The 68959-nt window shown below is 51.3% G+C and overlaps 3 protein-coding genes across 8 annotated transcripts; all 3 read left to right on the plus strand.

Annotated features, from left to right (window-relative positions):
* Positions 1-3478: 3478 nt before the first annotated feature.
* On the plus strand, positions 3479-11208 carry PEX26 (peroxisomal biogenesis factor 26). Of its 6 annotated transcripts, none has more exons than XR_005068212.1 (7): positions 3479-4016; positions 4977-5117; positions 5530-5822; positions 6507-6650; positions 7641-7739; positions 8405-8602; positions 8826-8917. XR_005068212.1 is itself a non-coding variant. In XM_037058077.1 (6 exons), the coding sequence occupies exons 1-6, from the start codon at positions 3817-3819 to the stop codon at positions 8927-8929; spliced, it is 981 nt and encodes a 326-aa protein (XP_036913972.1). In that variant the 5' UTR covers positions 3479-3816; the 3' UTR covers positions 8930-11208. The 6 variants fall into 6 exon arrangements, 3 of the variants coding, with proteins under 3 accessions (XP_036913972.1, XP_036913973.1, XP_036913974.1); XR_005068211.1 differs by having other exon boundaries at positions 8405-8623; positions 8826-8916; XR_005068213.1 differs by lacking the exon at positions 7641-7739 and having other exon boundaries at positions 8405-8623; positions 8826-8916.
* Positions 11209-13610: 2402 nt separating this feature from the next.
* Positions 13611-25872, plus strand: TUBA8 (tubulin alpha 8). The gene is made up of 5 exons (XM_037058080.1): positions 13611-13781; positions 19500-19722; positions 21014-21162; positions 22583-23263; positions 25556-25872. The coding sequence occupies exons 1-5, from the start codon at positions 13779-13781 to the stop codon at positions 25847-25849; spliced, it is 1350 nt and encodes a 449-aa protein (XP_036913975.1). The 5' UTR covers positions 13611-13778; the 3' UTR covers positions 25850-25872.
* Positions 25873-39887: 14015 nt separating this feature from the next.
* On the plus strand, positions 39888-51206 carry USP18 (ubiquitin specific peptidase 18). Its single transcript, XM_037058081.1, has 10 exons — positions 39888-40139; positions 41125-41221; positions 45218-45363; positions 46341-46420; positions 46707-46853; positions 47479-47574; positions 47886-48056; positions 48526-48657; positions 49162-49211; positions 50617-51206. Exons 1-10 carry the CDS (start codon positions 40082-40084, stop codon positions 50660-50662), a joined length of 1023 nt encoding a protein of 340 aa, XP_036913976.1. The 5' UTR covers positions 39888-40081; the 3' UTR covers positions 50663-51206.
* The last annotated feature ends 17753 nt before the right edge of the window (positions 51207-68959 follow it).

Raw genomic sequence — 68959 nt, forward strand, 5'->3', positions numbered from 1 at the left:
GCTGTGGCTACATACATGCAAAGGAGCAAGCAGGGACAATGGAGTTCTGCTCTGGATGACAAGTTCAGGCTTTTAAAGAGAGCCATAAAAATGCCATCTAACCGATAAAGGTCTGGCGTGAGAGAGGCACACCCCTTGGCCATCTGGGAAACACGTTGTCTCCACCCTGCCAATATTTATCTCTGGCTTGCTTCTGGCCAAAGGTCCACTCTGGACATCCCTCTTGCACTCAGACCTTTACCACCAACGTCCCTGTACTAAGGGGCTCTGATTGGCTGAGATGTGCTGACAGGGGCAGGTAGGGATGCTGTGTATTGTCAAGAAATGTAGCACCAGGTTGGGGAGGTCAGGAGAGGCTGGGCTGGCCACAGATGTGGGTGCTTCCAACCTTTGTAAGGAAGAGTCAAGAGTCAGATTCCAAGTCAGAAAGCAAAATTACATAACTTTTAGGTGGACTGAGATTCTTTTTTCTCCTTACTCATTTCACCATATATTATACCATCTCACTGTAGACTAGCCTGAAATATTCCAGTGATTTAAAGAGTTCACTGGGCTGTTAGATGGTCTCTTCTGATCCTCACAGTCACCCTGTGTCTTCAGGTGAGAAACAGGCTCAGAGGAGTTTGGTGACTTTCCAGGAGTCACCTGGCTTAATCACCAAAGGAAACAGAATTCTAACCGGTGTAGTTCAACCTCCCGTCCGGCGCTCTTTCTGCTGCAAAAACACTGATATGTCATGGGTTCCAAGTAGGCTGAGCAAATCCACGTCCACAGGTGAAGGTGACAGACTGAGGCAACTGAGCACCCTGCCTGATGCAAGGGCAAATACCACGTTGCATGTAAAGGGCTGGCTCAATTTGGGGGCATCACAGTGCTAAGTGGTGACACACAGACTACTATGAAGCCCTGCATTGTCAAAAGCCGGTTGAAACACAGAAATAGAACACAACCATATTTTTTAGCACCCCACCCACCCCTTAAATATCTTGACCTCATTTTGGCTGCTATGGTGCCACTAAATGGCAAATTCACTTGTAGCAGGTCTGCTTCTTCTAAGGTTGTGCTGCCCTCTCCTGGGAAAAATGGGGACAGCAAGACACTTCTTGTTAGGAATGAAGGAAGGGGATGTCTTCTCGGTGCTCGGTGCTCCCAGCCTTTTGAAGGGCTCATTATTATTACTGCTGTCATTATTGTCATTATGATAGCTTCTAGGTGCATGCAGCCTTTTGGAGGTGGAGACCCCTCAACCTGCCGAGGTCTGGCTTCTGGTGTTCCTGCTCCTTTCCAGACTTTTCAGGGAAGACTTGTAAACCCGGTCCTGAGGAGCAGATTTTTTCAGTCCAATAAGTATGCTATTACTAACAGTCTTCATCATCTGTGGTCTGTCAGCAGAACAGATGTCCAAACCCGTAAGAATTTTTGAGTTTATTTGAGCCAAACTGATCACAATTGCTAGGAAATAAAACCTCAACATAATGAGAAAATGCTCCAGAAAAGTAAGTTTTGTGCCTTATTTTATACTGTGCAATCAAAAGATGTGTAAGAGAGTTACATGAAATCCTTTGATGATAGATTAGAGAGGGAGAAGAAACCGAAGTGGGGAGATGACTTGGATTGTAGGAAAAGGTAAAATGATAGACACAAGCTTATTTTACACAGGTGGGCACAGGAGAGTTCACAGTCGACTATTAACACAGTGACAGTAACAGTGAGATTTGTGGTCTCCCCCAGTGCGGTGCCTGTGTCCTGAGGTGTCCGGGAAAAAAAATCATTCTGACATTCCAAAGCTGTGTTATTATCATAGAAGCAAAAAGTCAACAGACAGGCTCAGTTAAGGTAAAGATTCATTTTTATCACGGAAAATTCCAGCCTAGGATGTGACTACCTGCCATGACCTGCTGTTGGTTAAGAAATTTTCATCTCAGACAATCCCATGTGGTCACTGTAGGTCTGAGCTTTGGAGGCTACAACACAGGCTTCTCCTGAGCTGGTTGAGGTTAGTCTGAGGGTGGCCGCCTTTCATTTACATGTCACACCTGAGGCAGACCTGAAAAAATACTTTGGCAACTTCGGTTTCAAACCAATCCTCACTTTCCAGGACTCCCTGTTTACCTCTGGAATTTGCTGGATGAGGAAGAGGGAAGCTTCTCACAAATGACCCTGAAAATACGTGGGTCCCAAGGACAGTGTTCCAAAATAAATGGCGACTCCCCAGTTCTGAGAATGGTGACCACATTTTCTCTCTCCTCTGCTGTTCCCAGCCCTGGGTTTACTGTTAGGAAGCAAGGTGGAAGGTAGAGACCAACCCCACCCCCCACTGTTGTCCTTCTCAGTCTCTCTTCTCTATTCTGGTTATTTATCTTCAGCATTTATTACCATCTGACCTACAGCTGTATTTCACTTGCTCGTCCCCTCTATAGTTTCCTTTCCCTGTGATGTAAGCTCCACCAAAGGCAGACGTTTCTGTCTCTTCTGCTCACTGGAGGACCCGCCATTCCTAGAAGCGAGCCTGGCACCTGACGGGTGTTGGAAAAGGACATGTGCAATCGGCAACGCCCCAAATGCATGCTCTTACTGGTGGTCATGGGGTCCAGGCTTCCCTCTCCTTAGGGTCTGGTGGATTTGACATTTCTGCCTCTGCTTTTCAGGAGGACCTTCTGTAAAGAACTGAAGTCCCAGCAGATGGGCGCATCTAAACCTGGTGACAAAGAGGGGTTGTGTGAGGTGAGCTGGCACCTACCCGGGCCTGGCGTGGCTAATCTGGAGGAGCAAGTGCGAAAAGCAGGGAACTGGGGAGAAATTAGAGCCCTGAGAACTCCTTATAATGTTGGGGGGCGGGGCAAAGCCTAGGTGAAGCCCAGAATACACATAAACGCGACTTGCGTGCCAGTGTGGAGTTATTTAGTAATTGTTATTAAAGCTATCACTCTCGGAGTGCCTGCTCTGGAACTTCATTACGAACTGCAAGGCACACCGCACGTGACGTGCTCCGCGCTGACCCCGCACCCAGAGCCTAATGCAAGTTCCGCCCCGTCCCGCAGCTCGGACGGACGTCACTTCAGTCACCAGCCGAGTAGCGGTACTAAGTTGTTTAGATGAGTTCCAATTCCATCTCCGGGACGCGTGGACGATGGGTGTTCCGAGGGATGAACTAAACAGACGCTCTCGCAGCACGGGGCCTGGGGCGAGAGCCCGTGCCCTTCCCGGTCAGCCCTCATCGCGACCCCCACGGGTGCATGGAAACGAGAGTGCAGCTCCGCCTCCATCCTCCAGTCTGGTTGGCAAGGGTTCTAGCTTCACCTCTCAGCATACTCCCTGACTTGAAGCAGTTTACGTTCCCACCGGACTGCGATAGCCCCAGTTTCTGGGGCGCGCGCATCCTGGGGGTTGTAGTCCCGACCTGCCCACCTGCATCAAGAAGGCTACGCAGCCGAGAGCCGCAGAACTCTAACTCCCAGAGGCCCGCGCGCCGCCGGAAGCGTGCCGCCGGGCCGCGCCAGTAAGGAAGCCGTCGGGTGGTTTCGCCCTCGAGTAAGCAGTTCTGTCCGTAGGTAGGAACCCGGATCCTACTTTCTCCCGGCTAGGCGCGCAGCCCTTTTGCACGCCGGGGTGTGGCTTGGATTCCCGGGGTCGGAGAGCCCGGCTCTGGCCTCGGATGCGGCCCGGACTTTTGTCTAGTCTAGCGCTCAGGCCCGGAAAAGGCGGTGGGCGGGGCCGGCGGGACCCCCTGCTTCAATCAGACGGAGTCGGGCTGCCCTAGATCCCCGCGGAGGGGGCCACCCGATCCTGTGCGGTCAGGCCTCCTGTCGGGCTGCTATGAAGAGGAGCCCGCCGACCCCCGCAGCCCCGCCGGGGGGCGACCAGGGCGCCTTGTCGCCCGCGGCGGCCGCGGCTCTGCTGGAGGAAGCGGCGGACCTCCTGGTGGTGTACCTGGACTTCCCCGCGGCGCTGAGCACCTGCGAGCGGGCGGCGCGGAGCCTGAGCGCCGGCGGCCCGGCGGGCGAGCCTGCGGGCGCGTACGTGCGGGGCTCGCTGGAGGGGCGGGGGGATTCGGGCTGTCATTCTCTGCGCCCCGGGAGCCGTTCTGCAGCGGGGGTCCTTGAGGCCAACTGTTTGCCCCAGTGTGATGGCGCCATGGGAGGATGTCCTTTATCTAAAGTATTCGACTTTCCGTTGGCGGACTCAGTCCTTGTCCCATTCCCCGTCCCCAAGTTGTTCACTTCTGGACGTGGCTGAGGAGTGGGAACGGGGTTCTGATCCTCTTGAAGAAGTGGGTTAAAGAATCAACCTGGAAGGCCTGGCCGGGTAGCTCGGTTGGTTAAAGCGTCCTCCCCATGCACCAAGATTGCGGGTTCGGTCCTGGGTCAGGGCGCATACAGGAATCAGCTACTGAATTCATCAGTGAGTGAAACAGCAAACCTGTGTTTCTCTCTTTCTTAAAAATAAAGATTCAACCTGGAGAAAACCTTGTCCTCCATGGCCCTTTCTAATGTGCTGGCCTCTTCTGAGACTTGAGGGCGTCATTTCCCAGTGGGTTGTAAAGTTGGACTCGATCACAGTCATGCTGACCCCAGAACTGGGGAGCCCTGGTTGTGATTTTAGGCGTTGGGGGGCTTGTTGCAGTGAACGCTGAAGGTTGGGATTCTGGTAGCCCGGAGGTGCAGGCCCCATTCCCACCCTCAGGCTCCAGGCGCATTTCTCCACCGAGCATACTGTTGGCCCCAGCTTCCTCTGCACCCCAACGCCTGGCTGGGCAACAGCCACTTTGCCTCTGGGAGGTTCCAGGAACTTCTAGTTTCTAGGAGAACTAGCAGTTTTCTCTCAGTTGGGCCCACCTGAATAGGATGGGGGAGAAGGAGGAGGACGCAGGTGATGGCTGCTAGGCTGGGAGCTGGGGAAGAGCAGCCCTAGGTGGAGGTGTGAATTCAAATGGAGGGGAGCCACCTCCCAACCTGAACCAGGTTCTCTGCTGACAGCTTCTTAGAGGTGAAATGCTCCCTCTGTGTCGTGGGGATCCAGGCCCTGGCGGAAATGGACCGGTGGCAAGAAGCACTGGCCTGGGTTCTTCAGTATTACCAGGTTCCTGAAAAGCTGCCGCCCAAAGTGCTGGAGCTGTGGTAGGTCCTGCTGTGACTCAGTCCATCTTCCAGAGATGAGGGTGTTCCCATCATCCTGCATCTCTGCCTGTATCTCTCCCCTTCCCCACAATTTCCCTCCAAATCTGAGTCTTTCCATTTCTTCCCCTCCCAAGACCTGAAAACATCACTAAAAAACGAGGAAAGGGGATTTAGGAGTGGGTTAGAGGAAAGGGAGAAGGACAGTGGAACTGGGAGGTGTGATGCAGGATGAGAGGGTGGTGGGTCAGAGCAGAGAGAGCTTCTTGCTACTTCCTAGGAACTCCTAACTGTTGCTCTGCCCACCTTCCACAGGGCAGGGCTGGAGGGTGCAGGCAGGAGCTGGAGAGGAGAGGGGGCTGGTGTTGAGAGCAAACCTGCTGTGCAGCGCTGACTGTTCTTTTGGGGGCTGCAGCCTTCTTTTATACAGCAAGATGCAAGACCCTGGAGCTGTGCTGGGAGTGGCCCGTGCCTGGCTCCGAGACCCAGACAACCAGGGCCTCCCAGAGTGCCCAGCCCTGGCGGAGCTGCACCTGTGGCGTGTGCTGCTGCCTCTGGGCCACGTGTCTGAGGCGGAAGAGCTTGTGGGCTCAGTGGCCTTCAGCGAGCAGCAGCGGCTGGACACCCTGCAGGCCATTCGCGCAGCAGGGCACCAGCAGGGACATCAACCTGCTGGTTCTGAGGAAGACCAGCAGTCGAGCCAGGAAGGTAGGGTGTCGGCCTTCTGCAGCCTCTGTCAGGTGCAGCTGTGGACTCTCGCCTGGAGCTGGCCCACTGTGGCATGAGGTCCACTGTGGCATGCCTGGGAGCCGTTCTTTGTATGTGTGACTCCAAAATCCCAGGCTAGGAAACCCGTGGAGTTACTGAAAAAGCCAGACCCTCTGATGTCAGCAGTGGAAGGAGAATCTCCATATGGGGTCTCAGGGTCTTGACACTTTTCTCCTGAAAGTCACCCTCTCCTTGGGGCCCTGTTGTTGGATCTCTCACCTGTGTCATGCCGGCCTGGGGCCGTTACCCCTCCTCTCCGTGCTGGCACAAACGTGGGCACAGCTGAGACTTGAGACGTGCTAACCTGACACTTGAGATTGTTGCTCTGTGTGGCTCTCTGTATGCAGCTTAGGCCAGAACAGAACGAATGCTCTAGAATAATGAGGCTATTTAGAAAAATACCAGATAGGCCAGGTTTACCTAGCTGAGCAGATGTGGCCTGTTGAAGTCCTTCCTTGACGTGACACTCAGGTGGCCCAGTCCATCCTTTGGAACCACTTAACAAATCTCAGGAGTAAATCAGTTTTGTCACCTTTGGTTTATCTCACAACCAAGTTCAAAGCTCAGATGTAAGGAAGTGGTTCCCGTGATTTACTCTGCAGTGACGCTCTGTCTCCCTGCCAGGCACTTCCCACAAGCTCCTGTCACTGCTGATGCTGCTTCGCCGGCTGTGGGCCTCTGTGGTGGGCCACATTGCATCCCTGCCCTTCAAAAAGAGCCTCCTGGCCACCCTGGTCCTCTGCCTCCTGCTGGTGAGGTTCGACCCAGGTGAGTGCCACAGCCTGCGTCCCTGTCCACCTTTTCAAGCAGGCGTAGACGGGCTGGCTCTGTAAGGAGGGGTTGCTGGGCCTGAGCAGGAGCCAGCTTGCCCCCAGGAGAGACTGGCAGGGTGCCTGGGAGCAGTCCACCTGCTGACCCCGGACATAACTCTGAGTCATGGTCACCTATGCCAGCTTCTCCTTTATCCAGGGTGAACCCAGAATAGAACCTCAGAGTCCAAGAATCTGCCTCATCATAACCTTTTTAAAGCTGTCAATTTAACATGTTGGAAGTTGTAAATGAAATACATGTACTTTTTAGAAAATGTGGAAAATAGGGAAGAGTATAAGGAAGAAAACACATCACCTGTAAGTCTGCTATTATAAGGGCTATACTCAGCCTGTCTCTGTGGGTAGAGCTACATGGACCCGGGTGGATTTTGCACATCGTGAATATTCTTTGAAACACGGCTTTAAATGGCCAAATAATATTCCACCTTGTAGAGGATCCCGCAGTTGATTCCAGCAGCTCCCCACTGCAGAGTGTTGTCACGGTCTCGTGCTGTGTTGCCCGCAGTGGGGAAGGCACACCGGAGCTCGCTGGGTGCTCTGTGGGAGCAGTGTCCCCACCCCTGCCATCTGAAGGGTTGACTCTTCAGGAGCGGGAGCCCTGGACAGGGGGGGTCGGCGCACATGCGTTCACACTTGTTTCTCGGTTCCTCTGTGAGTTGTGATCTGATCTCCACTTTTCTCATGAATGTAGACTTAGGTACAATTATGTAACTTTCAGAGCTGGAGGAAAACTGGAAACCCTCATTCCAGGCCCTTTATTTTCTTTTTCCTTTCTGGTTGAGAAATATGAGGACCCCAGAGAAAAGTGACTAGCCCATAGTCACAGAAACGATTTAAAACTGCCAGTTCTCAGTTTAACCTTCAGGTTTCTGTCCCCCTCCCTCCTTTCCCTTTCTCTAAGTCAGTGAACTTTTCTTGTGTAATATAGCTCAGGGATGTCCCTTTCACCCCTTCGCTGAACGCCGAATAGGAATTCCCTCTAAGGAGCTCTGTTTGCTTCAGCGAGGCATCACTAGTGAGCTGTCAGGTAAGTGAGGGTGGATTTGTATTCGTTCATAGCTACCCTCTGACTTTCTGCTTTGTACCAGGGACTTGGTAAAAATTTAGAAAAACGTTTTTTGGTTTTTATAAACCTGTTAGTCTCAAACACTTGTCCCTAAGTGTGTGTGGCAAAGGGCCATTGGAGCTGTTTGTAGGGCTGCTCAGACATCTTTAGAAGGGCCCTGGCTGGGGGCCCTGCCTCCCCCCATCCCATCCTGACTCTCAGCAGGGTCCTGTGGGAGAGGAGAACCAGCGGGTGGTGGGCGGGCTGCAGTTAGAACCCAGCAGGAAGGATATGCAGAAGGTAACCCCTTGGTAGCTTTCTTTAAAAATAACATTTTCCTTTTAAGAAAGAAAAAAAATCAGCCCTGGCTGGTGTGCCTCAGTGGATTGGGTGCCAGCCTGGGGACCAAAGGTTCGCTGGTTTGATTCCTAGTCAGGGCACAGGCCTGGGTTTCGGGCCAGGTCCCCAGTGGGGGGTGCATGACAGGCAACCACATACTGATGTTTCTCCCTCTCTTTCTCCCTCCCTTTCACTCTCTAAATAAATAAAATCTTTAAAAATAAAAGAAAGAAAGAAGTAATTCAAATAGTCAAAAACCAACTCAGCTTTAACTCCAAAGAGGTAAAATTTACTTTATGTTATTGCAGTATAATTAACATGATACAAATGGGTGACACTGTCACACGGCTCCAAATACGAGATACAGAAATCAATGTAGCAGAAAGTCTCTTCTCAAATCCATCTCATCAAAAACAGCCACACTAGCCGTTTTCATACATCAAAAAGATGAAAACGTAATACGGTTGAATCTTTTTCTCAGCATATTTAAGGCTCTTGTAATCCAGGTGAAAAGAGTATATTCCAGAGTATGTCCTAGAGAAAGGGAAATTCTTCGTCCCTGGGGGTGGGGGGGTGGGGAGGAGCCAATAACATGAAGCATCCAAATCTGCTTTAAAAATCCTGCCGTGCCCGGTGCCTGGGTTGCAGAGCTTCTGTGGCGGGACGTGGGCTGAGTGTGAGGAGGAGGAGGGAGGGTTGCCGGTGGCTGACAGCTCTCTCTCTCTGCAGCCTCCCCGTCCACCCTGCCCTCACTCTGCAGGGTGGCTCAGCTGTTCCACCGAATCCGAGGGGCTCTGCTTTCTCCTCTCCACCAGCCCCCCATCTTCGACTGAGTGGCCTCTGTGGCTCCGCCCTCCACTACCTGCATCAGAGCCGCCCGTCCGGGGCTCCTTTCTTGCTGCTGGCTGGGCCCTGGGTGGGGAGGCAGCTCTTTCTCGCTGTGTGGAGGCTCCCCGTCAGCACCCACTTCGGTTGCTGTCAGACGGTCACACAGAGACGAGTCTGGGCCAGAGTGCACCAGTCCTTGGGATCAGTACCCCCATACCCAGGGGCCCCTCGTGGTTTGGGGATGCGGTACGTCCATGGAACATTCCACCCCCAGCTCCGAGTGTTGATGAAGCTGAAGTTCAGAAAAGCCCCTTGGAAAATTGTCCCCAGGAGGCCTGTCACTGAGCCAAGCAGGACAGAGAGGGCATCTCTCCCTCCCCTGCTCCTGCCCATGCCCCTGGTCTGGTGGTCTCTGAGCACTCTTCTGTGGTCCTGCCTTGGGCTGGCACCTGCTGGGGCTCCGGTCTGTTCAGACCAGGGCCTGGCTCTCAGAGCTACCTGGGGACTGCTGAGTTTCGGTGAGTCCACTCCACCCCTCCCAGCAGGGAATGTGACCCAGCCAGTGCTCCTGGGCCCCAGCGAGCTCTTCCAGGTTGTCTGGGTGAGCCCTGCTCTGCTCCCCTAGTGCCGCCACCTCATCTCCACCCCACCCCGCACCGCGGGGGAGCCCTGCACTTTGTCCAGTGGCCTTTTCTCTAGGCTCTGCCTGCACCTGGTGGGCACCATGGCTGACTCCCTCTCCGTGTCCTGCTCTAATTAGGATCTATTGCTTGTGTAACGCACACATTTTCCTGCTTATGTGGCCTTGAAAAGTGGGCCGGCCTTAGAGGCTGAGAAGCCAAAAACAGAACTGGGTGATCAGGAGCTGGAGGGACAAGCAGAGGACAGACAGGCTTTGGAAGACAGTGCTGTCACCGGCCGAAGGCATCCTCCACATTTCTGTGCAGGTAAATGTAACACACTTACTGCCCCAGGACAGGGCTGGACTTCCGGGCTGAAGGCCACCTTGTCCTTCAGCCCCTGGACCTCTGTCTGCTGAAGCTGAGAACAAAGTAGGTGCCTTTAGCTTTCCCTGGATTGGTTTTCAAAAGGCATCACCGTCTCCTAGGTCAGATGGGTGGAGTAAGTCAGCTTCTTGAGGTTAAGTCCCCAGGCTGTGCTCCAACTAGGAAACAAGTCCTCAGGGGGCAAGTTTCCTAAATACCACAGCCCCAGGGGGAGGGGGGCAGGGAAGCATTCCGATATCCTTCAGAGCGACTTGTTAAAATGAAAATCCAGTCCTGCTCACTGCCAGGACACAGTTCTGTGAGGCTTCCCAGGCACTGGGGTTGGCTCACACTACCTCCCGCCACGCAGGCCTCTGTCCTTACACATGCGCCCCCCCAATATACCTGTGCTGTGCCCTCGGGAGTGTTCAGCCCCGCCTTTCTGCCTGCTGAGCCCCATAGCCTTCTGGACCACGTGAGGTTACCCCTGGGAATCCCTTCTCAATGTCCCCTGCTTCCAGCCCGTTTCATATCCTTTCTGCCGTAGTGACCCCATGGCCTCGTGGCTGTAGAATTTCTGTCCCTCGGGGTCCTGTGAGCTCTTTGTAGCTGGGAGGCACGGCCTGCTGCCATGTTGGAGATCACCTTTGGGCCCTGCTCCACCGCCAGCCACTTGTGGGGCTGCTGGAACGAGGTTGGACCTCTCAGCCTCCGTGTCCGCCCAGGGGATGAGGCGTCGAACCTGCTGTTTTGACCAGAGCAGGAGCCCTCGGGAAGGGCTGTGTCCCGGTTGCCTGGCTGTGTGCCAGGGAGGGGGGTGTCCAGAGGTGTGTGTGGGAATGAACCGATGCAGCTGGTAAGACGAGAGGTGTGGGGCTTGTTTTGTGAGAGCCCTGAGTGTGAAGCAGCACTGCTGTGCCTGCAGAACCTCCCAGGTCGTTTGGTGTCTGTCCTGAATGCCGCCCACCTGCCGCCTCGGCCAGACAAGGGCCCAGGCCAGGACTTCCCCAGGATTCTGACTTTTCTCAGGATGCAGGCTTGCCCTCCTGTCTGCCTTCAGCTCTGGATGTAACGAGGTCAGAGAACCCGGCACCTGTGCTGCCAGGTGGTGGCCATGGCCACAGGTGGTTCTTGAGCCCCCGAAATGTGGCTGGACCAGAGTGAGATGCTCTTCACACTACAGTACATGTGGACTTGTGTGGACTTAGAACTAAAGAAAAGGGAAGCTCACTTTTTATACTGATTGCTTGTTAAAATGATGTTTTGGATATACTGGATTAAAAAATCTATGATTAAAAGTAATTTCATCTGTTTTACTTTTTGGTGGGGCTACTAGAATGTTTTAAATCACACACGGCTCACCTTGTACTTTCCCACATTTCGAAGCAGGCCCCGAGGGGGTGGGAGTGAGGAGAGTGGCAGCGTGGGTAGGAGTTGGGTGGGATGTGGGGTCTGGGACAAGGGGCTGGTGCAGCCCCTTCTGGGTAAGGTGAGGAAGCTGAGGCCCAGAGAGGTGACTGATGCGCCCCAAGTCACACAGGCTGGACAGGACCGTGGGCTCGTGCCCCTCTAGCCCCCTGCTCCCTGCCCTGCCTGTGGCTCTGCCTCACTTGCCCTAAAATCCGTGCCCTCTGGCTGAGGCTCACTGTTAATATGCTGATGTGTCTGGGGTGAGTCGGTCAGTGCTGCATGGTTCTGAGAGTACGGCATGGAGCAGATATTTAAAGTTTAGGGGTGCTGAGGAGGGCTGGAGTGGGTAATGCCCTTCTGTGGTGTGGTGGGAAGCGGGGGCAGATGGCCTGAGGTGGGAGGGGTAGGAAATTAGGCCTCAGTGGGCAGTAGTGGGGGGAGTAGGAGGCAGTAGGAGAACCCCAACTTCTGCTTCTGGGGAGGAGAAGGGATTGGAGTCGCTCACAGCTTTGTGCAGGTGACCCCCATTTTTCTGCATGTGTTTTGTAGACTTTAAAAATAGACTTGAACCCGGCAAGTCTTGAGTTACATATAAGCTAGGAGTTCAGAAGTTACCAAAGGGTATTCACGGTAAGAACACCCCCCCACACCCCTGTTTCTGGCCCCGAGGCCACCGCTGTGGCCAGTCTGTTCACCCTGCCAGAGCTAATCTCCTGTCTTGCCCGTTTCCTCCCCTTACACACACCACACGCACGGTAACACAAAGTGATCTGGGTAACCTGCACCTCATCAGGTCCTGTGGGCTGCCCTGATCCTTTGACCGACAGGCTCCACTGTGTGGAGAGGTTTGCCACATCAGAACCTCTCCGCCCTCTCCTAAGCTCAGAAGCTCAGCCACCTTGAGTTTAAGGTGACAGGTAATGGCCGTGCATTTCCTGCTGCTTCCTGGTCTGTGCAGCCTGCCTGGTAGTCACAGTGGGGAGGTAGGACCTGTAGGCCTCATGCTCTGCAGGTCAGCGATTTCTAAATTGGGAATGCATTAGCACTAAAGTAACCCCTGCCACTCGTCAAATCTGCCAGAGGAAGCGGCCAAAAGGGGAAAGCTGGCCAGGAACAGCAGGCACTTCACCACCACCTCACCACCGTCCCTGTCTTGCGTGGAAAGTCTCTGGGCTGCGGGACTCAGCACTGGCACCCACAGGAGGGGCTGCTACAACCGTGGCCCTTCCACTCCGGCCTCCTGCAGGCCAACGAAGGCCTCGTTTGTCGCCCTCTGTGGAACTTAGTATGTGGAGTGTCTGAGAGGGGCCGGGGCAGGGGCAGGGCTGGGGGGGGGCTTCCTCTCTTTCCTGCAGACCTTGATCCTGGACCAGGAAGAAGCCAAAGTGAAGGCAGTGGGTCCGGCACCTCCAGCAGTCTGCGAACTCCGTCCGGGTGCTGCTGTCTGGGATGGAGTCATGTTGGCCTCTTGATAAAACAAGTACTTCTTGTCTTGAAGCAACCCATATATACTTTAGAAAATATTTAAAATTGCATAAAAGTGCCCTGGTGCGTGTGGCTCAGTGGATTGAGCGTGGGCCAGAGAACCAAAGGGTCACTGGTTCAATTCCCAGTCAGGGTACATGCCTTGGTTGTGAGCCAGGTCCCTGGTATGGGGTGCATGAGAGGCAACCACAAGTTGATGTTTCTCTCCCTTCCCCTCTCTAAGAATAAATAAATAAAATATTTTTTAAAAATCCAGATTTGGAAATGATGGAGGGTTGATGCACCCCATAAGGCAGTGGGGACAGGAGCGGCTCAAGTACTGAGCACCAGCTTTATATGTATGTTATATCCCCTAACTCGTCGATGGCAAGGTGGGCCTCGATGCGGGAGAAGCAGGCTTCCAGAGCACAGGTGCGAGGCCCGCTGCTAGTGCCTCCCGGAGCGCAGTGGCAGTGGAGATGGACACAGCCTGCCCCCCCGTGGCGGAGCCATGCACCACCCTGCCGCCTGCGCCCCAGGCCCTCCTCGCGGGAGTCAAGGGCAAGGGCAGCCAACTCTGCCCCAGCCAGGTGCTTTTGGTGCCCAGCCAGCCCTCCCAGGAGCAACCAGCGCTGGCAGCAGGACGGGAATGGGAGTTTGCGAGGCGACGAACACTTGGTCTGTAACAGCATCCCGGCCTGTCCCCCCTTGGGGAGTCGCGCTCTCTGGAAATAGCCTGTGGTGTGCCGCGGAGAACCTGGCTGGAGGCAGAGGCAGGCAGGGGCGGGGCCACGCGGAGTAGGGCGGGGCCACTATGACCCACCGGCCCCGCCCTCCCTGGGCACTGTGATGCCTGAGAGCAGCTGCTGGCCCAGCATGTCTGTCCTCAGCCCCCTCCCGCCCAGCGTGTCACAACGGCAGAGGCGGCTGTATCTGGAGCAGTTGGGGAGGGCAGGCCGGGCCGGGAGGCGAGCTAGCGACGAGTGCAGCTGAGATGGTGAGCCTGTCGGGGCCGGGGCGGGTACCTGGGCCTGGGGGTGGGGGGCCAGGGCCGTGGGGACTAAGGGACCCATCGTTTCCGGGCTGTAGAGTTGGAGTCTCCGGGGGTGTCAGTTCAGGGTACAGTGGTGGGGTCTGCACCGAGGGATGTAAGCTACCTGGTGCTGGTTAGGGTTTTTCATGGAGGTAAAGTACACACCTGGGGCAGGTTGCATCTAAAAGGGAGTTGAAGGTAATGTGCGCACATGGGTGAACTGGGAAAGGACATGGGCCAGGCCAGACAGGGGGGGACTCTGAGGGATCCCAAGCTCAAGGACCAGAATGCGGGGAGCAGAGGCAAGCCAGGGGTTCAGATGGTTGGGCCCTGGGGTGGGGGGCAAGTGGTCCAGCCAGGGCACCCAATCCAACCACATCACCTGTGTCCTTGTCCCAGAATGTGACAGGGGACTTAGGGTGTCACTGTCACCTGGGGCTTAGGGTAGTTCTCCTTTCCTGCCCCACTACCTGTCTGGGTCTGGGGTGCATCCAACTTGAGTGTCTCAGCGTCTGAGGCTCTTGGCACCATGCCTACTGCCCCGTGTGCCGGCGGTCAGTGGGGAGGACTTTGGCCCACAGCCACCTCCCTCTGCAGGTCAGGGGACCCTGGCTGAGCGGACTCTGCAAGGCCTGGTCCCCCAGCAGCATTCGCTCCCTTTCACAGACGTGGATCTTACTTGCTTGGGGAGGAGGTCTCTCCACATCCCTAAGTCCACCCGCCACCATCCCTCCCTGCACTCCCCCCAACCTGGGGTGGGTTAGTTACCTCCAATCCACTCCTGTGACCCCATGGGTGCCCAGAGTCTCCCAGTGCAGAGCCCCAGTCTTTCAGCAGGAGGGAGGTGGGCTGGAAGACTTGGGTGGGGGAGGGGGGCAGAAAGAGCAGTCTCACAGGCCAAGGTCAGGTTCCCTGGCTCTCTGGATTCAGGTATCAGTGACAAGCAGGCCAGGGGAGAACCTCCCGGCCTACCCAGGCTGCTGCCTGGAGTGGAAAGAGCCCAGAGTCTTCTGGCTCTGGCCCCAGCTCTGCTGGTTTTAGCTCCAGATGTGTTCTGCACTACCCCTCTCCCAAGCTGCTCCGGGACACACCTGGGACTTACATCCTTTGGGGCACAGGGGGATGTCATGCAGGATAGTGAGTGGGTAGAGGAACCCACTTCTGCTTGAGGCCTGGTGGGGGCCATAGAAGGAGCCGAGACCAGAGTTCAGAGTTTTGGCTTCTGGCTCTGCAGCTGCCTGTGTGACTTCAAGAAGGTCGTGTAGCCTCTCTGGGCTGTTTTCTCTCATCTGCAGTATGAAGAAGGGTTAGGGTTCTCACGTGCAAAGCTCCACCTAGTTTTGCTTTTAAACTTCTGTTCTACAGAATCTCAAACATATGCAACCGGAGGAGAATGGTGCAGCGCAGCCCTTCCTAGGTTCATCCAATTCCAACTATTATTTACCTAGGTGATCCCTGCCTCTTTTATTTCCTCCTTTCTCTCTCCCCATTTTTGCAAGGCAAATCCTAGGCCACATACTCAACAGTTTATATTATTTATAATATCTAGCATTAGCTATTGCTTTATACTTACCAAAGGGCTTTCTCTTGCACGTTTTAATTTTTACCTGAACATCCTAAAAGAAGCTCACAAGGGCCCTGTGAGCACCTTCAATGCATATTCAATAGGCAGGTTTCTGAAGATACCTGGAAAATCAAAAATTCAAACAGCTTAAACCTTATTTAAGTGTGCTGAAGAATTTAGATGTTTAGCTGGAAATTATGGTTGAATAGTTTGAAAAAAGGACATCTATTTCAGAACAGTAATTGTTTTGTACAGCAGGTTCTATGCATTTAGAAGATTTAATTGCACAAAAGCATTGTACTGACGGGAAAACCCCTTTTTATTGACATTTTCCCACCCACAGAATCTCTAAAAAACCTGAAACTCATTCCTGAGAGACTAGAATGACACGCCCACAAACCTAGACCGCGCGAATCCCACCCTCACAGGAAGAACTTTGCACATGGAGGTCGGGGGGTGGGGTGTGTGGAGGCTGCCTCTGGGTTAAGGAACATTAATTCAGCGTTTATGCAGGTTCTGGCTAAGAGATTCGTAACTGCCATTCTCCCCGCCAAGCGGGCCTTCTGTGCCCAGAGTTCCCGTGGAAGCAGTTCTCCCTGAGCTGAGACTCCGACCTTTCCTGGGAAGTGGTGTGGAGAAGCCAACCTGGCTCTGTTGCCCTCCAATGCCTATTCCCACCCAAACTCAGCTGGTGCACCCGGTCCAGAGGGCAGGTGCACACGCCCTCTCTCCGCTGCTCATCCAGCCCGGGGCTCTGAACCCTGAAAGGAACATGAAAAGTTAAACATAATTTCCTAGGAGGAAAGAGCTGCTATATACAGGGCCAGTGGTGAGGTGGGTGGGAGCCTGTGGCCCTCTGGGGGGGGGGGGGGAGGTGGACCCACCCTCCTTTTCTCTGTGGCCCCCAGGGTCTTTCAGTGCTGCCCAGGCCTTGGCATCTGACTGAGGGTTAGCATCTTCCTGCAGCGTGGGCACTGTGCACACAGATGAACACCCACCAAGACCTGCTGCACCTGCCCCTACAGGCCGCTCAGGCTCAGGGCCTTGGACATCCTGGGGCCTCCTGCTGGGAGCCCACTCAGCCCTGTGTTTCCCAAAGTCAGCCAGGTCACCCCTGCCAGTGCACCAGCCATTGAGCCACCTTTGCTCACAGATGAGATCAGCTGCTCCTGGCTCTGGCTGTTTCTGGCTGGCTGTTTGTTCTTTGGTATGAGGACTCCCACATGTGCGCTGATTGCCGGGTCTGGAGCAGAGATAATTCAAACAAGTTCAGATGAGTCACCTTTGTTCTCACAGTAATTGTCCCTCTGAAACGCAGTAGGAGCTATGCTCTCCCGGCTGAGCTGGACCCAGATCCTAGAGTGTCGGGGAGTTATTATCCTAGGCTGACAATGAGAAATAATTGGCTGCGACAACATGCTTCCTGAAAGCCACTGTGTGACCTTTGAGCTCACAGGGGATGAGCCAGGGGGTGAGCCTCAGACAGGTGAGCACTTGGCAAGACCTGCCCCAAACTCACCTGCCTCTCGTTCACACTGCTCCAAAGTCCAACTCAAATGGCTGCCTGGGCCTGTCCAAGGCTCTCTGCAAATATCCTCCTTCAGGAAACTGAGCCAGAAGTTGTTTTTTTTCCTCCTTGGAACTCCCATGCCTCCTAGGCCCTGGCCACCCTCCTTCTTGACAAATAGATGGCCGCCCCTTCAGGGCAGGGTTTTCATGCTATTCATCCCTCTGTTCAAGGAGCCTGTTGAGTCCCAGTCCTGTGCTGGATGCCGGGGCCTCAGGGAGTAAACCAGGTCTTCCTGCCCACACAGAACTGACTCCCTCCAGCAGGGAAGTCGGAGCCGTGAACAGGCAACTACTAACTGTGTGATAGATGCAGTGGCAGGGAGGAAAGGGATTGCGGGAGCCCATCTTAGGGCCCCGCATCAGTCTGTGGTTTCCCAGACTTCCTGTAGGAGGTGACTTCTAACGAGACCTGGAGGCTGGTTAGGAGTCCCCCGTCAGGCTTTTGGCACACAGCAGCCCCATACATGTGCCGTAGGAGTGGCAGCACAGGTGGCTTTGTAGTTGGTATCAGAGGGATGAGGCTTCCTTAGCCTTTTCCAGGGCCCCCTCAAAGGCCCGGCCAGTGCCAGGTGTCAAGATACAGTCTGGTCGCCTGTGTGCTGGTCATGGGTGGCTCCCAGGTGTGGGACACCCCTGTTCTTAGGCCAGAACTGAGTCCCTAAGGCAAACACAGACAATAGACTTTACAACACAGGTGAATGGGATGGGGACCTGAGGTCTCCTATTTCAAGGTAAAGACACGATGTCAGTAAAGATGACAAGTGTCACAGCTAACTTGCTGTCTTCAGACAAGCGGAGGTTAAGTAACTCAGGCAGGGTCACACAGCACAGTGAGCAGGTTAGCAAGGCCACACTCAGGCCTGGGGCTGTGCAGGTCAGCCCTTCCCTGATGCAGGGGTCATGGGCTGGCTGCTGTGAACACCTGACCCCCTTGAGGAAAAGGCACAGTGACAGGTAGAGCTGGTGTCCAGGGGTGACAATGAACTCAGGAACAACGGGTCCTGCCCCTCTGAGCTGCTTCTCAGGGCAGCCGCCCAGCCCCCACACCTGGAGAACCTTCAAGTCCCTGGAGCCCTGTGCTCCCACCAGCACTTTGTGGGTCCCTATGCCCAGCCGCACGCTCTGCGGGCTTTGTGCCCGGAGCACCCAGCGCCAGAAAATGCCAGGCAGGGTCAGGGACAAGAATAGAAACCCACAGGCCAGGCACATGCTTCCCTGCTGGGGTCTGGTGGGAGTCACACGCGCAGAGACACCGAGACACCTTGTGCCACCCTGGCAGTGTTGTGCAAGGGGCCCGAGGTCCTGCTCCCAGCAGGCCCCGTGGTTGGCTTCTACTTGCACACACAGACACCCCCATTCACCCACCGGCTCACTCGCCCTCCTCAGCTGCTGGAACCCATCAGGTAACCTTGGCTTCACATCACAGTGACCCTCTGAGGGGAGGCTTTCTTTTTTTTTAATTTAAGATTTCATTTATTTATCTTTCGGGAGAGAGATATCAATGTATGATTGCTTCTCATGTGTCCCCTGCTGGGAACTGGCCTGCAACCCAGGCATGTGCCCTGAGGCATGTGCCCTGACTGGGAATCGAATCGCGATCCTCTCGTTCGCAGGCTTGCACTCAATCCACTAAGGTGCACCAGGGCAAGGGGAGGCTTTCTTTAACACGGGCCTGACACAGCGAGGAGGCAGGGACGGCGCTACGAGGAAATAGCCCACCTCTCAGAGTTCAGGAGGGGCCTGACTTCCATGCTCCCCACTCTCCCTCGTGGATGCGCCAACCCTTTATTTTTAAAAAATGAATTAGCTCACTATACCCAACATATTTTAACATGCGATCAGTATAAACGCTACGAAAGGAGCTCGTTTGGCTTCTGCTTCACACAAAGGTTTGGAGCCTGGTAGGCCTTTGACCTTTAGCACGCAGGTCAGCACGGATGAGCTGTGTGCCCGGTGCTCAGCAGCCGCGGTTGAAGCCCCCTCCAGCGCAGACAGCGCAGAGCCGGTCCAGTCGCGACGCGAGTTTGCGTGCAGGCTCTTCAAGTGCCAACCCCTTCTCCTCCCCACGTCTGGGGTCCGAACGCTAACTCTGCCCGTGACACGCGCTTCCCAGGCACCCTCCTTCCACGAGTGTCTGCTCCGTGACACCCGGGGACTCTGCGTGGGTGACTGCGGGCCAGGAAAGGTGGGGTTTCGGCGCGGACGCCACGCCCCCGCGGCCTACGCAGCGTCTGACACCCCTCGGGGCCTGCCCCCACCTTCAGTGCCGGAGACCCCGCAGTTCAGAGCGGTTCATCGTGTGCCGCCGCCCCTCTTCCTGTCTCACTGTGCAGGTGGAAAGCCACCCCTGGCGCAGACCACGACACGGTGGCTCTTCAGAGCTGACTCCCGGTCTGGTCCGATGCAGTGGTGGTCCAACACCGGAGACTGCACACCCTGGTTCTGGCACCGCATGGCCGGGGGTCGCCGTCTTGGGGGCGTGGGGACACCGGACAGGGCCCCGGCTGGGCCCTGGGGCTCTCTGACCGGCTTCGGTCCTCTCCCCACAGAGGGAGTGCATATCCGTCCACGTGGGCCAGGCGGGAGTGCAGATCGGCAATGCCTGCTGGGAGCTCTTCTGCCTGGAACACGGCATCCAGGCCGATGGCACCTTCGGGGCCCAGGCCGGCAAAATCGGAGATGACGACTCGTTCACCACCTTCTTCAGTGAGACCAGCAACGGGAAGCACGTGCCGCGGGCTGTCATGGTAGACCTGGAGCCTACGGTAGTAGGTTAGTGTGGCCGGCCCCTGCCCGTGGGAAGCAGCGGGAGACTGGGAGGAACCTTGGATTGAAAGTGGGGGCTGCTCAGCTGAGCCCTTCCGACAGCTCCTGGGATTCTCCGTGGTCTTGGGCAGTGCCCAGCAGGAATCAGGGCTCGCTGCCCCAGCGTGGCTCCAAACCGCAAACAGAACGCCCTTGATGTAAACCTGCTGAGACAGATAAGATTGTCAAGATAGCTTTCAACATTACTGGGGGTAAAACAAATCAAATGGAACCCCCAAATAGTGTCTCAGAGTGTCATAACTGCACCCTATTCTCGTGAGTGTGGTAGGACCTTACAGTGCCTGGCACACACCATGCAGTAACTTCCAGCCAGAGGTAGCTGTTGTACCAGCACAAGCCTCCTGGATCTTAGGAGACAGGACTTAGGTCTCCCCCTGAGCCCTACCCCCAGACCCCTTCCCTAGGCCTGAGCCCTGGGTCTGTGCTCAGCTCTGAGGCTCAACGGGCAAGGGGTGCGTAAGTGTTGCAGAGGCGTCAGGGCGAATGCCTGTGGGGCCTGGACACTCCAGGGACACCGGCTTTCAGGGACTTTGTCCAAATACAAAAAGTGCAATTGACCCATCCAGGCTGCTGTGCAAGTGGGTGCTCCTTCAGGGATAGGAGATCCCTGAGGGGAGAGGGGGAATAGTTGGGGCTGGTGTATCTGGTCTACCATGGGCCCAAGTCGCAAGGACACTTAGAGGGGAGGGGCACCCCCCCCAACCTCGGCCGGCCTCCACAATGTGCCACAAGGCTCTGCCTCCCAGTCACTCTGTCTCCAAGGCCTGACATGCAGTTACCATCTTGAGTGGAGGTGGGTGGGGGGCACAATTTCTGAGGGAGCCTAGAAGCTGGGCAGGTCACCCCGAACCTTTCTCTGTGTCCCTAGAACATTCTAACGCAAGTGAAACCAGGTTAAATTTGGGGGGAACTTTGCCCCATGAAAGAAAAAGTGAAGCCTTGGGGGCTGAAGGAGCAGGAAGGAGTGGCAGTCGGCTTGAGTGTCCAGCGAGCTTTGTAAACCCGAGACTGTGTGAGGTGCCAGCCAGGAGAGCACCTGCTTCTCCTCACCTGCCCGAGTCCTGGCTTCTGGCTCTTGTAGTGCCCGTGTCTCCCTGGAATTCTCTCGGCCGTCTCTTTCAGGGTTGTTGGGCTTCACCGCAGTACAGTTTGACAAGTGGGGGCTGTGGAGACCTGGAGGGGTGCTATACAGTATTCTAACAGGAAAGGGGACCCAATGGTCCCCCTCTCTCGGTAGACGAGGTTCGGGCAGGAACCTACCGCCAGCTCTTCCACCCGGAGCAGCTGATCACAGGGAAGGAGGACGCTGCCAACAACTACGCACGTGGCCACTACACAGTGGGCAAGGAGAGCATCGACCTGCTCCTGGACCGGATCAGGAAGCTGGTAAGTGTAAGCGAGGATGGCGCTTGGTGCGTCAGGCCGGAGTGGATTGGCTTGGACTCATGCCTGTCTGAGCAGAGTGGGTGGAGGCTCACTGCCTCAGATTTGGGGGTTTCTCCTAACGTTCTGTGAGAAGCGTCTGCAGGATGGAGACACTTTCCTCCACCTGGACATCACGGGCGACCCTACAGGCTGAAGCCCTATTAATACTTACTAATCCTCTGTGGTAGTGTCAGGGGGGCGTCCCAGACATGAAGAAGCCGAGCTCTCGGCTTGTTGAAGGCTAACGAACCCTTGAACTTGGAAGAGGAGACCGTGGATGCATTTCAGCACTCACAAATGCCGTTATGAAGGTCGATGATATTCCTGAATTTAATCCCCTTAGTAACAGTAGGAAGGAGGTCACTTCCCTGTACTTTACAGGTGAAGAGGGCCAAGGCAGTTCAACACTAACCCGGGCCCCATAGCTAGAAAGGAGCAGATGTAAAATTTAAGCCGGTTGGTTTGACTCAAAGTTGTAGTGGTGGAGTGGCCACTGCCTACCAGAACCCTCCTTGTCTGTCTGAAGAAGAAGGTGGGACTTGATCAGTGGTTCTTTCCTGGGGAGCTAAGGACACCACATTTCTTATATGATCACCTTTTCAGTTTAGAGAAGGGGCCACAGTAGTCGTTAGTCTCAGAGCTATCTGATCCCACAAAGTTCACAGCCACTGGATCGAGTGACCATAGACCACACCTGGTGGTGAGGTTCTGAGGCTCCAGGAACCCTCTGTTCTGACAGGAGCCCACATGGAGTGCTCACCCACCGCAGGTCAAGTCCTTGCTCAGCATATCATGCTGCACATGCAATCACCCTAGCAACCACGTGGGACGAGTGTGTTTTACTGACCCACTTTAACCACAAAGCCGCAGAAGACTGGAGAGATTCAATAACTTGCTCAAGTTTTTACAACTGGGAAATGGCAAATTGATATTAAAACTCAGGTTCTCAGCCTCCACTTCTATTTCTGAAACCAGTTCCCTGCTCCACCTTCCAAGGTCAGGCTCAGCTGTGCAGACAGACAGTTTCCACAAAATAGAATGAGGAAGGCAGGGGGAGGGGCCGGGAGTTGGGGGCTCTCAAAGGACATCGGCACTGACCCCTGTGGTCCTGGAACTCTCATTGCTGGTTCAACAAAGCCACCGGATGGGAACCTTCACATACCTACAGGCTTGTGTGTGTGTGCAGTGTGCCGCCCCCAATTTTCACCAGGCCTCCTAAGGTCAGTCCTGGTGCATTTCCTTCAAGGCTGTTTGGTTTCATGCCCATAAGACTGTGGAGGGCTGGTGTGGGGCAGACAGAAGGGCTGTCTGCTACTGTCTACCCGAGGGTGTTGCCAGAGACTTGTCTTCACTGGTGTTTTTCTCTCTCTCTCTCTCCAAGACAGACGCCTGCTCTGGCTTGCAGGGCTTCCTGATCTTCCACAGTTTCGGCGGCGGCACTGGCTCTGGCTTCACGTCTCTGCTGATGGAGCGCCTGTCCCTGGATTATGGCAAGAAGTCCAAGCTGGAGTTTGCCATCTACCCAGCCCCCCAGGTCTCCACGGCAGTGGTGGAGCCCTACAACTCCATCCTGACCACCCACACCACCCTGGAGCACTCAGACTGCGCCTTCATGGTCGACAACGAGGCCATCTACGACATCTGCCGCAGGAACCTGGACATCGAGCGCCCCACCTACACCAACCTCAACCGACTCATCAGCCAGATCGTCTCCTCTATCACGGCCTCTCTGCGCTTTGATGGGGCCCTCAATGTGGACCTGACCGAGTTCCAGACCAACCTGGTACCCTACCCCCGCATCCACTTCCCACTGGTCACCTATGCTCCCATTGTCTCCGCCGAGAAGGCCTACCATGAGCAGCTGTCCGTGGCGGAGATCACCAGCTCCTGCTTCGAGCCCAACAGCCAGATGGTGAAGTGCGACCCCCGGCACGGCAAGTACATGGCTTGCTGCATGCTCTACCGCGGGGACGTGGTGCCCAAGGACGTGAATGTTGCTATTGCCGCCATCAAGACCAAGAGGACCATCCAGTTTGTGGACTGGTGTCCCACAGGCTTCAAGGTGAGAGCTGCTGAGGAAGGAGACAGACGGCTGGGAGGCTGAGGGGCATTCCCAGGGCGGGGTGGATGGTGTGCGAGTCCCATTGGCACTTCAGGCTTCATGGGAAGGACAGTTGAAAGAAGGGAAGGGCATGGTGGCAGTGGGGAGAAGTCCTGCAGCTCCTGCTCTGAGACCTGCAAGTGCCTCGAAGGCCAGGCAGAAAGGGCTCCTTGTCCATGGGGCCCAGTGGGCAGGCTGGAAAGAACCAGGGTGGGCAGGTGGGGTGCCCAGGAGGAAGGGGTGCAGGTTGTTGTGACCCAAGAACAGATTGGAACGTGGAGTGAGGCCAATTATTCAAGTTGCCAGAGAGGTGTAATTCCCTCCTTTTAACAAAACATCTGTGCATCTCCTGCTTTATTGTGAGAGATTAACCATCTGTGGGGGAATGCAGACAGTCCAGGGAAGACCCCCGGGTCTCAGGGTCAGGTGGACGTTGAGTGTTGGTGAAGCTGCCCCTCTGAGCTCCACGGCAGGACGTGCGGCTGGCTCCCCGCACCAGAACTGGCTCGCCACTCTGTGCCATGTTCCACGGCCTTTAATCGGACCCCACATCAGGACAGGCACTGCCGTCTCCACCGACTGGGGCCACCCAGGAGGCCAGAACTGAATTATTCAGAGGGTTACTGAGCGCCAGGCTGCAGGTAGCTGTGAACGTGATGTGGTTTTCCCCTGGTAGGACTAACCCGTGTGCCCGCCTCTCTCTGACCCGGCCGACCTTCAGGGAGGGCATGTGGCTCTCCTCCTCACTGTGCGGCCCCTTGTGACACATGTAATCTTTTTTTCTACACTGCCTGAAGGCAGTCTAGAGCTTTCTAGTTTTATGGGTCAGTCTTGACCTTTATTGTGAAAACAGCCAAGATCTTCAAAAAATATGTAGTTCTTTTTTTCTCTTTCAAATGGAAACAAACAGCAAAACATGCTAATAGGAAAATGAATAAGGAAAAAGTAGAAAAAAAGAGACTAGAGAGTGGTGGGGAAATGTCTCTCCCGACTCTCAAGTGGAAGCTCTGGGGTCACGTCCAGGAGGAGGAGGCTGAGCCAGCACCCTGACCTGCTTTTCAGAGAACATATGCGGGCGCTGGTTTGCGGAACTTCCTCCTCCCTCCTCCGTCCCAGGGGTGCTCATCTGCCTGTGACCCGCAGGGAGGCTGCCGTTCAAGAGCGAGGAGAGCAGGCAGCTTGTCTCTGCTGGTCAGGCCCAGGCCCAGCAGAGGCGTCACGGGCCTTCCCCTCCCCATTTTAGTCTTTGCTGTCTCAGCATCACCTTCATCTCCGAGATGCCTCTTCAGTCTAAGAGGAGCTGTGTAGACCTTGGTGAATCCATTTACTGCCTTGGCTGTAGGGCCTGCTGCCGCTCCCCTCTCCTCCTCCCAAGAGGACATGCTGAGAATTGAAGGGGGGCTTGGGTAGAAGAGGTGTCTTTTGGATGGCACCATGGATCTCAGCATCCCATAAGTAGTATCCCAGTTTGTCACCTGGGATTTCCTCCAGGTTCCCCAGGTTGCCAGGGCTGGCTTGGGTTGGATATGTGTGTGGGGAAAAGGGAGGTTTCTCGTATAGAAGCCCACTGTCAGCCAGGGCTGGACTCGCCGGCTGGACCCTAAAACCCCAGTCGCCAGAGCAGGGGTTTTAGCTGCATTCCTTTGCTTGGTGTCCTTGCTTTCCTTCCACTAAGTCCCACTCCCCAGAGACATGAGGCTGGTTAACTCTGACCCCTCGCTGTGGCCCTTTGGACCTTTTTATTTATTGCTCTGGACTTTCTCCATGACCTTGTAAACAGCTCTTCACCGTTGGCAGAGAAACTTCCCTAAATTTATTGACAACAGAGCTGGGAGGAGCTTCAGATGACCATTGGGGAAGAATAAACTTTATAATAACCTAAAGTCTAGAAATAAATTCGCCTCTCCTTGGGAACCTACTTTCCTGTCAGAGATAGACATGAGTCACCTCCCGCTTTGAAACAGCCCTGATAGCTGCTGGAGTGTCCACTGGACTCTCCCCACAAGCAATTCTGCGCCCAGCCCTGTGCTCCCTGTCGTTCAGTTCCCCAGTCCTTCCTCCTGGACTGGCTGTGCCACCCCTCCTTTTACTGTCTCCTCAGCACCCACCTGCATCCAACCTCCTGCTCCCCTCGTCCCACCCCAGCCCACAGCCCCACCCCCTTGCCTGCACCCACACCACTTCCAGAAGGTGCCTCAGGGGCATCATCCTACCCTTCACCTTCCTATGTTGTCCATCGTTCTCTTTCCCCAGGTGGGCATCAACTACCAGCCTCCGACTGTGGTGCCTGGAGGGGACCTGGCCAGAGTGCAGCGGGCCGTGTGCATGCTGAGCAACACCACGGCGATTGCAGAGGCCTGGGCCCGCCTGGACCACAAGTTCGATCTCATGTACGCCAAGCGGGCCTTTGTCCACTGGTACGTGGGAGAGGGCATGGAAGAAGGAGAGTTCTCCGAGGCCCGGGAGGATCTGGCTGCCCTAGAGAAGGATTATGAAGAAGTGGGGACGGATTCATTTGAAGAAGAAAATGAAGGGGAGGAATTTTAAATACACATGTTCCTCTTGGCTGAGTCTCTTTGTCTTTGCTGCTCCGCTCCAAGCACCTATAGCTGTCACAGGCGACACTCCCAGCTGCAGCCTGATCTTGGTCTGACACCTGTCCCTGCAGGTTGGTAGGCTGAAACGGGCACTGTGCTCTGTCCCCTCCCCCCTTGGGCAGGAGCAGCTCTGTGTCAATAAAGAAAACGAGAGGCACCATCTCTGGGTTAAGGTGAAGCCAAGGTACACGTGCAGAGGCCTGGTCAGGATTTTTAATTCTAGGTTAGGCCGCGTCCACCCTGAAACACAGCCTGCTTGCCAGGCAGAGGTCAGACCCAGGGAAGGGAAGGATCTGGGCCTCGGGAAGATCCTGGAACTGACACCTCTCCTTGCCCCATGCACACAGCAAGCACCATGCTAGACAACCTCAGGTGGTGTCAGGTGGCGGGAAGTAAACAAGCAGTGGTGAGAGGAGGTGCTGGTGGTCAGGGAAGGTCTTGTGGGGACCCGAATGGAGAAAAGAGCTATCCCAGGAGGCTCTGGAGTCCCGGGGGGGACTGGGCATGGGGCAAAAACACCGGTGTGGGGACAAGCTTGGAGTGTGTCCCACAGACGGGAGGCCTGTGGGTGGAGGGTGGTGAGAGAAGGAGCCGTAGCAGCCAAGCAGAGTCCGAACAAACTCAGCCTCACAGACCATGCCTGAGGTTTTTCTCTAAGCAGACACACGGGCACTGGAAGGTCCTGAGCAGGATAGTGACTATATGCACACAGACCTTATCGCTAATCCCCTCGATCGTCTGAACGTGCATCTTCTCACTTGACAAGCAAAGAACCTGAGATGCAGAGAGTTTGTGTTGGAGACGGTAAGAGAGGTGTTCAGGGGCCGCCAGGCCTGGTTTCCCGTCTGCCCTGCACCGTGTCTATCCGCAGTGGTTGGCCCAGTGTTTGACTCAGCTGCCTCATGAAGGGACGGGTGGGGGCGGGGAGAAACTCATGGGCCATTAAAAAAGCACAGGACACATTGTGAGTGCATTCTGCCTGAAGCTGGCAGCTCTGGTAGGATTTAGGGAAATGTCAAGACTGCTATGGGTCCCTGTACGTTAAATGTGCCCGTGCATCTCATTAATACTTGGCTTTTCCTAAATGTTTCTATTTGAATATTCTTTGGAATCCCTGATAAAAATAGGGCTTCCTGTGTTTAGGTGGACTACATTGATCTTTGAATGTTGAACAAGACTCTGATCCCTGGAATAAAGCCATACGTGGTTAGGGCATAGAATTTTTCTACTTTGCTGAATTCTATTTGCGAATATTTTGTGAAGAATTTTGCATCTGAATTCAGGAAGGATATTGGTGTACAGTTTTCTCTTTTTTGTGCTGTGTCTGATTTTGGTATCAAGGCAATGCTCTCGTAAGATGAGGTGGGAAATTGCCTCTCATTTCCTGGAAGTGTACATCATGGATTAATGTTAACTCTTAAAACATTTGGCAGAGTTCTACTGGGCCTGGGGATTTCATTTGTGGGAGTTTTAAAAATTAATAGTTAAGCCCTGGTTGGTGTTACTCAGTGGACTGAGTACCAGCCTTCGAACCAAGGGTCGCTGGTTTCACTCCCAGGCAGGGCACAGGCCTGGGTTGTGGGTCAGGTTCTCAGCAGGGGGTGTGCAAGAGGCAAGCACATACTGATGTTTCTCTTCCTTTCTTTCTCCCTCCTTTCCCCTCTCTCTAACAATAAATAAAATCTTTAAAAAATAATAGTTCAATTTCTTTACAATTAGAGCATTTTGCAAACAATCTGTTTTCTGTTGGTGAGTTGTAGTTGTTTGTGCTGTTGAAGGGTTTGGTCCAATTGGAGTAAAGTGTCAAATTTATGTGTACAGTGTGTATAGTATTCTGTTCTTATGATTTGTACCCACAGGGTCTCTATAGTATCCGTTTAATTCCTGATGTTGGTTATTTGTATCTTTTTTCCTTTGTCAGTCTTGTTAGAGTTTAGTCCATTTTATGGATCTTTTCGAAGAATAAGCTTTCAGTTTCATAAATTTTTCTTCTTTGCCTATCAGTTTTCAGTCTCATTGATTTATGCTGTTTGCTTCCTTCTGCTCGCTTGGCGTTTATTTTGTTCTTTTTCCCCCTAGTTTCTTATGGGTAGAGTTTAGATCACTGATTTGAGACTTCTTTTCTAATACTTACTGCAATAAACCTCTTCCTCAGACCCTGGCCAGGTGGCTCGGTTGGAAAGTCATCCGATACACCAAAAGGTTTCGGGTTTGATTCCCGGTCAGGGCGCCTGCGGGAGGCAACCAATCCATGTCTTTTTCCCACATTGATGTCTCTCTCTCTCTTTCCCCCAAGCCCTTTCCTCTCTAAAATCAAAACTTATCCCTGGGTGAGGATTAATTTTTTTTTCTTCCTCAGTGCTCTTAACTGTGTCCCACACATTTTTATGTTATGCCAGTGGTCTGAAAAGGACGTGTATTCTGCTATTGTCAGAGAAGGTGTTCTATAAATACTGACCTCAGCATGCATGTGACTCAGTAGTATGCGTATAAGCCATGGTTGGCTGCCCACCTAGGAGACGAGAATCCTGTCTCCTTTACTTGCTATAAGTAAATAAAGTCACCTCACTACAACCAGGTCTTGAGCTTGAATAGAGTGCCTCAGGCAGCGAGCCCCTGGAGGTCAGTAAAACTCCACATGGAAGCCTTCTCAGACCCCTTAGGCTGTATGACACCACGCTGTCTACACTCGGCCCAAGTACCAGCAAGGACATGCTGTGCTGTGTGCTGTACTGCTTTCTGTTCAGACTGCGAGGCAACGGGAGCCTCTGCACAGGTGAGAGGGTGAGCATGTTCACGCACAGGAACATAGGTGTATATGTAGCAAGTGCATGTGTCTGCTCATGCCTCTAACACACCCACCCACACAGACTATGTACATGGGTGACATAGTGTCAAACACTATGTTCCTGCTGTGACACCTCACTGCAGACCTGACTCAAGGAGGCCTGGATTTCTGGAACCTCCCACCCTCACCGCTGCCAGTGGGCAGCTCTACAAAGGACGGGCCCTTATGGGCAGATTCCATCCTGCGTCCCTGCTCAGCAGCCAGTACCTGAGCCCCTTGCAGATGGCCCTCTGCCCCTAACCACAGAAGTGTGCATACATGAAATAAAGGGGCAACAAGCACTTCGTGCATGTATGTTACAAACCGTTTAACCTTATGAATCTGCATGCCCACCTGGGTAGTTCCTAATTTCATTGACTTTGTATTTTACACACACTGGTTAAGACCCAAGGTTCTGAGGTCAGACATTTTTGAAATCATGGCTCCCCTCTTGTAATTTTCTGACTTTGGGCAGGTCATTTAACCTCTTTGAAATTCAATATTCTCACCCTTACAATTGGGGTAAAAATGGGTTTTCCACCCAGAGGCTGTAGTCTAGATTAATTTAGGTTTAGAGTTTAGTAGAGAGACTGGCATTTCTCAGGAATACAGTAGATGTTAGAGGTTGTAAGCCTTGGGAAACAAGACATCTACTAAGAAGGGATCCTCATGGCTCACTGGGCTAAAAATTTTAAAAACAGCTTAGCAGCCATTTCTGCACAGGAGCCTTTCACACAAACTGCATTTCAGGGAAACACCTGTACTGTGCTCTTAGCGGCCTTTTAAAGGTTCCTTGGAATCTTATTTTAACCAATAGGACTAAGGCTTTCCCCATCCAATCACAGATACAGCTCTGGCCAACCAGAGTGGCTCTATTCTGACCAATCAGGATGTGGTTTTGAACCAATCAAACTTCAAGGATTGGAGTCTTCCTTTGCATGAGGGCAGATCAATCAGGGGCCAGAGCAAGGGACTTCTGTCCATATAAGCCACCTCCCACCTGGATTTTTTTTCTTTATAAAAGATTTTTAAAAATTTATTTCTGTAGAGAGGGGAAGGGAGGGAGAAAAACATCTACGTGGGAGAGAAACACGGACTTCTTGCCTCTCACAGCCTGCCACCCAGGCTGTGCCCTGCCTGAGAATTGAACCAGCCACCTCTCAGTTCACAGGCCGGTGCTCAATCTGCCGAGCCCCAGCTGCTCGGGCTCCGCTCTGGTTCTGGGGGAAACTGCACCTTTCTGCTGAAGAGTGTCTTTCCAGCCTCAGGAGGAGCAGAGTGTCCAGCCGGAGAGGAACCTGACCCCATGGCCCCGGTCCTAGGACCCTTTCCTTCCAGGGCTGCCTCCCAGCTGTGTTGTTACACAGAGGTGCTTTTTGCTCTGAACAGTTTCCTTCTTCCCCACACCCCGAACTGGGGATTCCTGTTGGCGTTGAAGTAGACCCTGCCTTCGGAATTTCTAATGAGAAATAAATAGCGCGCCTTCTTTTCGCGGTTTGCTCTACCCTTTACCCTGTGGATCCTGCCCTGCAGTCTGCAGGGCAGCAGAACCACTGGATAGAGCAACAACTTTATGCCAATGTGCCAAATTTCATCGACTGCGCGCCCGTGTTGATTTTAAGGTACACAATTCAAGAAATTATAGCACTAGAAAAGGGGAAAATGCTGCTGTGTGTACAGTGAACTGCCAAGCGATTATAAAACGCATCGTGTGCACAGGGATATGAAAAAGTTAAGCGAGGAGAAGTGTGTCTCCTTGGGATCCTAGACGAAACGCGTGTGTTGCACACCTAGCTTTTATTTAAATACGCCAGCGCTCCGTGCAGACGGGACGCCCCGAGCGGCTCCTGGCCGGGCTCGCCTGCGCAGGCGCTCTGGTGCAGCGGCGCGGGGCCGGGTGGCCCGGCTGAGTTTCACTTTCCATTCCGTGGGAATCGAAAGCCGGCGGGCGGAGCGGGCTGAGTGGGCGGGCCGAGCAGCGCTGGCGAGAGCTCCGCTAGGGCTCGGGCTCAGTGACTCCGGGCAAGAGCTGGAGCCTGCAGCGCGGGGGACGCTCTCCCGTTTCCAGCATCCAACTCAGCAGTGGAAGCTCGGCGCCGCCGTGGCACTTAATTAAGGCAAGTTTGGGGCTAATTTGGAAGCTTTCTTTCCAGAAAGGCACCCCACGGGGCTATGCTCATATTCACCTGGATAATTAAGGAATATATTAGGGGATCAGCAAATTTTAATAATGGTCTATAGTCATTACATTATGCATATGTGGGGCGAATGATTTTTTCCAAGTGGATATACTTATGTGGACTTTTTGCATGACTTCAAGCTCGTGAAAAAAAATATGGAATACACAAACCAGCTAGACAAAGGTGTAGCGTGGAAACAAAAACTTCTCTACATCCTCAACTTAGTGTCGTTTTTGTGTACTAGAAATTTGCATATGTACAAGTCTTTAAAATTGTTGCTTGATTTGCTTCTTTTGCACGTGACAGTATATGATGGACATCTTTCCGTGACAAGACATGTAGATATATCTCCTGATTTTTTCAGAATTGGTGCATAATGTGAGGAGTATCTCATCTGTTTAAAGAACTCATGGACATTGAGGTTGTTTCTTGTATTTACCGGTGTAGATGATGCAGCACTAAATGTTTTATGTACACCTTTCCTACTAATATAAAAATATATTTGTGAAAAGTTCCTAGAAGTGGAATTGCTGGGTCAGTGGGATTACGTATTGAGATACTGGAAAAATTTTGTCCATTTGGGCAAATCACGGTATTTTAGCTCTGGTCTGCTTCCTACCTCCTCCCCACTTTTCCCGTAAGAAAGCTAAATTTAGATCTTTAAACGTAAACCTTCGTTCTAAGACCGCTGAAACTCTGAGTTCTTGAAAGTTGAGTTATCGGCTTTAACTGTATAGTTTACAGCCCTGAGGTGGTTGTACTTTAAAATTGCTCCAGAAAACAAGGCTGATATTTAAACACATTACTGCTGCGTTGTGCAGAGGGAGGCAGGGGGAGAGGGGTTGAATCTGCATATTCAGGTTCTGGACCCTGTTCCCAAGACAGTAGGTGGGAGACTAACACAGGTACGCAGCTTCGTCTCGGTTTTTGGAGCAGTAGCAAAAACTGCGGAAAAGGCGGCTGTCTCCCTGTTCACTATTAACAGATGTGCTGCACAGTTTAGGAACTTTGGCAGTGATCGGCTTGCAAAGGGGAAAATATTTAACGTGTTCACAGGCTAAAAGAAGTTAGGTCCTACCGGTGCACCCAGTTGTTTGGGCGTCATCCCACGAAGCGGAAGGGTGGGGTTTGTCTCCTGGTCGGGGCCCAGGCCTGGGCTCCTGGTTAGGTCCCAGGTCCAGGTGTGTAGGGGAGGCAACTGATGGACGTTTCTCTCTCACACTGGTGTGTTTCTCCCTCTCTTCTCTCTTTTTTCCTCCCCCTTCCCTGCTCATTAAAAATAAATATATGAATAAGTAAACAATCTTTTATTGAAAAAGAAAGATTTGATTAAAAAAAGAAGGTAAGTCCTAGTGCCTTTCACATGGTTGGGTTTTTTCCCTTTCCTTTTCTTTCCTATTTTTTTTGGAGAGAGTCACCCGAGATCCCCTCCTGTTTTGGGTCTAAGGTGCTGTGCAGTCACCTGCCTGCCCCGAACACTGCGAGCATGGATGTACAGCCAGTGGTTAAGAATGAGGGCCGGGTTTGCTGTTGGCTTTATGGGCTGGGTCTGGAAGATGGGGGGCAGCTTGCGTCATACTCCAGGCCTGCTAATTTTGTTCTTCCTGGATCATTTACAGACAGAGTCAGGGTTTTTGCAGATAGTCTCGTTGTGACGGGAACCACGCTAGGTTTCCTCCGTCACACTGGTTGCTGTTTCTCGGACGCCCTGGTGGATTCTGTGGCTGCCGTGGCTGTGGGCCCAAGCCAACTGCTTCTGTCGGTCACGTCACCTACTTATTTTAAGGGTAAAAATTTAGAAATGATGGGAGCTAAGTTGGTTTTGTTTTTTGGAAACAAAAACGTATTTTAAAAATAGTATTATCAACCAATTTCACCCTAATCAATTTAATGTAAAAAACGGGTTTTTTTTTACAGCAATTTAGGTTCACAGCCAAATTGAGTGGGAAGCACAGACTTCCCACATAGGCCCCCTGTCCCCAGCCTCCTTCATATGGACCTCCCCCTGCAAAAGAGATACATCTGTTACAATTGATGGACTACAGGGACAGCCCAAAGTCCGTACTTTCGAAGAGGGCTCACTCTTGGAGTCTGTGTTCTATGAGCCTTGACAAGTGTATAATGCTATGTATCCACTGTTATACTGCCACACACACAGTGCCATGCCTTAAAAACCGTCTGTCAGAGCCAGTTTTTGGTCAGAGGTCGACTTTGAAAATTCAGCTTCTTTGGGGTACACCTCTCTCCTCTGGGGGCGGAGCTCAGCTGTCTGTCATCTGCCCACTCCACCTTCCCCACCCTCCTGGATTCTAAGTTTCACTTTCCTTCCTGTTGTTGCCTCCCTTACCTGTCTCCTCTGCCATCAGCCCTGAAGGCTGCTGCCTTGATCTGTTGTCCTTTGGTGTCTGTCCTGCCAGCCTGAGTCTCACTGTCCTTTTTGGTTGCAGTAAGTGTTTCCCAGGTCTTGGCAGAACAGTGTCTGGAAAACACAGGCTGGTCCCTTGTCACTGTTCTGTCGGAGTCCCCCCAAGGTGCCCGAAGAGTCCTGTTTCTTCCTCATGGAATTGTCACCTGTCCTCAACTTTACTCTCTGAGACTGAGACTCATAAAAGGAACAGCTGTTGATGACTTTTGAAAATAAATTTTTACTAAGAAAGTGAGGTGTTTGTTAACATGAATTTAATAATATATCCACTAATATTTAGTTGTTCCCTAACTGCAGATGTTGTTCTTTCCTCCACATTTTCTAAAAGAATTAAGAAAAAAGATCCTACACTTCTTTTCATTCCTAATTCGTTAAGTTTCGGGATCTTGGAATGAGAACACTATGCCAACAAAGACTCCATTAAAAGATATTAAATCTATCTAAGTGAATTATTGATTATTTTAAAATTGCATATCGATTAATTATAATATATTTACAAATTAGAGAAGTAATCGAGAGCCCTGGCTGGTGTGGTCCAATGGATTAAGTGCCGGCCTGCAAACTGAGAGGTCGCTGGTTCGATTCCCAGTCGGGGCACATGGCTGGGTTGCAGGGCCAGGTCCCCAGTAGGGGGCGCGCAAGTCGTAGCCATACAGCAGTATTTTTCTCCTTCCCTTCCCCTCTATCTAAAAATAAAAAAATAACATTTGAAAAGAAGAAAAAAAACCCCAGAAATTATGTGCAATCCCACCAGTGAGATTCACCTTTCAGTGACATTTTTGTTATATTTCATCCCAGTCATTTTCTGTGTATGTGTAGTTACATTTGTGTTTCATGAAATTAAGCTCATACCATAATGATTTCTTTATAATTTATTTTTATTCAATGAAATATTATAGTCATTTCCCCCATCTTCATTAAACAGCCTAAAATTATTTTAATGCCACCATAGTATTTCATCTTATGAACCACAGTTCAGTTAACTCTATTGTTGCATTTTCTGTTGGGTTTTCTTTTTGCTACTATAAATAGTGCTTCAGCCCTTGAATTTGAAAAGATACTTTTATGTTTTGGCAGTGGACAAAATAGTCCTTGTTTGATAAATCACCTAGTGTTAAATGAGGAATAGTAAGATGTTTAGAAGAATGGACAAAATGGTAACGGAATGAATTTCCTAAATGTCATTACTTTTCTTATCAATATTTCACTTTATCTTGTTTGTTAAATACATAACGAAAATGGGCCATAAAAACAAATTTGGTCTGCAATCCCTTACACGATCTTTGATGTTTACGAAGGTCTCCGATTATTTCCTGAAGAGAGAGCACTAGAAGTCAGATCAGTACCAGTCAGCGCCCTTTCAGCTAGAAGAGACAGGAACCCGGTTCAAACCAGTCTGAAAAGCGGCAGAGGACCTCTGAGTGGGAAGGTGTGGTGCGTGGGCAGCCTGCGGCGTGGTTGGTTGGTTCCAGGGCTGAGCTGAAGGCCGCAGGATCCTGGTTTTCTGTCTGTCTCCATCTCGGGGGCTGTTCCCTTCTAGTCATGGGCTTTTTTCTTTGGCTGGTGGGTTTTCTTGTTGTGGTGGAGCAGACGGTTCAGTGGCAGTTCTTCTCGCCTGAAGTCACATCTGAGCAGTCTAGGGGCTGATGGTGGTCCACTCTCCCTGGGGCTGGCAGCCCCTGTGGACACAAGAATGAGTGGGAACGATGCCCGGGGCGAGCTCTGCCTAGTCCTCATGGTCTGAAAACCGAGATGGGTTTTGAAAAGAAAACATGGGTCTGCCACCCAAAGGAGTGGCACTCGGCTAGCAGGAATGACAGCTGTCATTCTGAGGGTGTGATACGTGTCACTGGACTGGCGTCCAGGCTAGCCATTCGCACCCCCCCCCCGGACCCCCGTGGCAGCATGTGGGGTGTTGGGGGAGGGGCTGCATGGGAAAGGCTGGCTGTTGGTGCAGGACCTGGACCCAGGGGTCTCCATCTTCCATGGCACACAGATGAGCAACACGAGCTTTTCAGTGATGAATTCCTCAAATGGAGATAAAGCAACCTGAGAACCACGTGTGCTGAGGGAGGTGGACACTCAAAGTGGTCTCCCCGAGATGCACTGAAGGCAGTTGCTCTGCGTTAAAATCTATCTCTGCTGGTCCACCCGCGGCAGCGGCCAAAGGCCCTTCAGGACATGCTGTCTGGAGCAGCTTCTCCCTCCCATGGAGCGCACACACAGGCCACCCAGGAATCTCATCAGAGTGCAGGTCCCAGCTCTGCAGGTCTGCAGTGGGTCCGACGTCCTGCCTTTGAAGCAGACTTCCAGGGGCTGCTTCTGCTGGTCCAGAGACTTGTCTTTCTAGAAGCACGATGTTAATTAGGCCAGTGGTTCCCAATATTTAAACAAAACTGAACGAAACATCTCAGGACCCCACCTGTCTAGGCAATAATTGTCCTTTTAGTACCCGTTAATTGAGAAGACACATGGAAAATCACTGTTCATTAAGAAAAGTGGTCACATGAGCTCATATTTTTGGAGTCACTATAGCATCTGCCTACATCTTGGTGTCTTTAGCTGAACGGCAAAGGGCTGCGTGGTAAAACCAACTGTGGTTACAGTTGAGGCCGCTGGCTTCTCACCTTTACTTAAAGGCACACCAATTTCAGCATCTTCACCGAAGCTACTTCTAGTGACCAAGCTGCAGGCACAGTTCTACTAACTATAGTATCAAGGTGTTTTTGCTGGTCACTGTTCAGTGTCCGCTGTGCCACAGTGTTTGAACACGTCACGTAAGTGCCTGAGAAGACAGTCCCCAAATCTCTGTGTGGCAGGTTGTGTGGTTGTGACTGGTGAAGAACCAGCAGTGAGGCTGCTCGGCTGCCTTTGTTCTGTGCTCTCGGCTTCCAAGCTGCGATCACTTCCCAAAAGGGTAGTGAACCCACCACCTAGGCAGGAGCCCTGACCAGGAATCGAGCCCCCAGACTTTCCATCTAGGGGAGGATGCTCCAGCCAACCAAACCACACCAGCAAGAGGTACTGTTAAAATTTAATAAATAGGCCCTGGCTGGTGTAGCTCAGTGGATTGAGCACAGGCCTGTGAACCAGAGGATCGCGGTTCGATTCCCAGTCGGGGCACACGCCTGGGTTGCAGGTCGGTTCCCTGCAGGCCAACTCCCAGCAGGGGACACATGAAAAGCAACCATACATTGATGTTTCTCTTCCTCTCTCCTTCCCCTCTAAAGATAAATAAATTTTAAAAATCTTTAAAAAAATTAAAAATTAAAAAAAATTTAATAGTTGAAAGCCCCCAAAAGATATAATAGTCTTCATAAACTATTTAGAAAATTTTTCTCTTAATATACGTATTATTTTCTATTTATTTTCCTTCCTTAAAGATTTTAAAGTAATACTTTTATATGTAAAACAAATGGTCCAAGCTGTTCGTTATTGCAGCATCTTGCTTTTGCAGTAAAAATCGTGCTTTTGTATGTGACCATGTCAGCGAGATGTCCCTGCGTGGACTAGTGTGGAAGGTTTGCAACTGGCTGTGCAGCACTAGCAGCCCCTCCCAGTGCCTTTGCTTTCTGTCACAGCAGGGACCCCAGACGGTGGCCACCGCCCCCCACAAGCTCAGGGACACCCACCCGCATTGCCACGGAAGGTGGTGCTTGGTTGCTTGGTGCTTGCTTTCTTTTTTTTTTTTTTAAGATTTTATTTATCTTTAGAGGGGAAGGGAAGGAGAGAGGGAGAGAAACATCAATGTATGGTTGCCTTTCAGGCGTCCCCTGCTGGGAGTTGGCCTGCAGGGAACTGGCCTGCAACCCAGACATGTGCCCTGACTGGGAATCGAACCGCGATCGTCTGAGTCGCAGGCCCGTGCTCAATCCACTGAGCTACACCAGCCAGGTGGTGCTTGCTTTCTGAGGCAGCGTGGAAGCCACAGAACACACCTTGGCTGAATGACCATGTTCAAAACCATGCTCGGGGACTTTCCTACTTCATCTGAAAAATTTAAGTTCCTGTTCAACGTTTCAAATGCATTGGGGTGCAGTGCCACGTGATGGATGTGTGTGTGTGTGACTGTGTGCCACTAGGGGGCAGTGCCTCCCTAGTGACCGAGGCCCGGATCTTGCCTGTCTCTGCTGTGGCAGCTCCCGGACAGTACCTGTGCCTTTAGGGGCCCCTCCCCACAGTAGGTTCATGAAGAGTGCGGGGAACACCCACACAGGGATTTGTGATTCAGATTTGTCTTCAACGTGTTAATCTGCCTTAACCTCCTGAGCCGTGCGTGTCTGAATGGAAACGACTATGGAGATGGGAGAATGAAGCCCAAAGGAGAGGGAAGAGCTGGAGCCCCTCTCCCTGCCCCCGCCCCCGGCTGTTCAGGTTCCTTCCTGCAGGGGCCAGTCTAACACCCCCCCCCCTCATTTACAGGTCTCCGCCAGGGCTGTCAGGAAGCTCTTAGGTGTGCCCAAACGCAACCTGTGTCTTTGTGGTTGTCACACAGTGGGTAGTTTGAGCTGCCAACCCCCAGGCCCCACAGACAGTCTAGTTGTGTCTCCTCCATGTGACAGCCATTTAGTAATTTGGAAGTTGTCTTGTTCCCTCCACGACCTCATCCACTCCCTCCCTCCCTCACTCACTGGGCGCAGTGGGCCCTGTGCCTGGTGCAACGGAAGCTGCTGAAAATACACAGGACTCACAGGTGGATATCCGTTTCAACACTAAGACTCTGTCTGAGATGTGTGTCCAGGAGGTTTATTGGGGTGAGCAAAGCTGGGGTGAGCAAAGCAGGGGTGGGAGGAGAGACGGGGGACCTGCTAAATGGTCTCCACAGAGCTGAAGGGGCTCTCTGGGGCAGGATGACCCTCAGGGCTGTTTTGCCTGCAGGCACAGTGCCCAAGCCTTTATACCTTCTCCTCCGCTGGCCCCAGAATTGGGACTAGGCCTGTTCCTTCCCTGGGGCAGGTTCCCCAGAGGACTCAGTTGGCAGCTGCCCTGCGGGGGGTCTGAGTGGCTCACCCACCCCAAGTGCAGAGACAGCTCTTCCCCTCCTGATGAGAATACAGTGAGCCAAGCAGTTCAGTAACTCTGTGCACCACATGCCTGGGAACCTGGACAGCACCCGCGCCTGCTGGGACAGGGTTTTCAGCGTTAACGTAAACCTGAAGGCCCCCTGTGAGAAGCAGTGAGCCTTGGAGATGAAAGAACAGCTCTCCAGGAAGCTCTGCTTCCGGAAAGCCAGTCAGTGCCCTGATGTGGACGCAGAGGCCAGGGGCGTGGCTTCCACATCCCGGTGTTACAGAGAACAACTCAGCCTCTTTCGGGTGTATGGAGTGGAAGTTTGTTTCACGTGCGCAGACCCAGAGGAGTCAGGTTCCAAATTCTGGGCCTTGAACAGTGGGAAAGCAGTTATTTTATAGAGCAAGGGAGGGCCCGTCCTTTGGACCGAAAGCAGGAGGCAATTTACCGGAGCAGAAAGCAGAGCGTTTCATTATCTCTGGTATGTAGACCATAAGCCAGAAGAAACATGGCGAATCACTGGGCTGTGAAAACCTGAGCTGTAAAAACAGTCCCCTAATTGCTGTGCTGTATATCGAGTCACTCCCTAGGCACTGTGCTGTATTTTAAAATAACTTTCAATTTCCCCCAACACCAGCAGCTCTGTTGGTGCAGACAAGCTGGCCCGGGACATGAATTCTAAGCAGTGCTTCCAGTTTTCAGTCTGGTAGTCAGCAGGCCCTTAGTCATCACACTGCTTTCCTGTTGTCTTTGGGAAGAGCCCTTTGAGGTGCCCTCTTGCTCTAGGCCCAGGCCGGAGGTTGTTCCTTTAACATCCAAAGGCTTGAATCTTCAGGCCTGTGAGGCATTTCCCCTGGGGCAGCAGCTCTGACTCCATTTCTTTTGCACCGGAAGTCAAGGGTGTGGACAACAGTGAGTGCTTGTGAGCGGCCTTCAGGCCACTAGGGCTAGGGCTAGTCCCGTGGACCTTTGGGCTGGGGAAGGAAGAGCGAGGGGACGCCAGGCTTCTTGGTCTGCATCCCTCGGCGAATATCTGGTTTGCCAGAACAGAGAACCTGGGGTGGGGGGTGGAGAAAGTGGGGTGCCCACTCTGCTGAGTTAAGAACGGATATGTGGGACAAGGAGAGTGGGTGTGGGGCCGAGTTCTCATCTGGCCCCAGATTGGTGGTTTCCAGGTACCGTGTGCGGCACAGTGTGGTGCTGTGGGGAGTTTACGGCATGCGCCACCTGCCTGTGTAGTCAGGGGCACTGAACTCTTTCCCCTCAGATGGTCCAATGAGAAATGACAACAGCCAGCACAGGAGTAGCCATCTGGTGTGAATGAATTGAAACTATACCTATATATTTTATGTCAGATTGGCAAAAAGTGTAACATGTTTTGGCGTGCTGCAGAGTTGCAGTAATCAGGTCACGTGAGCTGTGGGTGGCCAAGGCTGGAACCGCTGCCCTGCAGCTTTGGCAGCGGGTCTCTGGTCTCCCTGCTCACTCGTTTCGCTCCCCCACACGGCCCCTTGTCCTGAAGGCCTGTGCTGTATTTTCACAGACGTCCCACTCAGGAGGGCTCTTCCTGGGAGTGAGCTCGTGCCATGCTGAAGACCAGCCAGCCAGAGGCCTGGGGACTTCAGAGTGGTCACTGATGGGCAAGGTGTTTTGGTTCCTGAGGACATCTGCGCATCAGTCCTGGCTGAGTCTCAGCAACCCTCGGCGGACCCTGTTGAGAACAAGCAAGAGAACAGCAACATGAAGAAGAAGAGGGAGCGGCTACCCTCGCACCTCGGGGTCTGGGACAGCCCTCACGGTCATTACCACCTTCCCCTCCCCCTTTCGACTGTGCAGACCCATCTTGTTCACCCACCAGACCTTGGGCAGTAGGGCTTTGTGGTGACAGACCCCTGATCTCTTGTGCCTCCATTTCAGCTTCTGTAAATGGGAGTAAAAGGTCCCACTGCATGCAGTTGCTGGGGGGGGGGGGGCACCTGAGCTGTGGGGGGGAGACTCCTCAAACCAAGGCTGGGCAGAGCCCTCAGCATCACCTCCCGCCTCCCGAGCCCCTGTGTGTAGGTGTGTCCAGAGGCCAGCGCTTCTGCTGGTTCCTGAGTGCAACTCTGTGACCTGCCACCCCTGGATTTTTACATCCTCACTGCCCTGTCTCAGGAATCCTCCCTCCTAAGTCACTCACCTGTGGGGACTGTGGAGCCCCAGGCTGGCTGGGGAAGGGGATGTGGGTTGCAAGTGGGTCAGAGCAACGTTGCCTTTCGGTTTTCTGACGTCCTGCTGAGTTCCTTGTGGTTTTCAACCCCTGAAGGTAAGACTGGGTTGTAGTGACTCCCCATAAGCTCTGTTTCAATTTCTCCAACCGTGTGGGCAAGACTGAGCAGGGCCTTGCCACTGTGAAAGGACTTTTACCGCTGAGTCCCCAGGACACCTGTGTGACTCAGCTCCGGCAGGAAGTCGTCATTTTCATGCACAGAGTTTCTGAATCGGTTCTCACTGCTTTGTTCTCCCAACAATGGCATGTGTACCTGTGACGCAAGCCACACAGTGTCTCAGGACACCTCTTCTCCTAGCGGATCCCTGCACTGACTGCCATTGCCCAGTCGCTTCTCAGAGCCCCTGCTGGATCTCTCCTCTACCGCTGTTTGCAAGCTCGCTAGGGAGTTCTTCCTCTCTCTGAGGGGCTGCACAGGATCTCGCGCCCTGAAGGAGATTTCTGAGAGCCACGTGACTTCTGCTGTGTCCCTGGCCAGGCCTTGTCCTCAGTGCCTTTCCTCTTCTTTCTGCAGGCCCAGTCGGTTTGCACAACCTGGGGCAGACCTGTTGCCTTAACTCCCTGATCCAGGTGTTGATTAGGAATGTGGGCTTTACCCAGATACTGAAGAGGTAAGACTATTATTCAGGCCATAAACATGTGTATTACGTGTATTGTCAAAATGCTGTTATTTCCAGTGACTTGGACTTTTTAAAAATAATTTCTCATTCTTCACTTATAGTTGACATTCAGTATGTATTAGTTCCAGGTGTTCAGCACAGCGATTAGACACTTGTGTAAGTCACAAAGTGATCACCCGGAGAAGTCCAGCATCGACCTGGCACCACCACAGTCATTACAATATTAGTGACTGTGTTCCTTGTGCTGCGCACATCCCTGTGACTGTTCTGTAACTACCAGTGTGCACTAGTTTTAAAAGGATTTGTTTCTGGAAAGAGGGAAAGAGAGGGAGAAAGAGAGGGAGAAAAATATCAGTGTGTGGTTCCCTCTGATACGCCCCCTACTGGGGACCTGGTCCACAGCCCAGGCATGTGCCCTGACTGGGAACCGAATCAGTGACCCTTTGGTTCACAGGCAGACACTCAAGGCCCTGAGCCACACCAGCCAGGGCCCAATGTGTCCTTTTTAATCCCTTACCTTGTTCACCCATTCCCCCAACTCCACTCCCGTCTGGAGAGCATCAAAATGTTCTTTGTATTTATGAGTATCTTGGATTTTCTTTTATTTTGTGTTTTAGATTCCACGTGTAAGTGAATTCATATGGTATTTGTCTTTCTCTGTGTGACTTATTTCACTTAGTGTACGACCCTCTAGGTCCATCCGTGTTGTCACAGATGGTAAGCTGCCACTCTTATTTAATGGCCAAGTTACAGTCCATTGCGTCCATGCGCCCCTGCTTCATCCCCTCATCTGCCAGCGGCACTGAAGTTGCCTCTGTAGCTTGGCAATTGCAAACAGTGCTGTAAGGAACATGCGGATGCATGTGTCTTTCCGAATTAGTGCCTTGGGTTTCTTCCAGTAAATATCCAGAAGTGGAATTGCCGGGCCCTTCTTTGTCTCTTGTTATAGCCTTTCTTTGAAAGTCCGTTTTGAGTAGTATAAGTATGGCTGCGCCAGATAGTTCTGTTACTGCTTACGTGAACTGTCCTCCCATCCCTTTGCTTTCATCTGTGTGTATCTTTCCATCGGAAGTGGGTCTCTTGTAGGCGGCAAGCGTAAGGGCCTTGTTTTCTTATCGGTTCAGGTACCCTGTGTCTTTTGATTGGAGCATTTCACTCATCTACATTTGAAGTAGTTGTTAATAGGTAGTTATTGCCATTTCATTATCATATTTTTTATTTTATTTTTTTCTTCTTCTTGATGAAGTCCTCTTAACATTTCTTGTAATACCAGTTTGGTGTTGATGAACTCCTTTGGCTGTTTATCTGGGAAGCTCTTTACCCATCCTTTGATTCTAAATGATAGCTTTGCAGGGTAGAATAATCTTGTTTGTAGGTCCCTGCTTTTCATCACTTTCAATCTTTTGTTGCAAAGTTTCTGTTGAGAAATCAGGTGACAGTCTTATGGGAGCTCCCTTGTAGGTAACTAACTGTTTTACTCTTGGTGCTTTTTAGAGTCTCTCCTTGTCTTCAACCTTTGGCATTTTAATTATGATTTGTCTTGGAGTGGGCCTCTTTGGGTTCATCTTGTGTGGGACTCTCTGTGCTCCTGGACTTGTAGGTCTATTTCCTTCACCAGTTTAGGGGAATTTTCTTTTTTTTTTTACTTGTTATTCAAGTACATTGTCTCCAATTTCCAGGTGGAGTTTTCTGTCACTCTTTCTTCACATGAGCTTTCAGTTCCTTTCTCCCTCTGTCCTCCTGCTGTCAGTGTGAGTGTTGTGCTTGGTGTTGTCCCCGAGGCCCTTTAAACTATCCTCATTTAAAAAAAGTTTTTTTCTGTTCTGATTGTTTTCAAAATTGTCATCTTCAAAATTGCTGATTCTGTCTTCTGCTTCTGTTGATTGCCTCTGATGTAAACTTTATTCGGTTAGTGTATTTCTGATTTCTGACTGCTTTTTAAACTGTTTTCTATGTCCATTTTCACATTTCCTGTCCTTTGTTGAAGTTCTCGCTGACATCTCGCTGAGCACACTTCTAACTCATGGCTTGACCTCTGCATTAGGTGGATGGCTTGTCTCCATTCTGTTCAGTTCTCTTTTTTTGGAGTTTTGTTCTGTTTTTTCATCTGGGACCTGTGTCCTTATCTCCCCACTTTGGCCGCCTGCTTGTGTGTGTTTCTGTGTATCAGGTAGAGCTGCTGTGACTCTCGGTCTGGGCCAAGTGGCCGTGTGTAGTAGGTGTCCTGTGGGGCCCAGTGACACAGCCTCCCTGCTTACCTGAGGCAGTGCGTTTGCTGTACTGCTGGTGTGGGTTCTGTGTGCCTTCCTGTTGTGGTTGCGCCTTGACTGCTGTGGGCATGCCATTGTGAGGCAATGGCCCTCTGGCTGATTGGTTGTGGGAGCTGGTGCCCTTTGGGTGTGACATTTCAGGGGTGGCTAGGCGGTGCTCTGGTGTGGTCTGCATCTGGCCACCGAGTGTATTGGTTCTGGGGCCTCTTAGGAGGTACAGGCCCAGGTCAGCTGCTGACTCTGGCCTGCCTGGAGCTACCTGGTGTGAGCTACAAAGTGATGTGCATGTGATTGCCCCTTGTGCTCAGCTCGGAGGGGCCTGAGAGACACTGAGCTGTGAACAGACGCCAGCTGTTGTCAGTGTTGGGCCTGGGGCTGCTTCGCACAGTGAGGCCAGATGCTGCTTGTTTGGGGCTTGTGAACCTTTGAGAGACTTTAGGGAAGTCTGCAGCATGAGCCAAGACATTCTGTTTGTATGGAAAAGCCACTAGAAACAGCTTGGGTGATTCTGCAGGTTCACTGGGGAGGGTCTCAGGGAATCAACAGGGCAGGACAAACAGTGTGAGCAGGTCGATGGCGACTCAGATGCGAGGCCAGTCTGCCCGCTCTGTGGTGGGAGGGGGAATCATCGACGGAACCGTGGCCTCGGCCAGCACATGTATAGCTGCCTTCCAGCCCTCACCCCACTGCCAGACACCTCAGTTCCTCCCTGTGTGTCTCCCTGGTGCCTTGGGAGATGCTGCCTTATGGCTGGAGGGCAGAGGGAAGGAGTCTCTCAGTGGGTGAGTTCGTGAACTCCTGGGAAGCCCTCTGTCTCCATCAGCCACAGTCCCCACTGGCTTTCACAGCCAGAAGTTAGGGGGACTCCTCCTCTTGCCACTGGAACCCTGGGCTGGTTGTAGGGCCTGGTGTGAGGCTGGGCTCCCTCACTTCTCGGGGACCTGTGCAGCCGGGACGTCCCTCCTGATGTTAGCTGCCGCGCAGGGGTGTGGGGCCAGTCTGTTCTGCATGTCTCTCCCCCCCACATGGCTGCATCTGCACGTCCCCAGTTGTCGGCCGTCCGTTCATCTGGATCTCACTCAGGCCGCGCTGGATCATGGCTGCTCTGTCATTTAGCTGCACAAGAATGTTGATGGGGTTGTGGGAGGAGGTGAGTGCAGCCTTTACTTACTTCTTCCTCTTGCCCAGAAGTCCACAGTGACTCCGACTATAGTTTTCTTTCAAAAGGCACGAGAGGAAAGTCTTGATCTGTACATTCTGGACCACACAGTCGCCTAATAAGTTCAAAAAATATATAAATGCCACCCTGACTGTTGTGGCTCATTGATTTGGGCATTGTCCCAGAAACTAGAACGTTGTTGGTTCAAGTCCTTGTCAGTGCACATGCCTGGATGGTAGGCCAACCCCCCCCCCCCCCCCCGCCGTGGGGGACATGCAGGAGGCAACCGATGGATGTTTCTTTTGCACATCAATGTTCCTCTCCCTCTTTTTCTCCCTGCCTTCTCCCCTCTCTAGAAAAATAATAAATAAAATCTTTTAACTAATTTGGAACACTGAAAAATTCCAATAACTGGCTTCCACCCCCGGAAATTCCGATTTAGTCAGTTCACAGAGTGGCCTGGGCATGAAGACTTTTGGAAGTAAGTCCCCTTGAGTGTGCGCAGGGTGCCCCCGACCCAGAGAACCAGGGGGGCTCACGGCTGTTGCTGCCCGGCAGGTTAAAAGTGCCAGTGGGTGTGGAGGAGCAGAAGAGGAACGTGCCCTTCCAGCTGCTCTTGCTGCTGGAGAAGATGCAGGACGGCCGGCAGAAGGCTGTGCGGCCCATGGAGCTGGTGTGCTGCCTCCAGAAGCACAACGTGCCGGGTGAGACAGCCCCCAGCACCGGCTCCTGGCCTGGTGCTCTGGTGGGCGGGTGCGGGAGACCGAGAGGGAGAGGAAGGAGAGGAAAGGAGGGGAAGGGAGAGCAGAGGGACTAAGTGTGACGTTTGGCAGACGGTGGACCGCTTGTGTTGGAGGCGTTGATGTCGATCCAAAATGTTTTGAAGAGCCCATGTTTCTGCAGGCACAGGGTGGGTGTTATTGGCACACAGCAGCAAAGCCCCGAGAACGTTTCCTTTTTGCTTAGTGTCACAAAGGAAATAAAGTGGGGTGGAGGCAGCAGATGTGACTGTCTGGTGCACTCACAACAGTGACCCTTCTTGCAATGTCTTTGTGTTTTGCCCTTTGGTGAGAGAGTCTTTGGTGTGTTTTCATTTCCTCTGTCTCCCTAGGTCCCTCTCCTAGGCTTCTGCACTTAGTTTTGGGGCTTACACCCACTTACGTCACATGCATGGAATTCACCGCTTCCCCCTTGCCTCCCCTACCTCTGCAGTGGTCCTTTCTCTTCTTGTTCTCCTGGACACTGTTGGGGAGGACCTGATTCAGATACAAGTATTGAGAAACAGCTTGATTTTTAGGGAAGTGGATGAGAAAAATCCATAAAGGCACAGAGCAGCGAGTGGCCATAGGCATCCAAGTCAAGTGTTGGCCTGGCCCGGACAGGGCAGAATGCACCGCTGACTGCTGGTTCTATCTAGTTGGGTCCCTGAGTGGAGGCCCCTGGGGGTGGGTGGCAAATCAGAGGCAGAAAACTTGGATGTTCAGTTTTAAGAGCAGCTCTCAGCAACCAGCACCAAGCCCGTTCCCCATTGGTGGCACCTGCCATCCCGTGGAGATGGGGCCTGAAAACAGGGCAAAGGCAGGAAGACACGGTGGCGAGTGCTCACGGGCATCCAGGCCCCGGGGTTTGAGCGGTGTCCTCGGGGACTTGCTAATCGGGCCGTGCCTTTCTCTTTGGCCAGTGTTTGTCCAGCACGATGCTGCTCAACTCTACCTCACGGTGTGGAACCTCATCAAGGACCAGATGACGGACGTGGACCTGGTGAGACGCCAGGGCCGAGCGCAGGTTTAAGGTGCCGCCCATTCAGCCCACTCAGCAGTGGTCAGCGAGATGTGTAGAGAGGGTGGAAAGAGAGAGTCATCGAATGCAGATCACAGCTCCGCGGTATTAATGTCATTGTCTGCGCCTTTCTGAGGAGAGCAGGGAGCGCCAGTAGCTGCCATTCCTTGAGCTTCGGTGGGCCGGCTCCAGCTCTGCACATTGCCCTGGCCTGGCCTGTGGATGGCTGCGAGCCCTTTTCACCCCCACCCTCCCTCCTCCCATGCAGGCTGAGCGGCTGCGGGCCCTGCACACGATCCAGATGCGGGAGACCTTCGTGTGCCTGGACTGTGCTGGGGAGAGCAGCACGGACAGCAGCATGCTGACCCTCCCACTCTCTCTCTTCGATGCGGACTCACACCTCCTGGGGACACTGGTAAGGGGTTTCTCTTGGTGAGTTTCCTGTTCTCTCACAGCCCAGAGCCCCCCTATAAGTGTATCGAGGTCGTAGGGGGACATCGGTTCGCCAAACCACTCAGGTTTCAAGTGCACAAGTCAGTGACACATCTGCACACACATTTCGTGTGCCCACCACCCCAGCAGTCTCTGTTTCATGTATCCCCCCCTCACGCCCCCTTAGTCCCCCCACCCCTCCACCCCTCTCTGTCTGACTGTCTCTATGCTGTTTCTCTGTCTGTTCCTTATAAAATGTCTTTTTGTTGAACCCCTTCATCTTCCTGCTTCCTTAGTTCAGCAATCGGGCTTCTACAGTTCACGCTTGGCATTTGAAAATCATTTCTGTCTTCTTTGCATGGCTCTGGCTAAGTTTTCCTTTGATTTGGCAAAAAATTTCTTTTCTCCTATTTATGCTTTCAGGTGCCCTGTCCTGTTTTCCCCTCTGATCAGCAGGCACTTTGCACCATTCCACCACGGACCCCAGTCTGGACCCAACACTGGGGACGTGGAGACACCAGAAGGGAAGCTGACTTCCCGCTTGCAGGGCCAGGCTGTGCCCCGAACGGGAAACGCCAACCCTGCTTGTTTTCTCGTTCTGTGGACAGGAGGAGGCCCTTCACTGCTTCTTCCAGCCCAGGCCGCTGTCCAGAGAGAGCAGGTGCTTCTGCAAGCACTGTGGGAGGAGGACCTGCGGCCAGCAGGTACTCCCTCCTGAGATTGGCACCTCCCAGAAGGGCCTGCCCCTGAGAGACCCTTCACAGAGCCCCAGGCAGCCCAGGGTCCTGAGGAAGAATTTTCCCTCGAGGCTGGAGGAGTTCCACCAGCTGACTCCACTGTGGCCCTGGGTTCTGTGCAGCTGCAGAACCGAACCTGGGCAGCTCAGGACTTCGGTCTCCACTGGGGCCCCACTTTGCATCGAGTCCTCCTGCGTCCCTCCTCCCACGTCAGCTGTGCTCTCTCCCCATTTCCAGTGCCCGAGGGCTTCAGCTCCACAGTGATTTTGCTTTCGTAGGTCTTGAAGCCGACAGGTTTGCCCCAGACCTTGACAATCCACCTCATGCGGTTCTCTGTCAGGAATTCACGGACAGAAAAACTCTGCAGTTCCCTGCATTTCCCCCAGAGACTGGACCTAGGTCAGGTCCTTCTGACGGAGGACACTTCCCCCTGCGATGGCGAAGGCCAGGTGAGGCACTCCCCACTCCCGTCCCGTGTTCACATGGTCAGGACGCGCCGCATTGCTGTGCTGTGGAACCTCGGTGGCTTCTGGGTGCGTGTTCAGGTGGCCCCCTTCCCAGGGCTTGTCCACCGATCTTGTTCATTCTGCAGGTCCCTGCAAGCATGTCTTACATCTGGGGTGCTCTTCCCCAGCTCCTCAGCCTTTCCTCAGCTGGTGTGCCTTTTCCTTTACTGGGCAACAGTGGGTTTTCCTGAATTTGCCTGTAATACCACCTGGTATAAAACACAGCATTCTGATTCTGGCTTACTTAACAGCAACGTTCTCGAAGTCAGGGACTGTTTTGAAGGTCCCTTGAGGCCCCAGGCCTGGCGTGGAGTAGATTCCAGACAAATGTGCAAGGAAACGTCTCCTTATTCTAAGGCAGGGCTGGGAAAGCAGGGCCATGGGTGAGTTGCCTGTTCTGCGGTCCTTCCAGCTCGGAGGGCAGTTTGAGCTCTTTGCGGTGATCGCGCACGTCGGGCTGCCCAACTTTGGCCATTACTGCGCCTACATCCGGAACTCCGCAGATGGACGGTGGTTCTGCTTCAACGACTCCAGTGTGTGTGAGGTGAGCCACACTGCCCAAAACTGCGTGGCCCCCAGCTAGCGCTCTCCGGCGTCTTCTGAGCCCAGGGCTGGGTGGGTCTTCGAAGTCACCCGAGCCACGGTGTGGCCCTGGCCTCTCGGTGTGGGACGGTGTATGGGCATGACAGCTGTTTTCTGCATGAAGTCCCCATCCGGCTTAGCGCTGTCCCAGAGTCCACTTGGCTCGACCTCTAGGGTTTCCGCGTGCTAATAAGCTCAGTAGCGCCCTGCAGCTCCAGGCTGTGAGGGGGAAACTTAAGGAAAGCAGGGAGAGGTAGAAATGTGAAATTAGAACCCCAGGCCGAGCATAACCACATTTAAACAGAGAGGGGAAGGCGGAAGAGACCCTTTGCTTCCGTGGCGTTTATCAGCAGACGCTGTGGGCCTCGAGCGTCCCCGGGGAAGTTTGTTGGGAGGAGTGAGGGAGGCGGAAGGCAGCACCCTGTGCTCTCTGGGTGCTTCACTCTGTGTGTCTGTGTGCATCCAGGTGTCCTGGGAAGACATCCGGTGTACCTACGGCAATCGCAGCTACCGCTGGTAAGAGACGTGTTTGAGTGGGCGAAGCCCCCTGAGCTTGTACAGGGCCCTCAACTGCTGTGGAAACGCTCATGGGCTCGGTCAGCTTCATCTTTCATATCCACCCTACTGCACCATGATTTTCTCACAGTTTAGTTTATCTATTTACTTTTTTGATCCTCACCCGAGGATATGGTTTTTTTAAATTGATTTGAGAGAGAGAGATAAACATCGATTGGTTGCCTCCCATATGCGCCCAGACTAGGGACCAAACCCACAACCTAGGCATGTGCCCTAACTGAGAATTGGACCTGTAGCCCTTAGGTGTACAGGACAACCCTCCAACCAACTGGGCCATCCGGCCAGAATGGTTTTCTCAGAGTTTACACTCCACCAGACACAACGGAAGAGGAAGTAGCTCCTATGCCCCCGTGTCCTCCCCCTGGCTTTGCACCCACAGGACCTGGCCAGCGTTCCCCTCTGTGAGCTCATCACCAAGGCGGCAGCCCAACCCTGCCTGCATACCCTGTGTGTGGCTTCCCCCTGCCCCACTCAGGCCGATCTGCAGGGGCTCCTCACGAGCCCCCACTGTGTTCGGAATGTACCTCCTTCACGGAAAGGGCCCCACGGTTTTCTGCCCATTTGCTGACATAACTGTCACTGTAGCCCATGTACTCATTGGGGGCAAGGATCACCTTTTTCCACTTTCTCCGTCTGGGTCAGTAGCTTGTATTTAGTAAATATCAATACCTGTATTTTTAAAAATCAGTAACAGTAGAGGGGAAGCTGGAAAGAGAAGAGCTGGGTGAAATCAAAGCGGAGACTTTGGAAGTGCGCTAGCGGAGTTGCGGGGTCATCGTGCCCCAGAGGTGACACTGGAGAGGGTTCAGCCGCGGAAGTTGAGCAGCTCACTTGAACAGTCATGAACTGGGTGGAACTTGTGTTCGAAATCCTCCTCCAACCTTCCTCTCCTCTTACAAGCACCTCTCTTGGGTGCTCACTCTTTGTCACTTCCTGGTTGTCAGCAGCTTCCCTCCCCCATTAATTAGGACGGAGTGTGGCAAACTCTCTAAAAAGGGGCCAGGGAATCAGTATTTTAGGCTTTGTGGGCCACACAGTCTCTATTGCGGCTGTTCAACACTGCCTCTGTAGCCGAAAGCAGCCACAGACGTCCGTGGGTGACAGAGTGTGGCCGTGTGCCAGTGGACTTCATTGGACTCGTGGGTTCCTGGTTGCCAGCCCCTGATTCAGATGCCGAGTGACCCCAGTGTAGTGGTGGTGGTCTCCTCTGCGATGGTGGACAGATGAACACTTTATCCAGCAGTCTGGGAAGTTGGCTGACCTTTATGCTGTTGTGAATTAATAATGTATCAGTTAACTGTGAATGTTTCATTTCCGCTATGATGTTGCATTTTATTCTCTGTAGGAGGGAAACTGCCTATCTTCTGCTTTACATGAAGACTGAGTCTTAATGGATATGCCCTAGATCTACAGAGACTGACAAAGTATTATTTTCCTGTTCTATTCATGAATCTGCTCTTTTGGGAGATGTTGCAGTGAGGAGAAGCACCGTTTTCAAATTGTATAATTAAATTTTATTTATAATCTAGTCATTATAAAAATATTTAACTGTCACCTCACAGGTATTGATCAGTCGGAAGGGACACTGCCCGCACCAGCTGGCCCTGGCTGCCTGAGCAGAGCAGGACACTGGCCCTTTTGGCCATGAGGCTGTGGGACTGCAGATGCTTCCAGGGGCCGAGAGCTGCCTGCAGTGTCCAGGGTGCAGGGGCGTCAGGGGAGTGTTTCCGTGTTTTATAACTAGTGTTGTGGTTCTTGCTGAATATCATTTCTATCTAAATATTTTTTTAATTTTTAAAACCTGTGTTAATGCCCTAAGACTGAAGTGCTTTATAATTAATTGTTATTCATTTATGTGATAGTATGTACTGAGCACCCACTCTCCATGAGATTGCATGCTAGGCACAATAGTGAATAAAGTTTTATTTCTCAAAACTTGTTTGCATTTTAATGGGTGGTAATCAAAATACGTAAGATGCTGAGGGTTTGTGCTTTAGGAACTCAGAGGAAAGGGAAGTCCCCTCCATCGTGGGGCAGCAGGAGGAGACCTCAGGCTGGAAACGGCTCAGGTGGGGGAGGAGCCATGCAGGGCAAGGCTCCAGGTTCAAAGGTCGTCTCTGACCCTGGTTTAGAACCAGGGAAGCAAGTGGTGAGTGATAAAGGTGGCAGGCAAGTGGGGCTCCAAACGTAGAGGGTCTTTAGTTAAATGAAGAAGTTTGGACTTAATTTAATAGGTGATTAGAGACTGTTGAGGGGTCACAAAGAGCAAAGGAACCTGTGGTGGTATTTCGGTGAAGTGGATCTGCGGGGGGCTGAGACGTGGACTAGAGACAGGGGTGGCGGGGAGGATGGAGAGGCGGTCCCGGCCACTAGAGCCGTGTGGGAGGAAGAGTGGATGTGGGTCGTGAGAGAGGGTCCAGGGAGACTGGAGTAGCAATGCGGGAAGTGAGCAGAGTGGATGCTGACATCCCCATTTTACAGATAAAGCGAGTGAGACCTTCATATATCTAATGAGTTGTTCAAGATTTCATACCTAAGTGGCAGAGCCAAAGGTTCCAGCATAAAATGTGGGTAACTTCTTTACTAACTTATTTTTATTGGAAAAATTTAGCCCTAAAAGCTTAAAATAATTTGCCATAACAAATGATCACAGTGCCAGACGCCCGAAGTCTGACATCGAGGTGTCAGCAGCATCGGCTCTATCTGGAGTGTCAGGAGGAGGGTCTGTGCCTGCCTCTCTCCTGGCCTCCGGTGATGCCAGCAACCCTGTGGTCCCTTCATCCTCCCATGCCCTTCTCCCTGTGTGTGCACGTGACCGTCAGCGAAGGACGCAGCCAATGGATTAGGGCCCACCACAATTCAGTGTGACTTCACTTTCATCTGGCTACTTACCTCTGCAAAGAGTCCATTTCCCAGGAAGTTCACATTCTGAAGTTCCAGGTGGACGAGAATTTTGGGCAGGAAGCTGTTTGGTGCAGCAAACGGTGTGTATCCCTGTCGGCCCCTTATGTGCTTTTGCGCACACACACATCACAGCCGTAACTAAGTATTAGATGTGTCAAATGAAGTCAAAGAGTCTGGAGGCTGTGCCAGAGATGAATGACAGGGATTTCTTTCAGAGCCTTTGCATTTGTAAACAGAAACGCAGCTGGGCCAAAAACCCTGGCATGTGCAAAGGAGAGAAAAGAGGAAAATTGTTATAGTAAAAAGCACCCTCCTGAGAATTATTTGTCCTGCATTCTTAGCCCTAGGATTGGTTCTGGGTAGTTATCAGTCATGAATATGGACGCCCGGTGGTCCGGAAGATGGACACCAGGAGGTGTGGTCACGCTTGGTGGGCTGGATGATGGACACCAGGGGTTGGATGTGTGAGATCTTCAGAAGATAGAAGCTTACCTGCAGGCAAACAGCTTTTTAATATCATAATATAGATTATATTAAACAATGTTGGGAAATGATATCTGTGTATGGTTTTTCTTTCTTTTTTAAAAATATATTTTATTGATTATACCATTACAGTTGTTCTATTCCCCCCTTCATTCCCCTCCACCCGCACACTCCCTCCCCCACCATTCCCCCCCTTTAGTTTATGACCACGTGTCTCAAGTTCTTTAGATTCTATATTTCCCCCACTATTCCTGTCCTCCCCCTATCTATTTTCTACCTACTGTCTATGCTATTTTCTGTACCTTCTCCCCCCTTCTCCTCCTCCCACTCCCCTGTTGCTAACCCTCCATGTGTTCTTCATTTCTATGGTTCCAGTCCTGATCTAGCTGTCCTCTTGGTTTGCTTTTGTTTTAGGTGTGGTTGTTAATACTGTGAGTTTGCTGTCCTTTCATTGTTCCTATTTTTTTATCTTCTTTTTCTTAGATAAGTCCCTTTAGCATTTCATATAATAAGGGCTTGGTGATGATGAGCTCCTTGAACTTGACCTTATCTGAGAAGCACTTTATCTGTCCTTCCATTCTAAATGAAAGCTTTGCTGGATAAAGCAATCTTGGCTGTAGGTCTTTGGATTTCATGACTTGGAATACTTCTTTCCAGCCCCTTCTTGCCTGTGAGCTTCCTGGATTTCCTGGAAGTCTATTTCCTTTGCCAGACTGGGGAAGTTCTCCTTTATTATTTGTTCAAATACGTTTTCCACTCATGGCTGTTTCTTTCCCCCTTCTGGTACCCCTATAATCCGGATGCTGGAACGTTCAAAGATGTCCTGGAGGTTCCTAAGCCTCTCATTTTTTTGAATTCTCATTTCTTCATTCCTTTCTGGTTGGATGTTTCATTCTTCTTTCTGGTTCATTCCATTGATTTGAGTCCCAGTTTCCTTTCCATCGCTATTGGTTTCCTGGACATCTCCCTTCTTTTCAATCAGTTTAGCCTTCATATGTTCCTCTAATTTGTGACTATAATCAACCAGTTCTGTGAGCATCCTGATAAACAGTGTCTTGAATTGTGCTTCTGAGAGGCTGGAAATTTCTCAGTCGCTGAGATTTATCGGCTCTGGGACTTTGAGTTCTTCTTGCGCCATCTTTTGGGCTGTTCGTGCCTGTTACGTAGCAGGATCGGAGCCCTAAGGTGTTCACTAGCGCAGGGCAACTAAGTCGCTGGGTTGTGAGGTTGTATGTGGGGGTGAGGTCAAAGAGGGACAATGGCTTCCCGTCTGCCGCCTGCCGCTTCGGCCCCCCACTGGTGCCGCAGCTGCCACAGTCAACGGACCCACATGTTTTGTCCCACTGCACACGAGTGTGCCACCACCATCAGCCCTCACCCCCTGGGGCCTGCGTGGTCCGTCTCACTGTGCGCGAATGTGGGACCGCGGTCAGTCTGCCCCACACCCTGACTGGGTCCGGGCCACTTGCGCGCCTAGGTCTGAGGATCTTTCCTGCCCGACCCTGCTCTGCTGCTGGCTCCCCCTCTCTTACCATTCCCGTTGAACAGTTAGTGGTTGTCGGACTTCCATATAATTCAATTTTCTGGTTTTTTGGCTGTGTCTGTGTTCTCCAAACCTTTGTTGTATTCAAACTTGGTTGTGGGAGAAGGCACAGTGTTTCCACCTATGCCTCCATCTTGGCGGAAGTCCAAAAAGACACTTTAAAAAATTTTTTTACTCTGTCATCAAAAGTCATTGATATTCCACTGGAATCAACCGCTTTTACTGCTGACCTGTACTGAGGCGTCATTCCCCAAAATGGCCACGAGATGGTAGCAGAGACCGACACTTGGAACACACTGAACTTGGCAGAAGGGTTAGTTCACTTTTTACCATCTGGTGCCATGATAGGCGCACTTCTCATCCCCGCCCCGCCCCCCCCCNCCCCCCCCCCCCCCCCCCCCCACAACGTGACTGAGTAACGACTGAACGACATAGTCACCACTTTGTTCCACTGCCATCTGCCACTTTTCAGGCAACTTCACCATTCCAACCTCCCACAACATTGTTCTCTTTCAGAGCAGAGAACTCTTCCAGGTGCCTTCTGCAGTCTTCCAGGGAATGGAAATTTCTCTCCATTAAGACAAGTTTGGAAAGACTGAACTAAATGGCCTGCACCTTCTGTGTCTTCTGCTGACAAGGTCTGAATGCTTTCCCACAGGCAGCTTTCAGTGGCTCTGATGGGAGTAACCCGCTGGGTTTCTGCAAGGAGCGCCCCCTGCAGAAACACCCTCGGAAATCCACCACATACACAACATCACCTCCTTTGGATGAAGACCACCCTTTGCAGGGGCTGCTGGTGGTGGTTCCTTTCTTTCCCTCAGCTCTCCCATTCCACATTATTCTACCATATCAACAGTTCACCCCCCCCTCATATTCGTCTAGGAAGCAGAATGTTTTCCTTAGGTTTCAGTGGAGAACCGCTTCTGAAAATGCAGTCAAAAGGGCCCCCCCAGAACCCCACTTAACTGCTTGGAACCCAACAGAAACACAACTAACATCACCGTGCTGGTGCAAATAATTCTTGATACTCGATTTCGATCCTTTGAGTATAGAGCCTGTCTCCTGCATGCCATAAAGTGGTCTGTCCCAAATGAACATCTACCCTCCGTGGCTCTCCACTGCACCTGGTATGCTGACTCGTGCATCAACTGTACTCAAGAAATCTCCAGCATGAAACTTCACAACCACTTGTGACACATTCCATCACTCACAGCAACATCTCCATACATACACACCACAAACCTTTTGTTGCCTTGCACTTGCGCTTGTACCTGTCTTGAAGTGACAAAGCTAAAGGGGCCGGAAATGTTGCTTATGGTCATGCATCTTCAGTGGGAAAAGGGCCACACACACATTCACCACTTGTGATGAGGTTTTTTAACTTCCAAAAACTTTAAGACACAGGAGTAAGGTAAGAGGGTCAACAAGCTCTTGCTAGGAGTATTACTGTCTGAAGCTGTGCTGAAGCCCTTCCTAAACCCAGTTTGGCAACTACATCTCTCAGGAATAAATGAGACGACCATCCTCAGTAATTTCCCAGTCTTGCTTTTCCTAACAGCCAGTTTAAAGTCAACGTGCCAAGTGCAAAATGTTGGTCCTCTTCATTACTGCCCATGAAACTTTACATAGAAGTTCTATATCAGCAAGCTAAATTAGTACATTGCTGCATATTCTATTGAGATAGTCATTCAGTTTTGAGAATAGTTGCTTCAGTTAGATTATTAAATCTTACTTAAGTAAATGGTACAAACATGTACTCCCCACATTCACCTCCTATTAAATATCTGACTGTTTGCTTACGTGGTGGAGAAACAATCCTTCCTCCAAACTCAAGAATCTGTGGGCTGGTCTAATAATGCCACAGGTATGACACAGATTACCAAATGAAAACAACTAAGTTTGAAAAGTCCATAAGCATGGGAACCTCACTCACATGACAGAGGCAGGAACCCCACATGCAGAAGAGCGTCAGGGATAGAATGGACACGTGGACACACAAAATGTACTGAGGCCATGATGGTGTGAGGTGCTATGGGGCTTCAAAGGGACCTTTGCAAAAGGATAGGAGCAAATGCTACGGGGAAAAAGGTGCTATTCCCACGATGTCTACAAGGTGACGACAAAAAGAGCATCTCCTGCTGGCCTCAATTCAGATGCTATTCTAAAGATGCACACAAGATGGCCATGTACAGCACAGTGTGGAAAAGGGCCCCACCCCCAGAGACCAGAGGTCCTGCCAAGTCAGCCTTCGGTCCTCTGGCTGCTGGGACTACTATTACCTAAGAGAGGATGGAGTCTCGTGGGATGAGCTCTGGGTCCTCACCAGAGAGCATAAGAGGTCATGTCAGGTCACCTCTGGGTCTTACAGGCAAGGGGAGGGTCCCCACCTGAGACTTGTGGGTCCATGGGTCCTGTGACCTCTGGCCTGGGCCACCTGAGTGCGGAGAGGACCACACAAGAGACAGGAGTGTCCTGTTACTGCACACCTGTGTCCTGTGAGGGTTAAGAAAGGTCCGTCTCTGTGAAATGTAAACCTTTGAGCCTGGTGGCTGTGGGGAGGGGTCTGACTTGACAGAGCACAGGGGGTCCTGTCACTTCAGCTGTGGGTCATGGAAGCCTGGACCCACACAGCCCCCCTCCTAGAGCACAGGGCTCTGCTACACCAGCCCTCTGATTGCAAGGTGCGAAGAGGCTGTGGGTCTATGACTTCGGGGAACATCCCTGCCTGTGAGTGTGATGAGTCCAGTCCCATCACCTGTGCACTGAGGGTACAGCAACAGGAGCTTTGCAGAGAAAGCTGTGGGTCCTGTCAATTCAGCTCTGGGTCCGGGAATTGCAAGAAGAAGCCTCACCAGGGGGGAGGAAGCTATGGCTATGAGTCAGCACTGGGTGTTGAGCAGGAGGAGAGGCCACATCTGAGAGGACACCTGGTCTTCTTACATCAGCCAGGGTCCCAAAGAGTGTGTGGGGATTCGACCTGGAATAGTCTGGGGTGCTGTCTCATCACCTCGAGGTCTTGTGAATGTGGGGTGGGCCCCTCACTGAGAAAGAGGGGGCCCTGCCATCTGAACTCTGGGTCCTGGGAGTGTGGGAAGGGGCCTCTCCCTGAGAGGAGTGGGGACCTGTCACAGTGAAGAGGGATCCGACCTGGGAAAGACAGGCGTCCTGCCTGACAGCTGAGTCCTGTGGACATGGGAAGGGCTCCCCCTGACACAGTAGGGAGCCTGTCACACTGGCTCTGTCCCCTGTGTGTCTGGAAAACTGTCCCACCAGGGAGAAGAGGGGTTCCCGTTGCCTCAGCTCTGGGGCCCCTGAGTGTGGGGAAGAGTCCATCCTGGAGAGCGCAGGGCGTCCTGTCACATCAGGTCTGGGTGCTGAAATGCTGGGGTCGGGTCACACTGGAGACAGGAGAAGGCAGAAGAAGGCAGCCAACGCTGTGGTCCCAATTATTCAACAATGCAAGTCACAGACTAAGACCAACCCCAAGGACTCCCAGACGCAGTAATTCCTGGCAAGAAAGGTCCCAACTTCAGCAACGGGGTTGGGCGGAAGCTACTATCCTCTGACACCTCTGCCGGATTCTTCAAGTGCACATGCGACCCGCCTAGTTTTGTTACAATAGCAAAGTTCACTTTCATCTTTAGGGAGAACTGGTCACAGTGGCTACAGAAGAGAACTGGCCACAGTTGACGGAAAGAAGATCCTCTCCGTCAACCACTTAGGGGACCAGAACTGTCCCCAAACTCTATCTCGCCCCTTCTCCTGGCCCAGCACACAGTGAGAACCAAACCCCCCACTGGGGCAGCGTGCGCTCAGACAGAGACATTTGTCTCACCAGGGATACTTCTGACATAAACGCTGACTCTCCCTACTGGCACCAAACACCCAAAGAAAGGTCTGGAAAGAAAAGCGCGCATAACGCCCCTGCTGCCCCCAGGCTGCCCGTGTACGCAGGTCCCTGCGCACGGGTCCCGTGTGCGTCCGGAGCCTCCGCATCCATACGTGGGGTCCAGCGACCCTCTCCCTATTCCCGCACTGAGGAAAAAGGAAGAAGTCCACCCCTTTACCACGCTCCCCGGACGCCGATTGTCCCGGGTTTTCATCTTTCATAACCAGGAAAGAGAGAGGTGAGCTAGGCGGCCTTAGAGCGCACCCATGTAAGCCCTCAACCCGCTCTGGCTCCCCGAACCCCCGGACCCGCGCTGCACCTCGCCGGCCCGTGAAAGGCCTCGGCCGGGCGCGCAGCGCTGTTCATGGTGAGGCCGCTCCCCTGCGCTCTCCTTTCCCGCCCACGGGGGAGAGGACCCCCCCCCCCCAAACCTGTACGAGCGTGCGGCCAACTGTCCGGTTTCCCGCTCCATCGCCCTTCACCCCCAACTGCCCTGCGGTCTCTCACAGTCTCCGGCACCTCCGCCCACGCGCAGGTCCCGGTCCCCAAACCTCCGTTCTCTCAGTTGCACCCGAATTCTGCAAGTGGGGAGAGGGGGGCCTTCCCCGTCCCGCCCCCAGTGTAACCGGTTCCAACCTCCCCCAGCCGGCTCCTGTCCAGCACTCTTAGTTATTACCCGCCGCTTCCCAGCAGGGTCCAGTCCTCGTTCCAGACGCTCCCCACCCTTCCCTTCTCACCCCGGCTTCGCCCCGAGAACCCCGACCCCGACCCACCGGGATCGCAGCCCCGCCTGCACCTCCGCGACCCTAACGCCCTCCCCGACCCCTCTGTCTCTCACCGGGCAGCATTCTGGTCACTCCGCCTCTCAAAGTTCTCAACTTTCCGGGATCTGCATCACCCGCGACCCCCTCCGCTCTCCTTCCCGAGACCTTCGCTCCCGCAGGATCCCGCCCACGCCCCTCTGCCCGGACAGGCTCCTCCGCTGGCGCGTCCCCGTCCTGCGGCCCCTGGGAGGGAAGAGAGGGGACGGGCAGGCCGAGGGGGGACAGGCTCGGTCTGAGAAGGGCTCTGAGACCGGCCGGACCATCGGGACGGTCAGGACCGCAGGGAGGCCAGCGCCCCTCCAGGCAGGCGCGGCCCCACCCGGACGCGGAGGACGAGGACCCGAGGGCGGTCTCAGCCCGGGAAGGAAGCGCGTTCACTCGGTAAGTGCCCGTGAGGAAGCATTTGCTGGTGTCAGGCCCGGGCACGGGCGTCTCGTGCGTAAAACAGGACACACACTGGTGAGAGGGACACCCGTGCCTTCGTGCAGCTCACTGTCCGGGCCTGTGGCCGAGAGGCGGTGGGAGCGTCCAGGCTGAGCGGGCACCTGCCCAAGCGCAGCCGGCGGGAGGGACCGCACACCTGGGGAGACTGAGTCACGGTGGTGACGCGCTGCAGGCGTGCGAGGATGACAGGTTTCTTGTCATTGCTCACACGCCACTCCTTAATAACTGTTCTGTCAGGTCACCAAAAGTAAATACTCTTGCTTTCTACCTTCCAAAATTCACCATCTACAATCTCCCTTATCGAAAACGCGCAATTTGCCATATCGTGAGTTCCTCAAATAACCTAGAGGGGGCGCCATTTCACTTACAAAACACTTCCGCTTTCTACAAGACCAGGGTTCCAAACCTTGAACTCACTTAAAAATCAGTATCCTGCTTCTATTTTAAAAGGCGAAAGATTTATACGATCTGAAGACAAACCAGAGTATTGTTCCTATTTTATTTCATCACTAATGAACACCAACAAAATTTTTTCTACTTACATTACTTCATTTCTTCATATTTTCTTTCAAGCGTTGTCTACTTTTACATAACTAAAGTAATACAATTTTATTATTGTGCTATAGCTTATTTACCTTGATGAATCATGAAAAGCAATGTAATGATTACAAATAATAGAATTTATTACAGTGAGGGGGAATAACACAGAGAAATAAATACTTTTATATATAGAGAGAGAAACACTAAGTTGAAGATAGAATTGAAAAGAACCAATAGCAATAAAACAAATACAATGCCTAACATTAACCTCAGCAAGAATGTGCATGATCTGTGGGAACAAAATGTTAAAATGATTCCCAAATGAAAGACACTTGAACAACTGGAAAGTAACATTGTATTCTTTGATTAAAAAAAACATAATAATGTCAGTTTTCCAAAGTTGCTTATAAATTTATTGTGATGCAGTTTAAAATATTAAAACTAAAATGTTGATATTTAAAACTAAAACTAAACTCATTTTCAATACACTTGTTACAATGAGGAATGAAAAGAGAATTCTGGAAAAGCAAATTAATAAATACAATCTAGCCCAACCAAACATAGCTATGTATTGTGTTATAAATCTACACTAATCTAAACAGTGGGGTAATGGCCTTTGAATAGATAAATTAATGGGACAGAATACAAAGTTCAATAATAAATGCAAACTCAGATGGAAATTTTCTATGACAAAAATCTCTCCTTAGACCTGTGGGAAAGTATTTGTAATATAATAAAAGGTATTGGAACAACTGAATAGGAAAAATACTGGGCCCTGTTACATTACATCCTCTGCCAAAATCAATTCTTTGACTGGTTTTAATAGCCACTCCTAACTAATATAAAACACTGAGAGCTATCTGAAATATGCAAAAAGATCTAAAGTGAAAGAATGGGGAAAATGTAGGAAACTATTTCTCATGTGTGGAAACATAACTCAGCACTCACGTGGAAAACCCGTGGGGAGCAACTGGCACGCAGGACCACGCCCACGGAGAGGTTTTCCCGTGCGGAGTCAGGCCTGCATTGTATCCAGACTGCTATGAGCCTTTCTTTTGCTAAAACTCCCTCACCCTGAATTGAGGCAGTAAGTGCTTATTGCAACTTCCTAAAATCTGTGGAAAACATCCCAAGTATGGAGTGTGACAGGTTCAACCACTTTTCCCCTTGGTCTGAAACATCCTTCTTTTTGAAGTAATTAGCAGCATTCTTTCCTGTGATCTCTGTAAAAGGTAGTCCTCTGCAGTGAACCTGTGCACAGTAAATGAGGACTACCCTCCATGTGATATACCCAGAGAAGCAATAAAAGCTTCTCCAGACACAGGCCTCTGACCCTCTGGCCCTCTCTCTGTCTCTCAGAGAGTGGCCTTGCCATCCCTTTTTCTCTACAGGACTTCTGTTGTCCGTGTGTATTTGTTCACTAGCAGCCATGACACACACAGATGCTGCCCGCCAGGATCCACATCAGGAAAATATGCTATATGAACATTAACCAAATGAAAATTATATAATGAAACAGTAGACTTGAAGACAAAAAACAATACTACACATAAACAGGAGTACTTCATATCAGAAAGTTCAATGTACCAGTTAGTTCCAAATTTCTATTAATTTAATAACATAAACTCAAAATTATATAGAACAGAACTGCATAGAAAAATACAGAAAATAATAATCATAATAGGTGATTTAACAAACCTTCATCATGCAGGTTCTGTTTCAGAACCAATAAAGCCCACAAAAAATAGTAAAATTAACATGAGAAGCAAATTGCACTCAATGTGCATAAGTACTTCACTGCACCCCAGAACTGCAAATTACAGATGGTCTCCAAGCACCCTCGAAACTTTTTTAACACTGACCATATAGTGATATAAAGCAAGTTCCAACAAATTGCAAAGGACTAAAATTTGTGTGTGTGTGTGTGTGTATTTCATGCTCTCACTGCCATTAATCAAGAAATCAGTAACAACAGATAACTAGAAAATACTTATATTTATAAATTATTAAATACACTTCTAAATAACCACCCCAAAATAAATCACAATTGGAATTAGAAAATTATTTGCATAGAATAATAGTAAAAATACTAGATACCAAGGCCAGATCACTCAGGTTCCAGAGATGATCAAAGCTTCAACATCAGTGGCTGTTACCCTGGCTGGTGTACCTCAGTGGATTGAACTCAGGCTGGGAACCAAAGGGTTGCCAGTTGATTCCCAGGCAGGGCACAGGCCTGGGCTGCAGGCCAGGTCCCCAGTGGAGTCCACGTGAGAGGCAACCACACATTCATGTTTCTTTCCCTCTCTTTCTCCCTGCTTTCCCTTCTCTCTAAAAATAAATAAATAAAAATTTCAATAAAAGATCAGTGGTTTTCAACCTAAGGTTGATTGCCCCCCAGGGGGACATTTGGCACATTGTACATAGGCCTTTCAGATTGTCATTAGGGGGGTTAAGGTGGGAGTTACTGTCATGCACTAAATAGAGATAACAATTACCAATAAGCACCTACAATGTGGAGAAAAATCCCCCAGGAGAAAATATCATCCACAGCAATGAGAAACCCTACTCTCTATGGAGCAGGATGGAGAGTCCATTAGAATACAAACAGCATGTGACTTTGCACCCTAGATCTGAAATCACGCCTCTCTCTGGACAGGCAGCCTGGAGGCTGAGAGCTAAAGAACAGCAACAAAAAATAAATTAAAATGTCAGTCATCTTGCAAAAACTGGGGAGGAATATCCTTGGCTAAGAAAACACCTATGAAAGTTCACAAGCCAAGGAAGATATGACACCTTAAGAGACTGAACCACACTGTGATGAACCAGATTAATAACTTTTGGCCAGGTCCCCAGTATGGGGCATGTGAAGCGCAACCACACATTGATGTTTCTCTGACCTCTCCCTCCCTCCCTTACCCCTTTTCTGAAAATAAATACATAAATCAAATCTTTTCAAACAAGATTTTATTTATTTTTACAGAGAGTGGAAAGGAGGGAGAAAGAAAATCAGTGTGCAAGGGAAACATTAACTGGTTGTCTATGGCATGTCCCCAACTGGCCCACAACCCTGTTATGTGCCCTGACTGGAATCGAACTTGTAATCTTTCAGTTTTCAGACAGCCCCCAACCCACCAAGCCACACCAGGCAGGGCACATTCATTTGTCATTTCCGTGAACTGTCATGTGAGATCCTACTCTGGCACAGGGTCCTGGGACCTGGAAATACAGATCCTCATTAACATGAGGATCAGAATCACTGCTCTTGAGGAGCTGATGGGTGAAGGACAGAAACCCAGACACACGTGCTTGCATGTGCCTCACACTCCACAGCAGTTAGTGCTTTGGGGAAAACCAATCCAGGATGAGTGCCTAGGGATCAGTGTGAGGGGAGGCGCGCTGAAGCAGGTAGTCCAGGAAGGGCTCTCAGGAGATAACATTTACCTGCGGGCAGAGGATCCCAGGCCGAGGGAGCAGCTAGTGCAGGGAAGAAAAGAGGCGGGGCATTGAATTGGCTGAGGGTCACTCGAGTCTTGTATCAGCATTGAGGGTAAGAAGGGAGTTCAGGCAGACGTTTAGCGACCAGGAAATGCAGTGCGGATGATCCACGTTGAGACACTGGGGACTTTCCTGAGTGCAAGTGTGCAGCTGTCCGCTGTAGAGTGGTGTGTTCTCTGTTCTGATTATACTTCGTTAATTTTTAGAAAATAAACTCCAGTGGGGAATCCCCTCAGAGATTACTTCATCTCCAAGTGAGAGCGCATGGTGGACTGGCCAGAGAGGAACAGGAGTCAGGCGTGTACAAAGTACAAAGTGGCTGGAGGAGTTTTTTGAAACAGGACTTCTCAGTGTATTTGAAATGGGTTGGCGCTGAATGAAATGAAGCATAAAGATTTCGTGTGAGGCTTGAGGAAGGACTCTTTTTTAAAGATTTTATTTATTTACTTTTAGAGAGAAAGAGGGAGAAAGACAAGGAAACATCAATGCATAGTTGCCTCTTACACACCCCCTCCTGGAGACCTGGCCCACAACCCAGACATGTGCCCTGACTGGGAATCCGACCTGTGAGTCCTTGCTTCACAGGCAGGCAGGCACTCAATCCACTGAGCCACACGAGCAAAGGCAGAGAGGACACCTGTAGTTGGGAAAGGTCACTGCAGTTCAGGGAGTGAAACTGCCTCTTATGCTACTTGAAACTCCCTATTCTGAGCAACATTAGCAAAGACAGACCCCTGATATGGGATTTCTGGATTTCTGAAGAAGATGCATTGCATAAAAATGAAAAGAAAAATAGACGGTGAGTGGACACTTTGTGGGAGACAGAGCTTGCGTTGTCACCACAGTGAGAAGGATTCATGGGGCAGGTCTTACCAGGACACAAGTTTTACGGCCCAGGCATTCTCATCAACATCTCCCTGACCAAACCTTTCTCTTTCAGCAGAACCAAAGCCAGAGGCTCACCCATGTCCCTCCTGCTCTCTGGCCTTCTCCACTCAGAAATTTCTCAGCCAACACGTGAAACTCAATCATCCCTCTCAGGTTCTCCAGGGAACATCTGCAAGAAAACAGTGTCACCGTTTTGTGCATGTGGCTTTAGGGACATGCCTTGGGCTCTTTTTCTTTCTTTCTTTCTTTTTTGGTCTGGATGTGTTTTACTATTTTAGTTTCCTTATATGGGTACAAACACTGATACATTTCCAGTTTATGTTTCTAACATGTGTATTTCTGGGTGAAAATTTCTTTTTTAAGTTTCGGCATGTAGTGTGTTAAGCATATTTCAGTTAAAGTTATGTTGTATCTCAAAGGGTGGTTCACTTTGAAGATTATTTAGGTGTCTGTTTCATGAATACCAAACAACAGAACTTTCTGGTTACCCACTTTCAGTGAATTCTAGCTTCAGTGCTATGAGAGCAAAAAATACACTGTGTGTGATTTCAATGCTGCAATGCTGGTTGAAGCCTGATTTAACACCAGGTTGGCCAAAAAGACAGTTCGGTCCCTCGCCACCCCCACCTTCACTCTCCCACCATGTGGACTCTGGTTCACGTATTTGTCTTTAACTTTATTTGAAACCCTTTGGTTACACTGTGTTATGACAGATGTCCTATCAGCATGCATTAAAAAAAAGTCATCAGAAGTGTTGGGTGTGTGGCCATTTTCATATTGAAGATGGATGAATAGAAGTAATATTTTCAGTATATTACACTGTGGCATATCAAGAGGGTTAAATGCCAGTTCAATGGAATACCAGATTTGTGCCATGTAGGAGAAGGTGGTGTGATGGCTTGAACGTGTCAGAAGTGATTTGCAAAGTTTCTCGTTGGAGATTTCTTGTGTGAGGGTTCCCCACACGTCAGATGGACCAGTCACAGTCAATAACCATCCAGTCCAGACGTTTATCAAGGAGAGAACACATTATGCCATGCGGGAGACAGGCGACATACTCAAACACCCCTAAGCAAGCGTCAAAAATTGTTTCCACCAGTATGGTTACATTAATTGTTTGGATGTTTGGGTTCACAGAAGTTAAGGGGGGAGAGGAAGGATCCCTGCCTGACCACATTGCCACATCAAATTGTCTGCTCATATGTGAGAAAAATGTTGTTTCCAAGTCATTGTGGACAGGGGGATGAGTCGTTGATATCTGACACTAATGTGGAACGGGAGAGATGGTGGGAACACGAAGGGAGTGCCCTTCATCAGCACCGGCAACCACTCCGAAGTGTGATCTGCACCCAAAGAAGGTGATGCTGTGGACATAGTGGGATCATTAAGAAGTCCTGTACTAGCAGCTCCTTGCCGTATATCAGGTGGTTGCTTTCAAAGTGCTGCTCCCCATTGGACCAGTGGAACTCACTGCCTCAGGGAAAGAGTTCTGAATTTGTCAGCAGAAGACGTGTATGGAAAAGGCGAGAGACCACGTTTCTCTTTGGTGACCAGGGGAAGACGGTTCCAGCCTGGCGGGTCAGTCCTGATACATCCACAGTACATATAAGACGTTGTATCCTCAGACTGCCAGGTATTTCAGCAGCCTTTCCTAAACTCTCTTAGTGGATTTCCTGTCCGAGGAAGACTGCAAAAGGCACCTGGAAGAGTTCTGTGCCCCGAAAGATAACAATGTTGTGGGCAGATGCAATGGTGAAGTGGGCCGAATGATAGCAGAGGACAATGGAAATAAATGACGAAACCGTGGACCACTCACATTGTTGAGGACAATGAAAAAATGCGCCTGTCATTGAATCTTACTGGAAAACGTGAAAGGAACCTTGCAGCCAAGCCCATAGTACAGTGTGTGTTCCAAGTGTGGGTCTTTGCTGCCATCTCGTGGCCATTTTGGGGAATGACATGTTAGTGTAGGTCAGGAAAAGTGGTTGATTCCAGTGAAATATCAATGACTTTTGGTGGTAGTGGTATTTACAAGTGCATTCAAAAACATCTAAATGTCAGGACTATACAGTTACCTTGTGACTAGTCTCCAGAGTAATGGCCAAGGGAGGAATAAGTGTTTGTTTGTTTGTTTGTTTATTTATTTATTTATAGAGGGGAAGGGAAGGAGAGAAGGAGAGAAACATCAATGTGTGGTTGCTTCTCATGAGTTCTCTGCTGGGAACTGGCCTGCAACCCAGGCATGTGCCCTGACTGGGAATCGAACCGCAATCGTGTGGTTCGCAGGCTGGTGCTCAATCCACTGAGCTACACCAGCCAGGGCGGAATAAGTGTTTTATGGGACATTTCTTGGAAGTGGCTTTGTAGCATAACACAGGCAGGTGTCTACAAGTGCCAAGTGTGCTTGAAAGTTGCTTGTAATTTGCTTTGTGTGTTGCAACTTCTTACGAGGTGGAAGTAAAATTTATATATAATGCTGCTACAAGAGTTCTAAAAAAGCAAAGTGAAATACCAGTGCCATTGTTGTATGTACGTACTCTTTGAGAGATATCTGCAGGCTCATTTCTTCTCTTTTCCTGACTTCATCTACTATTTTAGGTTTCTGGTCTGGGTGCAAAACATGTGCATTTCCAGCTTCTGTTTCTAAGCTGTGCATTCAAGGGTGAAGATTTCTTTCTAAGTTTTGTTACGGAGCATCTTTACCATCACTCAGGTCCAGTTATTTTGTAATTCCAATGGCAGTTTATTTCAACGATTCTATAGAAATGTTTCAGATTTCCCAAACAACAGAACTTTCTGGTCATCTATTCTCAGTGAGTGCTGCTTCAGTGCTATGAGGGCAAACACATTTTGTATGGGACTTTGAGGCTGCGATGCTGGTTGAACCTTGCTTTAAATGGGGCTGGTAAAAATGTCAGTTCAGCCCCCCACCCTCTCCCACCACCATGCCCCACCCCATCACCTGGCTCTGGTCTCACATACTTGCCTTTACATCATTCTATACCATTTTGTTAAAAGCCATTGCGACAGCTGTCATACCAGCTTGCATTAAAGAAATCTTATCACAACTGGAGAGTGTGTGTGTGGTCATTTTCACTCTGAAGATGGAAGAACATAAGCAACAAGTGCAAGTGTAAGGCAAAGAAAGATTTTTTGGGGTGTGTTTGGAGACATTGCTGTGAGTGATGGAACATGTCACAAGTGTATTTTCAAGTTTCATTCCAGAGATTTCTGGTGTGCAGTTGCCTCACAGGTCCAACAGACCAGTTGCAGTGGAGAGCCATCCAGGGCAGATGTTTACTGAAGACAGACCATGGTATGGCTCGCTGGAGACAGGCAACATACTCAAAGTATCCTAATCAAGCATTGAAAATAATTAGCACCAGCACAGTTAAGTTAGTCACCCTGATGTCTAGGTTCCACAGAAATTAGGCGAGTACAAGGAGGGGACCCATCCTGAACGCATACCCACCTGTGGTTCTCTACTGAAATGTAAGGAAAACATTTTGTTTCCAGAATAAATTGTGAGGGATGATGAATGGTTTATGTGTCAGAATAATTTGGAGTGGGAGACACTGAGGGTCAGCAAAGGAACCAACACCAGGCTCCTCCAAAGGGTGGTCTTCATCTGAGAGAGGTGATGTTGCCCTTGTGGTGGTTCTGGAGGGGGTCCTGCAGAAGGAGTTCTTTGTAGAAAGCCGGCAGGTGACTTGCAACAAGCACTGCTCCTGGTCAGACCAACTGAAAGCACCGCCTGAGGGAAAGAGTGTGGAATTTGTCAGCAGAAGTCACGTAAGCTTCATGATAAGGTGAGAATGCATGTTTCTCTTTGGTGACCAGTGAAAAAAGGTTCCAGCCTGGCTGCGCAGTCGTGATTCACCCACAGTGCTCACCAGACCTTGCACCTTCGCATGGCCAATTACTTTGGTCTGTCTGAATTTCTCTTATTGGAAAGAAATTTGCATTTCCTGGAAGACTGCAGAAGACACCTGGAAGAGCTCTCTGCTCCAAAAGATAAGAAAGTCGTGGGACCATGGAATGGTGAAATTACCTGAAAGGTGGCAGAAGGCAGTGGAACAAAACGGTGATGAACTTGTGCAGTCATCGTGTTTGAGGGAAAATGAAAAGTGTGCCTGTCATCGCATCTCACAGTAAAAAGTGACGGAACCTTTCAGCCATGCCATTTGTGGGACGTAATTTCCAACTGTCAGTCTCTGCTGCCATCTTGTGGCTCTTTTGGGGAATGACACCTTAGTGCAGGTCAGCAGGAAAAGTGTTTAATTGCAGTGGAATATCAATGGCCTATGAGAGCAGTGGTATTTACAAGTGCATTCCAAACCATCTAAATGTCAGCACGGTACAGTTACCTCGTGAATGGTGTGCAGGTTGATTTGCTTTGTCTGTTGCAATTTTCTTAAATAAGGGGAAAATAAAATTTATTGAAAATCCTCCATCTAGAAATAGAATACAACACAATAAAATAGAATAAAATAAAACAGAATAAAATAAAATAACATCACTATCATTTCATGTGTGTGCTGTTCTGGACACATCTAGACACATGTTCCCTCTAGTGTGTCTTGGCTTCATTTACTCTTTTCAGTTCCTAAAATGGGTGCAACTCTTGTACAATTGGAGGTTTTGTGACTAACCCGTGTGCTCGAAGGTGCAGATT

This window comes from Sturnira hondurensis, unplaced genomic scaffold (assembly GCF_014824575.4).
Source record: "Sturnira hondurensis isolate 20B ecotype Veracruz unplaced genomic scaffold, ASM1482457v3 Scaffold0009812, whole genome shotgun sequence".
NCBI classification, from domain to species: Eukaryota; Metazoa; Chordata; class Mammalia; order Chiroptera; family Phyllostomidae; genus Sturnira; species Sturnira hondurensis.

Bases quoted from the DNA above. Each gene is read 5' to 3' on its own strand.
- TUBA8 (XM_037058080.1), top strand. The intron at 21,163-22,582 runs GTAAGTGTAAGC...TCTCTCTCCAAG, and splicing joins TGGACCGGATCAGGAAGCTG to ACAGACGCCTGCTCTGGCTT. The intron at 23,264-25,555 runs GTGAGAGCTGCT...CTCTTTCCCCAG, and splicing joins GGTGTCCCACAGGCTTCAAG to GTGGGCATCAACTACCAGCC.
- USP18 (XM_037058081.1), top strand. From the start codon at position 40,082: ATGAAGAAGAAGAGGGAGCGGCTACCCTCGCACCTCGGGGTCTGGGAC. The intron at 45,364-46,340 runs GTGAGACAGCCC...CTCTTTGGCCAG, and splicing joins CCAGAAGCACAACGTGCCGG to TGTTTGTCCAGCACGATGCT. The intron at 46,854-47,478 runs GTAAGGGGTTTC...TTCTGTGGACAG, and splicing joins CACACCTCCTGGGGACACTG to GAGGAGGCCCTTCACTGCTT.
- PEX26 (XM_037058077.1), top strand. From the start codon at position 3,817: ATGAAGAGGAGCCCGCCGACCCCCGCAGCCCCGCCGGGGGGCGACCAG. The intron at 5,118-5,529 runs GTAGGTCCTGCT...TGGGGGCTGCAG, and splicing joins CCCAAAGTGCTGGAGCTGTG to CCTTCTTTTATACAGCAAGA. The intron at 6,651-7,640 runs GTGAGTGCCACA...TGTGTAATATAG, and splicing joins GCTGGTGAGGTTCGACCCAG to CTCAGGGATGTCCCTTTCAC.